General features: G+C 41.2%; 1 long non-coding RNA gene and 1 other non-coding gene across 2 annotated transcripts; both read left to right on the top strand.

The window, feature by feature from the left end:
• Window positions 1–39,347: 39,347 nt before the first annotated feature.
• On the top strand, window positions 39,348–39,454 carry LOC122690934. The gene has a single exon (XR_006340187.1). It is a non-coding gene; the product is annotated as a U6 spliceosomal RNA (small nuclear RNA).
• Window positions 39,455–39,853: 399 nt separating this feature from the next.
• Window positions 39,854–50,801, top strand: LOC122689581. Its single transcript, XR_006339853.1, has 2 exons — window positions 39,854–39,900; window positions 50,687–50,801. It is a non-coding gene; the product is annotated as an uncharacterized LOC122689581 (long non-coding RNA).
• Window positions 50,802–72,089: the final 21,288 nt, after the last annotated feature.

Genomic DNA, 72,089 nt, shown 5'->3' with positions numbered 1-72,089 from the left:
GCCCAACACTAAATGACACTTGGAGAAATTCTGGCCAATCTTCCGTCAATTTGAGGAGCTATTCCAGCCCTTTGGTGTGGGGACATTATCATTTAGGTGCTATGAATCCCGGTGGCCCCAACTCATCTTCCCCATTCATTTCAGCCATTTTGGAGAGGGGTTCTGGCCAGGTCAAGGGCTGCCAATGAGCCCTGGGAGGACAATGGCTGGTCTTACCTGCTGAAGCAAATATAATCTTTTATACACCAGAAGCATGTATTCAGGAATCAGCCAGCCTGCATTCCCATCCAACCCTGACCTGGTGGGCAAGTTGTTCATATTTCTAAACTTCAGCTGCCTCATCTATAGATGAGGCTAATAATGCTTACTTTTTAAGGTTCTTGGGAAGATTAAATGGAATTTAGATAGATCCAGAGGGTTTCCCAGGTGGCTCAGTGGTAAAGACTCTGCCTGCCAGTTCGGGAGACACGGGTTCGATCCCTGGGTCAGGAAGATCCCCTGGTGAAGGGAACAGCTACCCACTCCAGTATTCTTGCTTGGAGAATCCCATGGACAGAAGGGCCTGGCAGGCTATGGTCCATGGGATCACAAAGAGTCAGACATGACTTAAGCAACTAAACAAGATACACAGACACAGACATATGTTGAAAGGTACTATATCTTAATGGTTAAGATCTCACACTTTCTTAGTTTCATATTTTTGGCTCCACTATTCACCAGCTATATATGTCTCTGCACAAGTTACCAGCATCTATATCCCTCAGTTTCCTCATCTGTAAAATGAACTCTAGTGAAAATCAAATGACCATTGAAATGACCATGACTACAGCTTAACCCACAGGCAAGCACTCAGTGTATGTTAACTCATTATTATTCAAAGTCCACCACAGTGTTTGGCATATAGTAAGTATTCAACAAGTAGTCAGTTATTAAGATGGAGATACAATTCCTACAATTAGTGATGAAGCCATAATAGAAGACCTCCACCTTCTGAGTATGCTTCTCTTTTCTTTTTCAAATGGGGATCTTGGGTGGTGACACGTGGAGGAGGTTCACGTGCCTTCTTGGAAGGTACCTTTGGGAACAAAAGAGCTGAGAGGGCCTGGAATGGTATGTGGAGAATAACAGGGTTCTGGTTGCTTGGGGCTATGTCTTGGCCCAGCGGTTCTAGAAGTCTGGATCTGAGGCCAACAGACCAACTGAGAATATGTTAAAAATGCAAATTCTCAGGCCTCGCCCCCAAACGACTGAATCTAAAACTCTAGGGCTGTGGCCTAGTAATCTGTTTTTTAACAAGTCCTTCAGGGGATTCTGATGCACAAGTTTTAAAGCTCATCTCCTAGTCTTCAGAAAAGAGAGGAAAGGGACCTTAATTTTTTTCATGCGAAATTGGGAGCAGTGCCTCTGGAGACAAGTAACTTCCAGAAAGTGCCGTCATGGATGCCCACAAATGGACATCAACCCTTCCAGCTGGCCTTCCATGGAGCGAGCAGTAAGAGAGGACCACAGCCACCTCTCTGTCCGCTACATCATAATGTGGAGATGCCGCTCAGGTACTCATGAGTGCTCGGCCCATGGGCCCACAGTAGGTGTTCAACAAATAGTTACTGAACTGGGGAATAAGGGAGGATATGCAGAGGACAAAAGTCCTCAATGTGTTCTACTGCTCAAGCTTCTATCACCTCTTCTTCACAGGAACCCTGGCACAAGCAACTTCTTGTGTATGGGCCTCCTTACCCCACACCTGTGTACCTCAGCATCGCTGTTGAACAGAAAAAGCATGTGATTTGTTTGAGACTAGAGATATGGCCGTCCATCACCTTAACAACCCATGTGGCCAGGCCCTCTGCCCCCACGCTCAACTTTCTAAAATATCAGAGATTTATGGAATCAGAAGAAAAACCACTCAAAAATCTCCCTCCATCCAGAGGTTTTGATGTTCAGTATAAACCCCTTGCTACTAACCACAGAAATGGAACCTCATTGTAATCATACACATGAAAACTGCGATAGCTGAGAAAAAGCTGAAACACTTGTTACTGTATTTTTAAGATGGGAAAGCATATGGGAGTCCTGTTGGCCACAAATGGCTCCATATTTTCTAAATCTCTAAAACAAAATGTGCAAGTTAGACTCTTCCGCTCTAAGTTCCATATGGCTTTAATTAATTCACAATGTGAGTAAATGTATTTCCATTTAATGGAAAAGCCTTTTGGCAGTAGGACCACTTACTTTGCAGTAGTTAATGGAGCATTAAGAAAAAGACAGAAATATTAATCACATGTGAAAACATGGCTAGCTTTGGGGTTAGGCTATTAACCATGTATAGTGCCACTTATAGAAATGATACAAAATGTTCAAGGAAATGATTATCCTATTATTAATAGAATCTTACAAAAATTAATAAACCAAGAAGTAATATTCTCTAAAAATAAGCAAGTAGAAACCATTTTATTTCCTGCAACTGAAGAAATGCCTTCTTCCCAGTTAAATGTCTTATTATTTCAAACATGAGACTTTATCATTTGTCAGATCTACTCTGAGAAAAATGAATAGAAGGAGTGGACATATTAGAATTCTTGGTCACAAGATTTGTAGGAAATGGGATTTCCCTGATGGTACAGTGGGTAACAATCCACCTCCCAATGCAAGGGACAGGGGTTTGACACCTGGCCCAGGAAGATTCCACATGCCATGGGGCAACTAAGCCTATGAATCACAACTACTGAGCCCATACTCTAGAGATCAAGAACTTCAACTACTGAGTCCATGCACCTAGAGCCCATGCTCCGCAACAAGAAGCCTGCACACCACAACTAGAGAGTAGCCTCCACTCTCCACAACTGGAGAAAGCCCACAGGCAGCAACGAAGACCCAGTGCCACCAAAAGTAAAACAAATACCTAATTTGCAAAAAAAAAAAAAAAAAAAGAGTCCACAGGAAATGTTGTTCTTAAAAAAGATAGACTTCCCTGGCAGTCCAGTGGTTAAGACACTGTGCTTTCAACATAGGGGGTGCAGGTCCAATCTCTGGTCAGGGAACTAAGATCCCACATGCTGCATGGCACGATCAGGAAAGAAATACAATGATATAAAATAAAGAGATGGAAACTGTAAATTCCTCAACAACAAAGGTGTCATGAAAATCTCAAGAGCAGCTACCTTAAAAAGCACTGCCTTTTCCTTCCAAAAAGGCTGTCTTTCATATTATTGATTTCTACCCACGGAATGAGGGCACTGACTGAGCGATTGAGCATGTATGCACACAGAACACCAAGGTCATTTCATTCCCCAATTTATAAAAATTGGCTTTCAGGCTGAGCACATGGGACAATGATGAATGCTGCTTCATTTAGAGCAGACAGAACATCCTGGCAGCATCAAAAACTGTATTTGGTAAAGTGGCAAAGTATGTGAGCACAGTTTTTGAGGAATAAGATGGTGCTGGATGTACTCCAAGGTAGTATACACCAGCCCATTGAGACAGCCAAGATGTATTAGTTTGCTAGGGCTGCCACAATAGAATACCACAGACGGGGTGGCTTTAACAACAGAAATTAATTTTCTGACACTTCTGGAGGCTGGAAGTGCAAGATCAAGGAGCGAGCAGGTTTAGCCTCTTCTGAGGCGTCTCTCCTTGGCTTGCAGACAGCTGCTTTCTTGTTGTGTCTTCACATGGCTGTCCTTCTCTTCGCATTTTCTGGGTCCTAATCTACTCTTCTTATAAGGACACCAGTCAAACTGGAATGAAAGTGATGAAAAGTGAAAATCGCTCAGTCATGTCTGACTCTTTGCAACCCCATGTACTATACAGTCCATGGAGTTCTCCAGGCCAGAATACTGGAGTGGGTAGCTGTTTCCTTCTTCAGGGGATCTTTCCAACCCAGGGATCAAACCCAGGTCTCCCACATTGCAGGTGGATTCTTTACCAGCTGAGCCACCAGGGAATAGGGTGGCTATTTATATTGGAATAGGGTCACCCAAATGATCCAATTTTAACTAAATTACATCTTCAAAAGTTCCATTTCCAAATACAGTCACATTCTGAGGTACTGGGGGTTAGGACTTCAGTACACGAATTTTGAGGGGAGAACACAATTCAGCCTGTAACAGGAGACAACACAATTCTTCCACTTTGAGACTGGAGCTTTTCTTCCATTCTTCACTTAATGAGCAAATAACTGTTGTGAATCTCAACTGTAATCATTGTAATTCAAGAGGGACAGGCGGAGTAAACAAAGTTTATATTAGGAGGAATTAGCTTGGCAAGAGAGGTGAATGAAAACCATCCCTAAGCAAGTAACAATTCAATCAAGATCTGAAAAATTATTATTAGTTATGGAGCGAATGAAGGAGAGATGGAGGTGTTTTAGAACACAGTGTATACAAAGACACCCATGTTAGGCCACAATGTGTGAAGAAGGGGAAGTCTGGGACAAGACGAGGCTGGAGAAACAGGTAGAAGCCAGACAGGAAGGATCTAATGCTTTTGTGTCTAGTTGATGAGTACTGATGTTAATGTGTTTTAAACTTAGGGAGGACGACAAGGGTGGAAATGATCCTACCACTTTGATTAGAGTGTAAAGAATGGATCATAGGCTGCAGTAGAGAGGAAGTGGGCAAGCAAGTGAGGAGGTGTTTGTAGAGGTTCAGGGGATGGTGGAGAGGCAAAAGAAGCGGACAGGTTTTTCTTCTGTTTTAAAATTTTTTGGACAGGCTAAAAACTATTTAAGAAGTAAAATCAAAAGGATCCAATTGATGATAGATGGGGTGTGTGTTGGGGAATGGTGATGAAGAAGAGAGATGAACTGAGAATGATTACTAGGATTCGGCCTTTGAAAGCTGGATGAACAGTGTTAACATTCCCTGAAATAGAGATCAATAGGATCGTACAGGGTGTTGGAGGAAAGGTCATATTTTCCTTTGGATACAGTTGAGTTTGAGTTACCTTCAAGAGATCATATAAGTATGAAGTAGACAATTAGATATGCAAGTCTGGAGTACAGGCTAAAGGTTTGGGCTAGATGCACAAATGTGTCAGTTGTTTCCTTTTGATGGCAACTGAAAAGGAACACATAGATGAAATTATCCAGAGAGAGTGTATAGAGTGAGAAGAGGAGTAGGTGTAGAATCAAGCCATGAAGAACTTTAATATTTAATTGTTAGTTGGAGACTGTGAGCAAGACCAGGCAGCAGAGAAATAAAAGGTGAAAAAATGGTACGTAGTATCAAGGTGTCAAAAGAGTATTGCAAGAGGTTTATGCAGTCAATTTGTGTAATGTCACTGGGAGATTAAGATGAAAATGCCCTTTGTATTCACTGACACGGAAGTCTTCAGCGACGTGATGGGGCAGAACCCACATGGGAATGGTTGGAGAGTGATAAAAGGTGATGAAACAGAAATGAGTTGCTTCAGTCTAGCTCCCCCAGAAAGGGATCCTGAGACTAGGATCTGACTTAAAGTGTTTTATTTGGGAGAAATCCCAGGAAGCACCAGTAAGGAAAGCGGCAAGTGAGAAGGAAAGGGAAGGAAGCATGCAAAGGGTAAGGTACTGAGCACGTTAATGCTGTGAGTGATTGCCGTTCAGCCCTACTGGGGATCTCTGACAGAAATGCAAAAAAGAACTCAGTCATGCTCATTCCACCAGATGCTGGGATGTTGCATTTGTCCTCCAACTCCCAGCCATTGATGGCTGAGGGATATTCCCTAGGGCACGAGAGACGGCTGAGAGAAGTCTCAAGGGGAGTACACAGGGCGCTTAAAATAGGATGCCACTGGCCTGTACCATGAGCTGAGTGGAGGTAAGGGGGTCACTGACTGCATATGCCTCAGGGTACTATGGATAACTCAAGACATTTGGGGATGATGAATAGGAGGGAGATACTGAGTCAGCTAGAGTGAGATAGAAGGTTAAGAGATTATTTCGTTGTTTTAAATGGAGAGATTTAAGAGCTCGTGGTTGGATGGCATCACCTACTCAATGGACATGAGTTTGGGTGGACTCTGGGAATTGGTGATGGACAGGGAGGTCTGGCATGCTGCAGTTCATGGGGTCACAAAGAGTCAGACATGACTGAGTGACTGAACTGAACTGAAAAAGTACTAAACATTACTGTAAGTTATTAAAGATGATTTGAATCAGTGGAAAAGTACAAAAAAAAAAAAGAGCTCATGGGAAGGGAATAATGACAGGGAGAGAGTAAGCATATTTTTTTAAAGAATAATCATCTAGATAAAGTAACTCTTTATTGTTTGCACCACTGTGGACAGATATGTCAACTTGCGTATTCCATATTTTATTTATTTTCATACCATGTGTAATCACAATTACTGCCTATACTGAAAGGTTGCCGCTATGCACTGTGAACAATGCTGCGATTCTTGGCCTCCGGAGGAAAGGAATTCCATCTGGGGCCAGTGATGAGGCTTGATCACTCAGAGCTTTTGTGTAATAAAGTCTTATTAAACTATAAAAGAGATAGAGCAAGTTTCTGACATAGATATTAGAAGGGGGCAGAAGGAGTGCACCCCTTGCTAGTTTAAAGCAAGAAATTCTATACCTATTAGCAAGCTGCTAATTAGAGAAAGGAAACGCCTCAGAACTGAGAGTGTCACCAGGCCCCTCACCCACAACATGCATTTTGAGATAGCATTGGCACAAGGTGAGTCATCCCCACCATGAAACAACTGCATGAATCTTGAAAAAAGCAGATTTTCAAGCAAATACATAGTTTCATTAACATAGCTTAAGAAAAACATTTCCATAAGAAAAACACAATGGTTAGCTCAAGAAAAAAACACAGAATTTTATTTTTTTTCCATTTGTTTATATTAGTTGGAGGCTAATTACTTTACAATATTGTAGTGGTTTTTGCCATACATTGACATGAATCAGCCATGGATTTACATGTGTTCCCCATCCCAATCCCCCCTCCCGCCTCCCTCTCCATCCCATCTCTCTGGGTCTTCCCAGTGCACCAGCCCTGAGCACCCGTCTCATGCATCCCACCTGGGCTGGTGATCTGTTTCACCCTTGATAGTATATACCTGTTTCAATGCTGTTCTCTCAGAACATCCCACCCTCACCTTCTCCCACAGAGTCTAAAAGTCTGTTCTGTACATCTGTGTCTCTTTTTCTGTTTTGCATATAGGGTTATCATTACCATCTTTCTAAATTCCACATATATGCGTTAGTATACTGTATTGGTGTTTTTCTTTCTGGCTTACTTCACTCTGTATAATGGGCTCCAGTTTCATCCATCTCATTAGAACTGATTCAAATGAATTCTTTTTAATGGCTGAGTAATATTCCATGGTGTATATGTACCACAGCTTCCTTATCCATTAATCTGCTGATGGGCATCTAGGTTGCTTCCATGTCCTGGCTATTATAAACAGTGCTGCGATGAACATTGGGGTGCACGTTGCTCTTTCAGATCTGGTTTCCTCGGGGTGTATGCCCAGAAGTGGGATTGCTGGGTCATATGGCAGTTCTATTTCCAGTTTTTTAAGGAATCTCCACACTGTTCTCCATAGTGGCTGTACTAGTTTGCATTCCCACCAACAGTGTAAGAGGGTTCCCTTTTCTCCACACCCTCTCCAGCATTTATTGCTTGTAGACTTTTGGATAGCAGCCATCCTGACTGGCGTGTAATGGTACCTCACTGAGGTTTTGATTTGCATTTCTCTGATAATGAGTGATGTTGAGCATCTTTTCATGTGTTTGTTAGCCATCTGTATGTCTTCTTTGGAAAAATGTCTGTTTAGATCTTTGGCCCATTTTTTGATTGGGTCATTTATTTTTCTGGAATTGAGCTACAGGAGTTGCTTGTATATTTTTGAGATTAATTCTTTGTCTGTTTCTTCATTTGCTATTATTTTCTCCCAATCTGAGGGCTGTCTTTTCACCTTGCTTATAGTTTCCTTTGTAGTGCAAAAGCTTTTAAGTTTCATTAGGTCCCATTTGTTTAGTTTTGCTTTTATTTCCAATATTCTGGGAGGTGGGTCATAGAGGATCTTGCTGTGATTTATGTCGGAGAGTGGCAACACAGAATTTTAAAAGAAACCTTTTAATTTTGTATACTTCAGTTCAGTCGCTCAGTCGTGTCCACTCTTTGCGACCCCATGGACTGCAGCACGCCAGGCCTCCCTGTCCATCACCAACTCCTGGAGCCTACTCAAACTCATGTCCATTGAGTTGGTGATGCCATCCAACCATCTCATCCTCTGTCGTCCCCTTGTCCTCCTGCCTTCAATCTTTCCCAGCATCAGGGTCTTTTCAAATGAATCAGTTCTTCACATCCAGTGACCAAAGTATTGGAGTTTCAGCTTCAGCATCAGTCTTTCCAATGAATATTCAGGACTGATTTATTTTAGGATGGACTGGTTGGATCTCCTTGCAGTCCAAGGGACTCTCAAGAGTCTTCTCCAACACCACAGTTCAAAAGCATCAATTCTTCAGTGCTCAGCTTTCTTTATGGTTCAACTCTCACATCCATACATGACTACTGGAAAAACCACAGCTTTGACTAGATGGACCTTTGTCAGCAAGGTAATGTCTCTGCTTTTTAATATGCTGTCTAGGTTGGTCATAGCGTTTCTTCAAAGGAGCAAGCATCTTTCAATTTCATGGCTGCAGTCACCATCTGCAGTGATTTTGGAGCCCAAGAAAATAAAGTCTGTCACTGTTTCCATTGCTTCCCCATCTATTTGCCGTGGAGTGATGGGACCAGATGCCATGGTCTTAGTTTTTTGAATGTTGAATTTTAAGCCAACTCTTTCACTCTCTTCTTTCACTTTCATCAAGAGGCTCTTTAGTTTCTCTTCACTTTCTGCCATAAGGGTGGTGTCATCTGCATATTTGAGGTTATTGATATTTCTCCCAGCAATCTTGATTCCAGCTTGTGCTTCACTCAGCCTGGCATTTTGCATGATGTACTCTGCATACATAAGTTAAATAAGTAGGGTGACAATATACAGCCTTGAGGTACTCCTTTCCTGATTTGTAACCAGTCTGTTGTTACATGTCTGGTTCTCACTGTTGCTTCTTGACCTGCATACAGATTGCTCAGGAGCCAGGTCAGGTGGTCTGGTATTCCCATCTCTTTAATAATTTTCCACTGTTTGTTGTGATCCACACAGTCAAAGGCTTTGACGTAATCAATAAAGCACAAATATGTTTTTCTGGAATTCTCTTGCTTTTTCGATGATCCAACGAATGCTAACAATTTGATCTCTGGTTCTTCTGCCTTTTCTAAATCCAGCTTGAACATCTGGGAGTTCACGATTCATGTACTGTTGAAGCCTGGCTTGGAGATTTTGTATAGAGATTTTGTACAGAGAAGGGGAAAAAAAGGTCTGACACTTGTAGTTTGTTTCCTTCTGCTGATTAACAGAGAGAAAAAAAAAGTCTAACACTTGCAGTCTATTTCCTCCACTTGGGGACCCCTAACCTTCCTGCCTGTTACCCTCTCAATACTTATCAGCTGGCAGAAATCTCTGTAAATAAGATCAAAATCATCACCTGTATTAAATGACTTCCTGTAATCTTTCTAATCTAAGAGAATCTGCTAAGAGGCTAACTGGGAAGAACTAAAGGAAGAAGCACATTGGGCTGCTTTAGGGGGTATTAAAGTGGTACCATTGTGGGAGAATTTCATTTTCAAATGGGAGTTATAGATCAACATATTCCTCAGAATGCTATATATATATTCTTCTGGGTAACTGAAATATATTAAAAGATGATGTAAGCTGAATTTTTAGATGAGTCTCTTCAATTTACACCAAATTCTTCATTCTAGTTCCACTATTGAGTTTTTTCCCCTGCCAAAGTACCTTATATCAAAGCCAGGAAAAGCTTTTAGTCTCTGCTTATTTGCATTCCATTTCCTAAATTTAGCATATATCTAACCAAATCAAATATGCGTTTGGCAATTTGCAACATCTCTGACTACTCGTGGAGCTTAAGCATTAAGATACACAGTTTTACAGAACCATCAAACTGTGTCCACTAAGGTTTATCTTGGAATTTGATTTTTTAATTTTCATTTCCATTTATTATTTATTCAATAATTTTAATAATTATTTGTTCAGCGCTAGTCCAAATGGTGTTTGCTTTGGATATGATAATAAACGATAAGAAAATAGAATAAGTGATTCAGGTATGTTTACACAAATGTAGATCAGCATTCATTCACTTCACTCATTATGTCTTTTTTATGTGATGCAAATAACAGAAAATCTATTAACATAAAGACATTTATGGTTACCACATGAAGTCTGTTGGTGGTTGATATAGGATTAGCTCAGAAGTGCAATGGTGTCACCAAGGACCCTGAGTCTTTACCTTCCTCGTTTTTATTGGCCCAGCTCTAGAGAACATCTTCCCAAAGCAGAGTTCAAAGCACTAAGTGGAGGGAGGAAGAGGCAAAAAGGTTTTTTCTTTGTGAGACTTTAATGTTTTTGCTTCTCCAGAATCTCCCCTACAAGGCTGCCATTCCATCTCTTCTGCTAGAACTGGGTCACACACTCACCCATCAACCGACCACTAACCAAAAGAGAAGAGGACTGCTGTTACGCCTTCATTAATCATGGTTCACCCTCTAGTGCTGGACCCAGTTTTTCCCAAGTAAAACTAGGGTTTTGATAGTTGTGAATAAGAGAGAATGGTCCTTGGTAGGCAGCCAAAGATGTCTATCACAAGTTTAGTGTCATACATATTCTTCTAAACATAACAGTCAATATTTACTGAAAACATTCTAAATACACACACAGGAGGTTCCATGAAGAGATTATTCGTGTGACTGCCATGGATGGTGTCAGTTTCTATCAGCCAAGGAATAGGACCATGGCTGCCTCCTTATTAAGATTACCTCTTGGGAATACAGTCCTGTTGTTGATTCCTTTGAACAGTATTTTCAATGCTGAATCACTGATATCAACAGTACAGTTCAGTCAATATCTAGAATATAAGATCCATTTGACCACAGGGTAAGGAATCTTTGTCTACAAAATGTATACCAAACAACTATACAGTATCATTAGGTGGCAGAAGGACTTAAAAATCCCCTTTTCTCTGCAGTCTTTGACTCTTTGAGAAACCTTGTGGAGTCATCACCTCGCTGCATCCTCTGTCATTTCTATGGTTATGACAGTGTGTACACATTTAATTCTCTAATCATCTCTCTTCATTTTAGTTTGTCCCCAGGTGTCCCCCCTGTACATTAATGTAAGGAGATGTTCTCTAATCATCTTTCTTCATTTTAGTTTGTCTCCAGTCATTTCTTCCTTGCTCATCCTTGCATTTTTCTCATTTTTTATCAACCATCTTGGAGCTCTATTTTATGCCTCATATCTTTTTTCACTTTGTATTTGCCAACTTCTAATATGTCAAAAAACAGTAAGTACAAACACCCACATACATGCTGAATGCAAGGGGGTTGTATTTTTCTAGCCTACAGTAGATTGGATGGGAAAAGTGAGACCAGAGGAGAAAAATACACTGGCTCTTCTGATCTGGGTTAGATCAGAAGATACTAATTATAGCCTCTCTATGGTTAATGTATTCATGTTTTTTTAGATTGCTATTCAGTATTATGTGCAAAATAGTTTATAAAGTACATGTGTATAATAAAGAATCCCAAAACTATAAGCATGTGTGAACACTTGCTTCTTTAATAGTCCCCAGTAACCCATTCTCATTTGCATCCCATTCTGCCCCTCCGAGATAACCATGGTCTTGAATTCTGTGGTTAACTTTCTCTTGCTTTTCTTTATAATTATTTTTCTCTTTATAATTGTTTAATTTCATGTGTTTGTGAACTTTAAAAATACAATCATCATACTGTATACATTCTCCTGGCACCAACATTTTCACTGAACATTATGTTTTGAGATTCATTCACACTTTTATGTGTGGCTGTAACTAATTTTCCTTCAACAGCTGTACAGTGATCCAAACAAGTGTTAACTGTATGGGTGCTCACTCTGCAAAACTTTTTTTAAAAAAAGTTCTGTATTTGCATTTTGGCCTAATTTCCTGGATGTCTTACATCTCACAATGAGAAGTTTAAACAGTTTGAGGGGAACAAAAAACAGAACCCAGAGAAATGGGCAGGAGGCACTGGGGAAGGAGGGGTGGAGGGAAGTGGGGGGTGCAACTATGGCTTGTGTGGTGGGAGGACCCAGTTCAACTCTCCCTGATTTGGACCTAGCTGCCTCAAGCTTCCTGGGTACCCAAGGCTAGGGGGAGAAACTGCTTCAACAGAGAACCCCAGCAATAATCAGCCTGTCCTTCTTAGGACAGTGACCCATGCCAGGCTTTTGGTGGTCTTATTTGGTGGTCCCCAGTCTTCTGTAGGATGGAGAGCTATTAGCAGCCTGGGCTCAAGCACCAAGGGGCCCTGGGAGGCTCCCATTGACAGAGGGTGAAAATAAGCTCTAAACTGGGAAAGCAGCATCGTCAGGGATGGAAACATATTAGAGGCAGCAATTGATGGACAACATCTCCCTGATACGGAAATCTAGAGGTGTGAGCTGTGCTAGTGGGTAAAACTAGAAGGGAGAAGATGCAGTAACAATGCAAGACTCAAGTCCCAGACCCTTGCTTTTGTAATTTTGTTTTTACCACACCCTCCTTCTGTAATTGTCCTTCGTCCAATTTCTGGCCTGGAAAGCATCTTTTCCTGGTATTGTGGTTTTCCAGCCCACAGTATAATGAAAGTGAATATACCACTATGTGTGGTACTGACCAATTACCTGATATTTCACAAGAAGGTAGAAAATGAAAGGTCAGAGCATTCCCTGCATGGAGTGACATGGGGCTACCATCACCTGTATCAATATTCCTGGGAGTTATCTGTTTTATTACACAGCATAAAGATAGGTGTTCTGACTGAAATTGGCCCTAAAGGGAAGCTTAAACCATACTTGCTATAGTCCAAAAAGGAAGATAAGAAAATTTATGTACCCTATTTTATTGATCCCAAGATGTATAAATTCCCTCTCATATCACATCTCTGAACCTGGATGTAACTGTCCGTTTGTGACCTAGTTTTACGTGTCTGAGCATGCTCAGATTTGGTCATGACTACTGATACTGCTATCATTTCAACAGTCATATACATTCATTGTTGGGCTTCCCTGGTGGCTCAGTGGCAAAAAACCCCACCTGCCAATGCAGGAGATGAGGGTTCAATCCCTGGTTTGCGAAGATGCCCTGCAGGAGGAAATGGCAACCCACTCCATTATTCTTGCCTGGGAAATCCCATGGACAGAGGAGCCTGGTGGGCTACAGTCCATGGGGTTGCAAAAGAGTCAGACACGACAGTGACCAAACAACAACAATAAGGTGCATTGTTGGCATCTCACTTGTTGAGTTTAGTCGCCATTTTTAAAATGGCTTCCTAAGTGTACAGTGATTTGGGATTGAAATAAAATGTTACTGGGTACATAGAAAGGCATAAAACAGTATACTGACATGACTGGGATAGTTGAGAAGCAAATGCCCATCACCACTGGAGGAATGCCTGTTCCATGCTTCACACAGAGCAACAGCCAAGTGCTCTGTGGGGTCAAAAAGGAAGATACTCACAAATGAGTGAAAGTGCACTATATTTTGCTGTTGAAATACATGGAAAAGTATTGCTTACTGACACCAAACCTTGAGACAGAGACTGAAGAAACTGCCAAATTTCGAAAAAGATGAAAAATGTTTCAAAAGAAAAAGAGGCCATTATGACCAATTCATGCAGCGCTATCATGAAGGAGCAGAATATCAAAGTATCAGAAACTTCCTGCTGACACTGACCAGAAGCTGATGCTAAACTTCCAGCTATGTTGCTCAATCACTACAGTTGTGTCAGACTCTTTGCGACTCCATGGACTGTAGCCCGCCAGGCTCCTCTGTCCGTGGAATTCTCCAGGCAAGAATACTGGAGTGTATTGCCATGCCCTCCTCCAGGGGATCTTCCCGACCCAGGAATTGAACCCTCATTTCCTTCATTACAGGAGGATTCTTTACCACTGAGCTACCAGGGAAGCCCAAACTACCAGCTATATATAGTTTAATAAGGAAATATAAGACAATGAAGCAAGTAGGCAGTAGTAACAACACCAGTGTTCTTCAATGTGCTACAAAACTATACTGCCAATATTAAAGACTGATAAAAGTCCCCACTGCAAACACAAGGTTAAATTCATGAGAAAGCACTGTAGCGATTTAATTGACAGGTTTTTTTCCTTCTTAGTGGTATGTAACAGCGAGTGTTGACATCTTTGATTTATCACAATACAGTACATCCAGAAACTGTTCCATGAAACCTCTATATTATAAAAAAATTTTAACAAGTTTTGATAGACAAAGAAGAGACTTGAAAAAATATTTCTAACAGAGAACAGACAGTAGGCTAGTATAAATAATACACAAAGCACTCTTAAAAATTGCCCAAAAGGGAAAATCAACCTACCAAAACAAAGGGATAAAGAATCTGAAGAGATATTTTCTGGAAGGGTAAATCCATTTGGCCAATGAACAAAAATACTAACCAGGATAATATTTTTTAAAGTAGTAAGACATCATGTTCCATTTACCAGACTGGCAAAACTTTGAAAGAATCATAACATTCATTGCTAATAGGAGAAAGAGTAATTTCAAAATCTACTGGTAGAAATGTGAATTATGACAATTCTTTTGGAAAGCAATTAGGTAGCATCTATTGTAACTGATAAAAATATATACTTTAACCCAGTGGTCCCTTTAATAAAAGACTCTCCTGCAGAAATAAGAGTATTACAAATATAGAAAAATGTATTTGTCAAGGACTGCAGCAGCTTGTCAGCAGTGTCCAGCCCCTATATGCTCACTTAATTGCATGACTGCCCACCAGTTTGCCTTCCAACCAGACAGTACATACATTTCTTTGAGAGCATTGCTGGAGCCTGCTTGGCCATACTTACAAAGTACTAGGGAGTGAATGCTCCCAAGCCCACAGTCAATCACTGGTGTGAAATGATATAAACACCCTGGTTCTCTCACCCTTGGATAAAAAAAATCCAGAAGCACATTTTCTATTACTGTCTCTGAGAGCTCTCCAATGGAATTAAGTTTCAATTGTCCACAGAGACAGCAGTCTGGATAACGCACCATTCATGGGCTGTCTTCCCGCCCCTGTCTCACTTTCCCACTTCCCTGCTGGGAGTTCCATCTCACTCTCAAAATAAATGACTACACTGGAATCCTAAGGAAGCACACCATTTTGATCACGTTATGTGCCCGGTGGCCAGCATTTTCATATATATGCAACCTGACTGCGCTTGTCGACATGTCACACCTCTTACTTCTTCTCCCTACCCCAAGGCTTCCTCAACACCACAGCATGGGCCACTCAGAGGAATCCACGTGACCCTCATGCAAATACGAGCAGAAAGCATGTGTGGGGATGAACATGTGTAGATCGGTATACCATCGGTCATTGGGGCTGGGACCTGAAGGGTAAATGTTCCTTCCTTTGTGCCCTGGGCAGACAGCTCTGAGATGCATCTCCTAAGTCTCCTGGGAGGGGTCTGGGTCATCCAGCATGAGTAGCCTAGAGTAGGAAAATTGGTGGCTCAGTGGTAAAGAATCCCCCTGCCAATGCAGGAGACTTGGGTTCGATCCCTGGATTAGGAAGATCCCCTGGAGAAGGAAATAGTAATCCAGTATAGTAACTCTAGTATTCTTGTCTGGGAAATCCTATGAATAGAGGAGACTGGCGGGCTACAGTTCGGGGTCGAAAAAAGAGTTGGAGACGACAACAAGCTTAGAGTAGGAGCTGACTCCACGACACACCTTTGCATTGGCTTTCCTACTTCCCAAATTTACCAACTGATCCTCCTCACCCCAGCTTGAAGCTTTTTCTCCTACATCCTTGAGTTGGGTCTCAAATAAACTCTCTGCACACAAGGCATTTTCTCAGGCTGTTTTTGGAAAACCACAGGCTAAGAAATACAGATACTTGTAAACTGTCCACACTCACTCTGTGATAACTCCATACTGTCTTTACACACCTCCTATAAAATGGTTTCACAGCACTGCTATAGCACTGAGAAGAAAACAAAATCCACAGTAGCACTCTGACTTTAACCTTGAAGAGGGGAGGAATTAACTAGAAAGGGTGTAAAAGGTGCCTGTTGCAGTATTAGGGAGAGGTCTCTGCCACTGGCGCTGAGGGTAACTGAGTGACGCAACACTCTCCTGCATGACTGGACTTCCGGTGAAGCAGAGCATTCAAAGGGAAAATGCAAGTTCTGATAGGGAGCCTGGGGAAAGGCCCCCAGGAAACTTGGAAGCTTGTTCATGAGGAAATACAGTGTGAATACATCAGGTCTTTGATTTTTACTAAATATAAGGAGCCTTCAGACAGCTAGATTTGCTTTGATGGATGCATTTGGGAATGAAATGTGTGTTCCCCGGCATGCAGTCTCTCCCCCAACCGAAAATCATACTCAGGCCAGCTTCATGAAACCTTCCTTCTCATCTGAAACGTATGCCTCCAGTCAACTGCTAAGTGCCAGGGATGTGACTGTGACTCAATATGGGTGAGTGCTCCAAAAAGGGAGAGGGGAGTTAGAAACTCTGACCTTGCCTATTTTGCAGGGTCCTGCAGATTCTGCTGGTCTAGACTCAGTAAGTCAAGCTCTGTACGGGGGGGCTGGTTATGGAGCAGGAGAGCAAGAGGCTGGTAGGCAACAATGTCTTTTCCCTTCCGTAACTACAGACGTGCATGCTGGGGGTCAGGACAAAGAGGGAATGCTGGCCCATTCTGAATTTCCCAGATCCAACAGAAGCTGCCAGATGAACTCAGAACAACTCCATCCTGCTGGGAGGATCTCACTGACATTATGTCTTTATAACCAGGTCTCAAGATGGCATAAGTCTACAGTTATCTCTCACCTAAATGTATTTCATTTTCCCAGATATTAGAGAGTAGTTTTGGGTGCATACACAACATACCAGTAAGGGTAAATTTCAACAGTACTCTTCATTTCAAAGAAATCGAAACAAAAATTCTTTTTGTTTTAAATCCCAAATCATCATTCCATGGATGTTAAAGCAGATTTCATAAAAGCCCAAATTTGTTTCTATTCCTACCTTATCATTTCGAATTCAGAAAAAATGTAAAGTATTTAATAGATATAATGCTTAGGTTGGGAAGAATTAAGAATAGTTCATACAAATATATGAAAAATTTAAATCTTAAAAATGCATTTAAAAGTGGCACTCCTTAAAGAGTAGACTTATTGGAGCCATGATAATAGAAAATATATTTCTCTCTTTTCAATTAAGTATATTGTATATGTTCAGGTTATAAGAGAAAAACTGGTAGAAAATAGTAAACGTATATTTGATTCCTTTTAAGTAGTTATTTCCTCTGGAAGGGAGATAATTTGGAGGAGATATTTCTGGAAATTTTCATTAAACCAGCATGGTATATGTCTTCCTATATAATATTATCAGAAGAAAATTTTCAATTTAAATGAAATAAGGTAACACTACACTACCTTCCTGGAAAGGTATAAATACAACCAACAAAATCAAAACTAATTTTTTCTATGTTTTGTAGACTATAGGTAAGAAAACAAGTGTTCCTATTGAGGGCTGAATGAAACTATAATTAAAATGAATGAAAATTACAAATATACTATATGTTTGCACACCTAATTTGGTTCTCCATAAAATTTTAATTGAGAAGTTGAATACAGGTCTCAAAGCTGAATATTTGTACATAAATGTAAAACCCTAAACAGCTATATTGTGAAAGAAATGCCACAATTTTTCAACCCTCTCAAAATTCAGAGTAATACAAAGATTATCATGGAATGATACTTTTAACTCAGAATAGAGAGCAATTCTTTTCCAAGTGACTTCAAAGCTGCCACAGGCTTCCCAGGTGGCTCAGTGGTAAAGAATCCACCTGCAATGCAAGAGACCTGAGTTCAATCCCTGGGTCAGGAAGATCCTCTGGAGAAGGAAATGGTAACCCATTCCAGTATTCTTGCCTAAGGGATCCCATGGACACAGGGCTACAGGCCATAGGATCTCAAAGAGTTGGACTGAACTGAATACACATGCATTCATCACTCAAAGCTGCCACAGCCTTCTGGAATATTCTGAGGGCTTCACCACAAAAGGCTCTTGGAAGCATCTATGTATTTCCAACAGACATATTGGAGAGCAGAGAGCAGACAGAGAGAGAGGAGATGACTAATATATTTTTATTTGATTCCTAGGGCCAGAGACAGAAGTCACCCAATACCTGCAGTTCAGTAGGATTCCTGCTCATCTTGAACCCCTGCCGTTTTCCCAATGACTCCCAGGTCATGACTATCAGAGTCTCTCTCTTCCTTGCCCACCACTGTCAGGGTGTCAACTTTCAAAACCACCTAATGAGGCCTGAGGGTGGACACAAACCACACCATGCCTGTTTTGTGGCAGGGGTAGAAGCTGGGGCCCGCAATAAACCTGACCACGCACACGCATGCTCAACAGAGATGTCGGAAGAGATCCAGCCATCAGGCGTGGATGGTGTTTGGGGCAAGATGGCCTCCTCTTCAGTTCAGGCAAATGCTCACACCCAGGGAAGAGTTCGTCCTGGAGGGTGGAGCCTTTCCTGTGTGACCCTGACCCTTGGTCTGTGGAAGATCCCACAGCCAAGCATCTGAGAGTCTGTGCATGGGCAACTGTGGCTTATCCAATGACGAGAAACTTGGTTTAATGAGTACTGTCCGGGAGGATGAGACCAGGCTCTGGTTTTTAAAGAAAAGCTGAGAACCAGACAGACAGCTGGCAGAGGAATTGTAAATGGAGAGCAATGCAGAAGCACAGCCCTGCTCTGGGATGTGGGGAACATAAGAGGCTGGGGGGATGCAGGGGAGGATGAGCTCAGGTCGGGAACTCAGTTGCCAACAGTTAGACACCAGTGGGCAGGAGGAATGAACCCCCACCAAGAGGAAGGGCCACTGTGATATGCACTCATTCAATGACAGAGGCTTTTACAGAGGCAATGATGGAACTTCCAGCTCAGCCTCATGACTGAGGTGCCTAAGTATTTATTTCCGCTCTGAGCCTGGATTACTGTGCTAAGTGGAACCTAGATGATCAACCTACAGACCAGTGCATAAAGCCTGGATTACTGTGCGAAGTGGGACCTAGATGATCAACCTACAGACCAGGGAGATGGGGACGACAACATCAGATCACCAGTTATACTTCAATGCCGCCCCATGTTAAAGCTTTTCACATATGTCTCGTCTACTAAGATGAGTTCGTGGAGAGAGGGAGGATCAGCCCACCGAACCCACATGTGCATCCCTCCATGGCACCTGCCATGGTACGGGCTGTATGCACAATAGGTGCTTAAAGGACATTTATAGTGGCAGATTTCATTCTGAGTGGGATTACACAGATTCCTTGTCTGTAGCAGTTCCTCAGTTGGGACAACAGGTGTTAAGACCAAGGAGCAGGAAGAAAGTTCTTAGGACCAGCCCCTCTTCCACGCAGTGGAGTACTCAGGAGACTGTGCACCCTAGCAGGCACTGGGGTCAGTGCTCAGTGCCCACAAGGAAGCTCCTTCTATGTCACTAACTTCTATTGCACAGCAATGACAACTAACAGACCCTTCTCTCCATACATGTTGACATGGCTGAACTCTAGGGCTCCAGCAGTGACAGAGACAAAATCCTGCTCTTGTAGAGCTTAGTCTAATGAAAGGAAATAAGTACATTGAAAATAATCATGAAATAATTGATGGCACTTGTAAAAACGGCTACAAAGCAAGGATGCGAGGTCAAATGGAATTTTGCACAGGGCATTGCCTGAAGCTGTGAGAGGTTGCTTGGCACAAATAGAGGCGTGCTGCAGAGTCAGCTTCCCAGGGGCAACCTTTGAAAGGGACGCTTCAGTCTCACTGACCCTGGAAAAGGCAATGGTGAGCCTTATTCTGCATCGTCCCTCTGAAGGTCTGAGCCCCACTGGCCTCCCAGCAGTCTAATGACTCCTTCTCATGCTCTTCAGGTTTTCTTCCCTCTATGTCTCACTGCTCTTTTTTTCCATGGTGCCACCTGGGATAGGGTTGTCAGATTAAACACAGGACAGTTCAATTTTTTTTCTCTTTTATTAAAAATACTTTTAAAAGTATGCATTGTTTAAACTGAAATGCAACATGAATGGGGCATTCTATATTTATTTGCTAACTCTGGAAACCCTAACCTGGGAACCCATCTCCATCAACATCTTTCTCAAGTTCCTGTTCTGAGCTCTATTTTGAGGGGGAAGTGGGACATAAACAAAGATAAGCATTGATATTCACATAAACGTCAGCAAAAGAAACAGAGTGGCCAGGCAGCCGGGAGGACACACAGGAGAGTGATGCTCTGGAAGCAAAGTGGACACTGTTGCAGGGAAGCTTGCTTATCCTTTGCCAGCATTTGTCAGTGATGCGGGCCTCTGCCAGAATGCTAAGAATTTTCAGGGCCTGTCTCATTTCCTCCCACACAGCCCCATCAGATAGGTAATGTTCTCACCACCCCTTCTTCAGAGGTGAGGACAGAAGTACATAGAGGTTCATCAGCTCTGCTCAAGGTGCCTAGCTGTGTGGTACAGAAAAACCATCCTGCCTGCCACCCCCTCCCCGATCTAAGCCAGTATCCCCCCACTGTGCTCCTGGGCAGCCCCAGCCTTTGTTAAGGGTTCATCCCTCTAGCCTCCACCTCTATACTCACTGTATGAAGGAATTCACATAGGGGAATATGGAGGCAACATGACTTGCGATTAACAATATAATTAAGAATAGTCAACCTCAGAATTGGCTTCCCTGGTGGCTCAGTGGGTAAAGAGTCCGCCTGCAATGCAGGAGACACGGGAGATGTGGCTTCAGTCCCTGGGTTGGGAAGATCCCCTGGAGAAGGGAATTATGCACTCGCAAAAATATGAAAAAAGTCTATGCACAAAACTATTTGCTAAAGCGTTATTTGTAATAGCAAAAGACTTAGAAACATCCAAATGCCCATCACTAGGAGATTGGTTGAGTAAACTAGGGTACACTCACATAACAGAACAGTATAGCTGTGAAAACTTATGTGCTATATCTCTAATATTACTTTGGAATGATTGCCAGGATATATTATCAAGTGAAAAAGCAAGATGTAATACACACACACGGGCGTGCGTGCACACAGATACACATGCACAACACACACACTATTCTATTATGTAACTAAAAAGAAGCATAAGAGTATCTACACTTATTTATAATAAGAGAAACAGAGTGTAAACCAAACTTTTATAAAGGAGGTTACCTATAGGAAGAGTGGGGGAAAGGTGGTAGGGGCAGAAATATAAGCTTGACTCCTATAAGTATGCCTACTAGTTTCAAACCACAGCGAAACCTGGGCTTACACTGTTCTATATTTAAAAAATTCTATTAAAAAGAGTTGTGTTCATTAGTGATGGTGCTGGCCATTCCAAGAATCACGTATCACTGAGACTTTGGGTTTTGAATTTTCCAAGGACACCATGAATTTACTTCGACTTGTTTCTTCTGGAAAAGATAGAATATCCTGGTATTAGGAGCTGATCTCAAGTTCTGCAGGAATTCACTGGCAGTCCAGTGGTTAGGACTACCTATTTTCACTGCCAAGGGCCCAAGTTTGGTCCTTGGTTGGACCAAGGACCAAAGACACACAAGCTGTGCAGGGGGAAAAAAATACACTTCTGCTCCCATTGTCGGTGACTCTCTTCCACATGCATATCTTTGGATTTAAATAACAACAAATAAAGCTCTAAGAGCATTTCTATCACCTCCAATAAGTAGCACTTAAATAAAGTCTGAGCTGTCTTCATTCCTTGTCTATTCTTGTGGCTATACAACTCATTAGCCTACCTCTTCACATTATTTCTTTTCTAGAAACAGAAAACATCTCATTCCTTTAAAACTCTCAGGTATACAACTGCACAGACAACAAAAGTACCATAATCATGTATTATTCAGATGACATTCAAAGGGACACTAGAGCAAAACCATCCTACTAGCCCATGAACGAGTGGAGCAAATTCACCTTTGAGCAACATGCATATTTACAAGTTACTCTGAGAACACTGTGTTCTCATTCCTCACCTTTATGAGCAATAGCTATGAGCTCTTTCAAATCACATTGTTAATTCTCATCATCTGCCTGCACAGGTTTGGCAGGTGAAAATTACACCATTGAAATTTCCCAGATGGAGACAGACAAATGCCCACGACATTTACCACACAAGATAGATTAGATTTCAACGTCGTCGTAATGACTGAGACTCTGCCAACAGCTTAGAAAAAAAGAAAAAATTCCCTCACCGCCATGCTTCCCTCAACTAACTTCACAAGGCTGGTATTTCAATGCCTAACACAGCTTTCTGTGCTGTCCCAGCCTGAAGTAGTGAGTGATCAACCATCCTCTTTGCACCTAAGTGATGATAGAATATAAGAAGCCATTTACCAGTATAATTATTCAGTTGTTTAAAAATCTATTTTATGCTAACACTTTGGCCTGAATCATTTCATTCAAAGCATGCTAATTAGAAGGGGTGAAGTCCCATGGTTAAAAGGAAGGGCTTGGAGTCTGTTCAACCAAGGCTGGAATGTAACCCTCTCAGAATTTCTGAGTCCCTGCCACATTCCCCAAACTCTCTGAGTGTAGTGTATGCACAAATCAGGGCCAACAGGGCTCACCTCACAGGATTTAATGATAAAACCCAAGATTAAATAACACAATGCATGTAAAAGTCTTAACTCTAGGCATCAAACTTGGTAAGCACTCAGTATGTGAGAGTGCTTCATGTTGTTATTCATATTTGTAATTTGCAGACCTGAGAATTAAAGTAGTTTAAAGAATTTGGTTAGGGCCCCCCTGTGTAGTTAAGAGTTAACCTTACCCAAAAAGATGTTTTGCTTCTTTCCTTGGCTACTGGGACATGACCTCTATCCCCTGGAATATCATGTTTGATTGGAACATCTTTGCTTGCTTTGGGACATTGACCACAAGATGTGTGTGTGTGTGCACACACATGTGCGCATACGCATGTGTTTGTGTATTTAATCACATTTAGTCGGGCTCTTTGTGTGACCCTTTGGAATGTAGCCCACCAGGCTCCTCTGTCAGTGGGATTTTCCAGGCAACAATACCACAGTGGATGCCATTTCCTTCTCCAAGGGATCTTTCCCACCCAGGGATTGCATCTGTGTTTCCTGTGTCTCCTGCACTGTAGGTGGATTCTTTAACCATGGATCTATCAGGGAAGCCCTGACCACAAGATAGTCAAATAATAAGATTGATGATGGGACCTTCGGACAAAGAGATATCAGTTCTGCCTCTGGAAGGGCTCTCAAAAATAAGGACAGACCCATGGGTAGTGTGTGATCAAGCCCCAGTAAAAACTCTGGGGACTTCCTTGGTGGTCCAGTGGCTAAGGCTCCACACTCCCAATGCAGGGTGCGTGAGATCGATCCCTGATCAGGGAACTAGATTCCATATGCTGCAACTAAGACCCAGTGCAGCCAAATAAACTTAAAAAATAGAAACAAAAAATTCTGGACATGAAAGCTCGAGTGAGCTTCCCTGGTTGGCAATCACTTCCTATATATTGTTACACATTAATGTCATAGCAGTAACACTGTCAATGACTCCATGGGGAGAGAACAATGGAAGCTCTACCTTTCGTACTTTCCTATATAAACCACAATGAAGTACAGCCACTATGGAGAACAGTGTGGAGATTTCTTAAAAAACTGGAAATAGAACTGCCATATGACCCAGCAATCCCACTGGTGGGCATACACACCGAGGAAACCAGATCTGAAAGAGACACGTGCACCCCAATGTTCATCGCAGCACTGTTTATAATAGCCAGGACATGGAAGCAACCTAGATGCCCATCAGCAGACAAATGGATAAGGAAGCTGTGGTACATATACACCATGGAATGTTACTCAGCCATTAAAAAGAATTCATTTGAATCAGTTCTAATGAGATGGATGAAACTGGAGCCCATTATACAGAGTGAAGTAAGCCAGAAAGATAAAGACCATTACAGTATACTAACACATATATGTGGAATTTAGACAGATGGTAACGATAACCCTATATGCAAAAGAGAAAAAGAGACACAGATGTACAGAACAGACTTTTGGACTCTGTGGGAGAAGGCGAGGGTGGGATGTTTTGAGAGAACAGCATCAAAACATGTATATCATCAAGGGTGAAACAGATCACCAGCCCAGGTGGGATGCATGAGACAAGTGCTCGGGCCTGGTGCACTGGGATGACCCAGAGGGATCGGGTAGAGAGGGAGGGGGGATCAGGATGGGGAACACATGTAAATCCATGGCTGATTCATGTCAATGTATGACAAAAACCACTACAATATTGTAAAGTAATTAGCCTCCAACTAATAAAAATAAATGAAAAAAAATAAACCACAATGAACTATCACCTCACATCTGTTAGGACAGCTATTATAAAAAGACAATGAGTGTTGGCAAGGATGTAGAGAAACTGGAACCCTTGCACAGTCTTAGTGGGAATGCAAAATGATGTGACCATTACAGAAAACAGTATGGAGGCTCAGAGTGAAGTAAGCCAGAAAGATAAAGAACATTACAGCATACTAACACATATATATGGAATTTAGAAAGATGGTAACGATAACCCTATATGCAAAACAGAAAAAGAGACACAGAAATACAGAACAGACTTTTGAACTCTGTGGGAGAAGGTGAGGGTGGGATGTTTCAAAAGAACAGCATGTATACTATCTATGGTGAAACAGATCACCAGCCCAGGTGGGATGCATGAGACAAGTGCTCCGGCCTGGTGCACTGGGAAGACCCAGAGGAATCGGGTGGAGAGGGAGATGGGAGGGGGGATCGGGATGGGGAATAGGTGTAAATCTATGGCTGATTCATATCAATGTATGACAAAACCCACTGAAATGTTGTGAAGCAATTAGCCTCCAACTAATAAAAAAATTAAAAAAAAAAAATTAAAAATGTAACTACTGTATGATCTAGAAATTCCACTTTCAGGTAAATATCCAAAAGAACTGAAATCAGGATCTCAGAGAGATATTAATACTCTCATATTCATTGCAGCACTATTCACAACAGCCAAGAGGCAGAAAAAACCTAAATGTTCACTGACAGTTGAATAGATTTTATTAAAATGTGGCTGATATATACAATGGAATATTATTCAATCTTTAAAAAGAAGATTCTGTAATATGTGACAACATGGATGAGCTTTGAGGTCATTATGCTAAGTGAAGTAAGCTAGTCACAGAAGGACACATACTGTATGATTCCACTCATATGAGGAATAGAAAATAACTGTTGCCTGGTTGCCTGGGGCTGAGGGGAATTGAGGAATTGCTAATCAATGGGCATAAAGCTTCAGTGACGCAAAACGAGTTAAGTTCTAGAGCTCTGCATTACCGCATTGTGCCTATGGTTAACAATACTGTATTGTACTCTTAAAGTTTTGTTGGAAGTATAGATTTTAGTTAGGTGTTCTTACTATAATAAAATACTTTTAAAAAATAGGAAAATACTGTTTTTCAATGAGGAACTATGCATTGTCTAGAGCTTTCCCTGCCCAGATATCAGATTCAAGCTTTTCACTTGTCTTTGAACTATTTCACAATTCTGTGGTTAAGTAATACCAATGCAAAGTAATTCTTATAGACATGTGAATTCTGTCCTCTCGATAGAGGTCTGACTTCTTTGTCCCTTGTGGAAAAACCGTTTTGTGTCTATTTGCATACTCTATTAAATGTTCCTTTTTTGCATCTAAATTTGTGTTTTTTTAAATTTTCCCTTGAACTAGCTTCCTCATGAGTTAAATATCCTAAGCACAGACTTATCTGTGTCAGATTCAGGTTTTTGGCTTGTTCTGAAAATTATCTTTGAGTATGCAGAGTATACTTTTGGGGAGGGGCACCCCTAAAGGTGAGTGACTATCATTCTTATTGATGTTAACACATGCATTATGGCATGTTGATTTGGGAAAAATGAGAACTATCACCTTAGCAAAGTATCATGACTTGCTAAAGTGGAAATTTACTGATTACAATTGGTGGCCATCCATTTTCAATTCTGTGATAACAATTTCTGGCATTTTCTGTGATGAGTACTCTTTTTCTATTCCAAGTCCACTGTGAAGGTGACTCCACCCCAGTCCCAGAGCTGGACATGGGGTACAGGTCTAAGCTAAACAAAGGACAAGAGTGTGGGGATTTATACTGGGGGCTGGAGCAAAACTACAAGTTTGACTTCCCATTCTACCAGTTACTAGCTCTGGGACTATGTCTCACTGGTTTCTTCAGTGAAACAGACAAAATAACAATGTCTATCACATGGGAAGAGTCCTTGGAACCAAGTCTGACACAAACTGTGTGTGCATGCTCAGGCATGTCTGACTCTCTGTGACCCCATGGACTGTAGTCCAGGCTTCTTTGTCCACTGAATTTTCCAGGCAAGATTACTAGAGCAGGTTGCCATCCCTTAGTCTGACACAAAGTGAGTACTTAATAAATGTTCACTTTGATTATTCTTCCACAAACCTGCTAGCATCAGGAAGTTGAGTCAGTGAGAATGAGGGCTAAGGCTTTGGTTAACGCTTTTGGACAAGACACTCCCTTTTTCTTGCTCATCTTCAAACAGAAGGATGTCGATCTGAAGCCTATATCTTGGTTCCCTATGGGAACCTGAGCCAATAACAGAGAAGAACAGATCGAAGAGACACAGGAGGCATGACTCTTGGTGGGAAGGCTGCAGTTCCTGTATTTACCCGCTGGCTGACTTTGGAAACCAAACTGACCTTTGCCCTTTTCAGTTTAGTCCCTTTTTGGTACTAAGCCAGTTTAACTTGGGTTTTCTACCACTTGTAGTCAGAGGATCCTAACTGGCTCAAGAGACAAAGATGACATATCTCTGGGATCCACACAGCAAAATATTCTCCAATATCTCTGCAACTGCATTAATGAGGTGACTATTCACATGTAAAGCCTGGTCCACTCACCACTTTTCATCACTGAGCAGCAGAGGAGGGAGCAAGACTGTATCAATGACCCAACAGGAAACCCAGCTCTCCATTTAGGATAACTTGAGAAAATCTGTTTACAAAGAGTTTATTTATGAAGAGAGTGGAGAGAGTGTCACAGGACCACAAGGAATTGGCAGTGCACAGGGCTGGGTATGGGGTGGCCATTGCCACTCCAAGGCCTAGGGGATGAGTGAAATTTAGAACACAGAAAGCTGAGGGACTCATACAGAAAAAGGTGACTATCAAAGAATGACTTTCAGTGGAGGTTCAGGAGGGAACCAGAAGCAAAACAAAGCAAGACCCTGATTCCATTCTCCTCCTTCCCTCAGCTTCTGGTCAAGCTCCTCATTAGCTAAATTGGAACAAAGATGGCAGAAAGCAGAGGGTAAAAAGGATGGAGTGTGGATATAGAGAGGCAAGGAGATGCTTGAGTCCAAGGATCCTGGTGCTGGTTTGGACTCTCAACAACTCCAACAATGCTAAGCTCTACCATATTTGACTCTGTCGTAAGATTTCCTAATGAATTCTTCCAAACTGCCAATTTGGGGGCCTACAGGGATCATGTTTTAGACAAATCAAACCCTAGAAAACAATGGTGAACCTGAAACTGCTCAAAGAGAAACCATGATCATAAAAACAACTTCAGAAAATAAAAAGCTTTATCCCTGCAAATGCTTAATAAGGAAACTGGTTAAATTAAGTGTGGTATCTAAGCAAAACCGAATTGCATGCAGCCATGCAGAACACTGGGATGGATTTATGTACTGATGGTACTCTCTCTAAAGTATGCTGTTGTGTGTAAAAGCTATGTACCTAATAATCTATATAGTATGGTCCCTTTGGTGTAAAAAACAAAGAATAAAAAAGAATCCAATATATTTTCATTGCAAGTTCTTTAGTCCTATTTGAAGTTTTTACTATGTACAAGTACTCCCACTTCCACAAACTAAAACAAACAAAAGACATGAAAAAAAAGAAACCTTAACAACTGCTAAGAACTAATTGTGAGTCATTAAAAGATCATTTCTAAATCCGTTCTATTCAAATATAAAAGTTCATACGAATTACCTGGGGATCCTGCTAAAATGCAGGTTCTGATTCAGTAGGTCTGAGATGGGACCCACAGTTTTATGTTTCTAACAAGCATGACACTGACTCTAGGCCAAGAATCAGGCACCTTCCTCTGTCAAGGGCCAGAGAGGGAATACCTCAGGCTTTGCAAACTACACAGTCTCTGTCACAATCTGCCTTTGCAGCACAAAAGCAGCCATAGACAATATGGAAATGAAGAAGCGACAGGTGGATCTGGCCCATGCTCCATAGTTTGTCAAATCCTGCTCTAGACTATTAATAATAGCAATCATGAGTATTTATTGTGTGGTGGGTTTTCTGCAAAATGACTGTTCTGGGTTGAATTCTGTCCTCTCTAAAATATGCGTTGAATTTCTAATCCTGGCACAGTACCTCTGAATGTGAACTGATTAAGAATCAGGGTCTTTGCAGAGGTCATCAGGTTGGGATGAAGTCATACTAAATCAGAGTGGGCCCTATCCATTATGACTGGTGTCCTTACAAGAAGAGGGAAATTTGGACACAGACACAGATGGAAGATGACTGTGTGGAGGCAGAGGCAGAGATCAGGGTTCCACTGCTGTAAGCTGAGGAATGCCTGGGGCAACCAGAAGCTGGAAGAGGCGAGGAAGGATGCTTCTCTAGAAGCTTTGGGAATAGGAAGCATGGCCCTACCAACATCCTGATTTCAGACTTCCAGCCTCAGAAATGTGACAATAAATTTGTTGCTTTAAGCCTTCCAGTACCCTTGTAATACTTTGTTGCTGTAGCCCTAGGAAACCGAAACAATGCTTAACACAAGTTATTTAAAGCTTACAAGGGCAGGTGGCTCAGAGGTAAAGAATCTGCCAGTCAGTGCAGGAGATGTGAGACCTGGGTTCGATCCCTGGGTCAGGAAGATCCCCGGGAGAAGGAAATGGCAACCCACTCCAGTATTCTTGCCTGGAGAATTCCATGGACAGTGGAATTATGGACAATGGACTACAGTCCAAAGGGTCCAGACACGACTGAGTGCACGTTCAAACATGCATGCACACACACACACACATGCACACACACTTGTCCTATAAGTTATGACCTCTATTTTAAAGATGAAGAAACTAGGACTCAGTGAGATTATTTTGCTCTTTTAGGATAGGACTACCATCTGAATCTTCTTCAATTCAAGAAGGACCACCATGTATCTATTTATGTATGTAAGCCATTACGATGGAAGATACAACCTGAGTAAGCTATTCAGGACTTGAGAGCATCCAACGACACCGTGGGGTGGGTAAAAGAGAGACCATGAATTGATTCAGAAAGGGCAGCAACTTTCCCATGGCCATAGAACTTCCTAGAGTATTACAGTCAAGAGGGAGTAGAACTCAGGTCTCCTAATCACTAATCCAATAATCTTTCCCCAGCTTCTTCAAACATGAGTGAGGTACTAACCCACTTTTTCTTCCTCTAAGATTCTTGAAGGGTGCCCTAGTTTTATTAGGCATAGATTTATTTATGTAGGTAAATGTTTATGATTCATTATACATAAATCAACACTAGGATCAATTCACTTTCCTCTCCCACTGTGGAAGAATGACTGCTACATAAATCAAAGCTAGGATCAACTGCTTATCTCTAATGTGTTTGCTCAGTTTAAAAAACCTTGCAGATAGCCTTTTTACCCTTTTGCAGTTAAAAACCGACTTGCCATTCTTTAGCATGCATTGTCTAATAGGAAAATGTGAGCATATAAGTAATTTTTAAATTTCTAGTAGCCATGTCAAAAAGGAATAAGAGAAAATGGGTGAAATAAATTTTACAGAGAAGATACAAAATACTATCATTTCAAAATATAATCCATAAAAGCAACTATTAATGAGATGTTTTACTTTGTTCTTACTATGTCCTCGAAATCCTATGTGTATTTTACATTTATGGCACATCTCATTTTGAATTATCCACATTTCAAGTACTTGATACCCACATGTATTTGGAGGCTACCAAATTGGCCAGCATGGCTTCAGCAAGCCCTCTTGGTGCAAATATCACGATCTACCATCTTGATTTGAACAGTTCTCCCCATTTTGATCACTACTTCCTGGGTCCAAACCACCATTCTCTCTTCTTTGCATCATTTTGGAAGCTTTGTTTCTGATGAACTCTTAATTCAATATACTCTATGCTGTGCTAAGTCACTTCGGTCATGTCCGACTCGTTGCGACCCCATGGACTGTAGCCCATCAGGCTCCTCTGTCCATGGGATTTCCCAGGCAAGAATACTGGAGTGGGTTGCCATTCCCATCTCCAGTGGATCTTCCTGACCCAGGGATCAAACCTATGTCTCCTGTTTCTCCTGAATTGGCAGGGAGGTTCTTTACCACTGAGCCACCTGGGAAGTCACAATATACTCTAATATTATCTTAATAAATTCTAATCCTTAAAGATCCACAAGGATCTTTGGAAAATGGAAATTATTTCAAGACTCTCCCCTGATTTTCAACCAGTCTGTGGCTGAGAATTATCACACGAAGTCCTCACCAGTGATTCCAAGGCCCTCATTACTTGGCCCCCAACTGTCTCTCTGATTCAATCTTCTACCAGCTCCTCCTTCATTTGCCCTGTTCCACACTCTTCCTTCCTGTGGTTCTCAAAAGAGCCGAGGTTACACTTCACAGTTTTTATACTTACTTATGTTAAATTTGCTTGTGTTGAAGGACAATTTTCAAAAGAAGGTAAAACCATGACTCTCACAGAGATATAAAATGAACATGTGTTACTGATTTCATTCAACTTATTATCAGTGAAGGAATCAGTAAGATGTTACAGTCAATTCGAAGGTGAATCCCAAAGGACAGACCCATTTATAGATTAGAGACACTGAAATGGATGTGCGAATGGGAGCCAATGCAGCCTCTTCCCAGTGAGGGGAGGGAAGTTAACTGAACCTCCAAGGGAAAGAATTTATTAGATATCCACAGAGCAGTATTGTTCTGCATTCTTATCAGCTACCTGCAACTTACTGAGTTGTACAATAACTCAAAGGTAATGAAAGGCACAGAGCCCTACAGAAGTGGAGTTAAATAACCTGGAAGCGTGTGCTTTAAACCAGGATTTCTCAACCTCAGCACTACTGACATTATAGGCTAGATAGTTAATTCTTGTTAGGGTGGGAGGGAACTTTCTTGCACACCATGGGATGTTGAACAGCATCTCTGGCATCTACGGATGAGGTGCTAACACCACCTTCCTCCCCAATTTTTGACAACTGAAAATATCTGGGTTGGTAGGTGGAGGAGGGGGTTCAGGCCAATCGCCACCAGCATTGCTGATTCATGTTTTATGCAGGGCAGAAACCAACACAATATTGTAAAGCAATTACCCTCCTATCAAAAATAAAGAAATTTAAATTTAAAAAAACATCATTGCTCTAAACAATGTATAGCTTTCCAATGAAATGAGATTTCCCCTACTCTTGTTCCTCTATCTGGCATGTTCCTCCCATATGTTTTCTTGACTCTTTCACTTTTTTTAAATCTTTGCTCAAATGTCATCTCTTCCAAGAGGCTACCTTCTACCCTGTGCTACCCTCTCTGCAACAGAACCTGTCTCCCAACCATCCTCTGCCTTATTCTTCTACTGAGTCCATTTCTTTCTCATCAGTGTTCTCGTTTGTTGCTTGGCTTACCTGCTCTAGAGCGTTAAGTCCTGTGAGGACAGAAACTCTGTCTAGTTTGTTCATGTATGTTCTTCCTGCTCCTAGTCCAGTGCCTGGCACACAGATATTTCTGGAACTAATCAATCATTCAGTGCATGACAGAACCAAGACCAATTTACCCCCCCAAAACAAAAAATATCAAAACATAAATGTAATAGCTATATGGAATTTTTCCATTTTTAGATGAAATAAAATAGCCACTGGAAACACAAATAATGGATAAACTCTCAGGGTACCAATTCTTTTGAGTTGGGCCCTCCTCTTTTTCCATGTGACTGCTGAAGCAAACTTCTTTGAACAAGTTAATCTAAGCATGTCAAAGTCTATTACTTATTAGTGAGGTAATGAACAGACAGAGAATGCCAGTTTGAAAGCAAAGAGCTGGGGGAAACAGACATATGTTCTCAATGAGGGGCTCTATGAGCTCGGTTGCTAAGTGATGCCGCATGGAGTGCTCATCTTATCACAGTCCCAAATGGACCATTTCTTTCCCTAGTGGCACGAATTAATATTTAGGGCACAGGGTACTTAGGATCATCTTTCCATAACTGCTAGACATGTCAGAAATAACAGGTGTCATGCCTGAGACTAAACAATAATCCAGCTGTCTGTGGTATCACTTAGATCTATCAGGCGATAGTATCGTGTCCCCTGACGGAGGCAGTCATTACAATGGTACCAAACACTCCCAAGCGAAAATCAATCAGTGGAAACAAAGGTCCTGCTCTTCCTCCAAGCAGCTATTAGCAGATTTCTCCAGCCATCAAAGACACTGAACACACAGTCCTCAATTTGGGGCTTTTTCTCTGAGGATTCACTAAATTTTCCACTGCACACTGGGACATAACCAGCCTTTATTGAAGTGTAGTTGATTTATGTTATGAAGTCACTGTTTTGGCTCATTACTCTGAGACAAATTGAAGCTGGCACTAAAACATTGTTGAGGTTAGGTTACTAATGGTGCCTCCTCCTTTTACTAACCCAAAGCAGGTTAATTCACCTCTCTGGGCAAACTTTACTTACCTTCAAAATGGGGACAAAAATCACTCAATTTCAATGAGTACTGAAATAAAATAACTCTACACAGTAAGAACTCAACACATTTCCTAAAGATCATCGTCTTGATAACCTGTATTGTGCCTAAACTATTTTTCAGATTTTCACTGAAGATAGAGCCAAAGTTTAATAAGTTATTATTAAGAACTTAATTGCCTTGAAAGGCCAGTATTAGAACCCCAGACATTTAAAAACCCCAACTTGGGAAAAGAATATGAAAAAGAACATGTAATATATCTATAACCGAATCACCTTGCTGTGCACCAGAAACGAACACAATATTGTAAATCAACCATACTTCAATTAAATAATAAAATTCCCCCAAATAAAAATCCCAACTAGAAAAACACTGGTTTTTATTCTTCAAAATGCCCTGCCATGGATATAGTGCTGATAGCTGAACATAAAAAGGAAAATGCCATCATTATAATCAGTTTAATGTAAAGGTAGAACTAGAGATTTAATAACACATTCCCGAGACTCCTTCAACAAGAGAAATCACCGCTCCCAAGCATCACTGCTCAGACATTTCTAAGCACATTTCCCACGTGCTGCAGTGGAAAAATCAGTGCTTACGCTGCGTTTGTAATGTCACTGCCTAGCAGTGACCTTTCTCTCAAAACATGCCACAAATCTCTGCAGGCATGCTCCCTAAAGAGCCTCCTCAGAGAACACAGAACACTGCTTTGCCTGGCAGTGGGAACCCCAGAGCGCTTCCAGGTGGCACTAGTGGTAAAGACCCCGTCTGCTAATGCAGGAGACATAAGAGATGCAGGTTCAATCCACGGGTCGAGGGGATCCTTCGGCAACACCTTCCAGTATTCTTGCCTGGGAAATTCCATGGACAGCTACAGTCCATGGGGTCGCAAAGAGTTGGACAGGACTGAAGTGACTTAGCACAAATGGGAGCCCCAGGGAACAGGCCACCCGGAAGAGCAGCTGTTGCCATTGGAGTGAGCACTGGGTCTGAAGCCATCTCATCTCCATCTCACGTTCCTTCAGTACTCCCATCACCCCTGTTCCCCTAGCAGTTTGCTTTCCACATTGGAGCAGCCCTCTGCCATCAGCTGGACCGGAACAGCACTTCACAGTGATGCAGCATCTGCTTCCGGTCCTGGCTCCATCACAGGAAATGCCAGTTCAGCTCCAGGAACATCAGCCGCTGATGGGTTAAGGGTTCACTCTTACTCTAGACACTTGCATTTTCCCTGCTCATTTTTGAAGGCTGACAAGGGAGTGGTAGACCCAAGGCACCGAAGCAAGGAAATTTTGCTTTAGAGATGATCCTGCCTAAGGAGGCAAAATTATACAACGGGGTAAAGACAGCCTTTTCAGTAAATGGTATTTGGAAAACTGGACAGCTGTATGCAAAAGAATCAGACTGAAAAAAAAAAAAAAAAAGAATCAGACTGAGCTACTTTCTCACAGCATAGACAAAAATGAAATCAAAATGGACCAAAGACTTCAATGCAAGGCTGTGAAACCACAGAAGTTCTAAAATAAAACATCATCAGTATACTCTATGACATGGGTGTTAGCAATATTTGAGGGAATCTGTCTCCTCAGACAAGGCAAACAACAACAAATTCACAGGTATAGTCATAGACCCAAATGGAGATGAGGGAATTAGGAGTCTTGAGTATGGGTTTTTCCACCCTAGGTAAATACACTGAAATCAACTGAAAGATTTTTAAGACAACCTGCTGTGTACTCTACATCCAGAGTTAAGGTTTTCAACTCTTAGCTACCCACTAGAATCACTTTTACAAAACTTAAAAAAAAAAAACTTAAAAAAAAAAAAAAACTCTGGAGATTCTGATACAACTGGTTTAGATGTGGCCTGGGCTGGGGATCTGTCAAACCTCTCCAGGAGAGCCTCATGTTCACTCAAGGTTGAGAACGCCTTGCCCAAATCAAGATTGTTCATGACACATCAATCACCAAGCTTCTAAAATCCCCCAGGGATTCTAAGACACAGCGGGACTGAGCATGGCTACTTTACATGGGAAAACCACCAAATAACAAAAGAGCAGTCACAATATTATGGTAATTTTCTTAAAGTGTATGTCTGCATAGGGGGAGAAAAGGTTGAAATGATTGGCTCCAAAAGGAAAGATTGAAGGCAGGAGGAGAAGGGGACAACCGAGGATGAGATGGTTGGATGGCATCACCAACTTGATGGACATGAATTTGAGTAAGCTCCAGGAGTTAGTGATGGACAGGGAAGCCTGGTGTGCTGCAGTCCATGGGGTCACAAAGAGTCAGACATGACTGAGTGGCTGAACAACAAAATGTGAAAAGAATTCATTTCGGGAGATGGGATTACAAGTCATTTTCTCTTTATGCTTTCCTTGATGCTCCAAAATTTTCCAGATAATTATTCTTGAAATCAGTGAGGAAAACATCCCAGCACAACTGTTTTCTATTCAACACCAGAATATCAAAATGGAAAAATATGGCACCATATTTTTGCCCAAAGTAATGAATCTCTAAGCATACAACCTCCTCAGGATATAAAATTAAATCCTATAAAACTGACTCACTGCTTGACACATAAGGCTGACTTCATTTGCTATCTCTGTCTTCTTTCTTAGACCCTTCAACACTATTCTGTTGATCACGCCTTTCTTCTGCAGAGATTCTCTAAAGACGATTACTTGAAGGCATCCTCAGTCACCTACTGTTAAGGGGCTTTCTGACATGACATAAATGTGCATTTCCTTGCAAAGATAGACATTTACCTCTGAAATCTAAGCATCCTCACTTCCCAGAAGGGCCCAGCTAATGCAGGGATTTTACAAATGGCATTTCCTTTATGTCCATACAACCTCCAGCTGCCTTTTCTGAAAGATAGTCTAAGCTCCAAGCTGAAAGTGGGCAGAGCTCTCAGACTGACTTCAGTACGGATTTTTTATGGTTTCATGCTAAGGAATTTTAACGAGAGAGATTGAAATCAAACCATTTTCTCCCTCTTGATTATAAAAACTACACAATAGAGCTCAAATAAATATGTAAATCAATGACTCCAGACAACACAATGTATTGGCTCCTTGGTGATTCTAGATAAGTAAGAATTTATTTAATTCTATAATGTTTTTCTTTTTATTGAAATAGAAAGCAATCCTCTTTCATCAACAGGAACTGGTCATGGAAAGCTGGATACCTTCTATTTTATACCTGCATTTAGAAAGAAGTAAACTTTGCTTTGCTCTAACTCCAGGCCTCAGAAAACATTCTACATATTGCCATACTATTAGTGGTGTGGATTTTGTTATTGTCTTGGTTCTTACTATGTAACACCAGAAACAGCTACATGAAGTTAGGCCATTTCAACGGTATGTGTTAGAGTTTAATTCAACTACTTAGCACGTGTCAGGGACTAAGCCAGTCTAAGGTTCTTAGTCTAAGAATTCCCTGAGATAGAGGAATCCAGAAGTCATTTTTAAGGAATTTATAGTGCAGGTGAGATGGATATGTTGACACATCACTAGAAACGCAAATCGTTAAATTAGAAACCCTACGAGGCCACGATATACAAACAAAACTGCTATGCAAACACACACACACACAAATGGATAAAGTAATCTAAGCCAGAGAGAAACGCAGAGCTGCAGGGACAGGGCCCGCAGCTCTGGGGCTCTCTCTAAAGGAAAAACTGGATATCCATAGTTGAGAAAGGGGGCGGGGCGAGGAGCTCAGGCAGGAAGACATCCCGCTGAGACTTAGGAGGGCAAATGATGGTTCATGGCAGAAAAGTACAAGATGCACTCAGACCTATGCGGATAGTTAGACGGAGCTGGAGGGATCTGGAACAGCCTATGGATGGTGTTCAGGAGTGAGAGGGGAGGCGGAGTGCTAATTTGTGCTTCGTGGGGAGCTGCCGAGGGTTTCTGAGCGTGAAGAGGGTGTGATCAGGACAGCTGCATGAGCAGCGCTCCAGCAGGGGTGTGAAGGCTGGGCTGGCGTGAGGAGAGGCAGGAGTACCAGGTAAGAAGCTTCTGCCACAGACGGATGTGAGGTGATGAGGCTCTGGGTCTGCAAAAAGCAATGGAGATGTCACGGACATGAAGTCAGAGATGGCCACAACCGACTCTGTGACAATTGCAGGCGGCTGCTTCACTTCTTGCTTTCTCTCACTTCCTGCTTCCCTTACTTTTCCCCTTCATTCTTGCTGCCCTGATATTGCACCCCACACAGACTGTCATACTGTCTAAGACATGCAGCTCACAGGCTATTTTCTGGGGAACCTGAGCTGAAACGAGTAGCTTTGTGACTACTATTTCTATATTACATCTACATCAGTTCAGTTCAGTTCAGTTCAGTCGCTCAGTCGTGTCCGACTCTTTGCAACCCCATGAATCGCAGCACGCCAGGCCTCCCTGTCCATCACCAACTCCCGGAGTTTACTCAAACTCATGTCCATCGAGTCAGTGATGCCATCCAACCTACATAACAGCTTCTAAATCTCTTCTCAGTGCAAAAAAATATTCAAGTTGATAAAATAATAAAGACTTATTGTATGGCACAAGGAACTACATTCAATATCTTATAATACCCTATATAGAATAGAATCTGAAAAAAAAACAGGTATATAGATACACATTTCTATAAATGAATTAATTTCCTGTACACCCAAAACAAACACAACTTTGTAAATCACCTATGCTGCAAAAAAAAAAAAAAATTCAAGTTGAAAAATTTGACCCAAAGATATACAGAAATCAGAAAAGAGGTAAAAAGATACACTCATTAGAAAAGATGTTGATGCTGGGAAAGACTGACGCCAATGGGAAAAAGGGGCGGCAGAAGATGAGATGGTTATATAGCATCACTGACTCAATGGACATGAATTTGAGCAAACTCTGGGAGATAGCAGAGGACAGAAGAGCCTGACTTCCCTGATGGCTCAGTGGGTAAAGAATCCACCTGCAATGCAGGAGACACAGGAGACATGCATTTGATCCCTGGGTCAGGAAGATCCCCTGAAGAAGGAAATGGAAATCCACTCCTGCATTCTTGCTGGGGAAATCCCATGGACAAAGGAGCCTGGCAGGCTATACTTCATGGGGTCACAGAGAGTCAGACATGACTTATGAGAAAATTACAACAATGCACAGAAATGTCTCTTTTAGGATAAAGAACACATCACATGACTTTTTACACCGTTAAAACTTAATTGGCAAGGGAAACTGAGAGGGACCTGGGATATGAGGCAGACATGATGGCCTTCAGCCTCTCCCTTAGGTTCTTAGCTGAGGACCAGCGACACAGAAGGGGTCAAGAGAAAGTGGGGAGGCACATAAATCAGGTGAGATACATCACCTTTCACCCCAAAATAACATCTTAGCCCAGAATCTTAACTCTGTACCAAATTTTATGCTGTCCTCAAATAATCCAAAAATCAATAATCAAAATTCTGCTTGGTCAGAGCAAAAGAAGCTATAGGAGATTTTAGATCTTGGGCGACCTTGTGGAAACTGAATACATCATGTACCACTCCAAACTGTTCATCCATCTTTTCTCTGATGCACACCTAATGATGCTTACATTTTAACATTAGCATATCCTAATTAATTGTCAAATACTACCAACTGTAATTCATGGAAGACCAGACAACACAGAGAAATTACTTATTCATTTGGAAAGGTCAGTCCAATTACAGTAGACAAAGGCTTGTACTATCTTCTGCTTGCAGTTAATGTCAGGACTCTGCCATTCCACTGGTTCAATAAAAATGTGTTGACCGTCCACCATGTGCCAGGCATACAAGAAATACAAAGAAAATTAATCAAAGCCTTTGACCTTGAGGAATTCACAGTCCAATGGGTGCAGAACAACATGTAAATAAAGAATCTTAATGCGTAGAGATAAAACAAAGGCATTTGTTAATTTACTGGCATATTTTCTCATTTGAGAAAGCAAGCTTTTTGTTTTGTTTTTTGTTTTTTGTTTTTTTTCCATTTATTTTTATTAGTTGGAGGCTAATTACTTTACTATATTGTAGTGGTTTTTGTCATACATTGACATGAATCAGCCATGGATTTACATGTGTTCCCCATCCCGATCCCCCCTCCCACCTCCTCTCTAATGCCTATACAGAACATGGAACTTCTTCTCCAGGAGGGCAAAATGAAGCTTAGCAATTTCAGCAATGGTTTTCTAATCCATTGCTTGCAGTACCTGTTCTACATGGTAAAAAGCTAGGATTGAGTTGCTAAAGTACACTCTGGGCCTATCACATTTCACAGAATCTGGACTGCATGCACAAACATAGCCACTTACTTTGGGTCAGCAGCAAACACTTTACGTGTATGTATCCAAATCCTTCACATACCCCCATGTTAGGTACTGATATCATTTCTATTTTACAGATGAGAAAATTGAGGTCTAAGGTGATTAAGAAATATATGCAGTGCTCGCTTCGGCAGCACATATACTAAAATTGGAACGATACAGAGAAGATTAGCATGGCCCCTGCGCAAGGATGACACGCAAATTCGTGAAGCGTTCCATATTTTTAAATTGACCTTTCATTTGAAAAAAAAAATATATGCAAAGTCACAGAATAAGTAGCATAGGAAACATGTGAACTCAGATTATATTATTCCAAAGCCTGTCTATTCTGCAGATTGGTTGCCCATTAGCAAATTGGTATTGATTTCTGATGAGCTAAGGAACGTGGGCCAGCATGTAAGTCAAATATATAAGAACAATGTTTAATTCATCTGATTTTTTTGGTACCAGAATTTCTTCAATAAAGTAAGCAGTGCACTGATTTACATTCTGGAGTCTGTTTCTTAGGGTTTCCCAGATGCTCAGTGGTAAACAATTCACCTGTCAAGGCAGGAGACCTGAGTTCGATCCCTGGGTCGGGAAAATCCCCTGGAGAAGGAAATGGCAACCCACTCTAGTATCTTGCTGGAGAACCCCATAGACAGAGGTGCCTGGTGGGCTATAGTCCATGGGTTCGCAAAAGAGTAAGACATGACTGAACGTGCACGCATGCCTGTTTCTTATCTTGTCATGAATCAGCATCACATGTAGCATCACGCTAAAACTACACTAACTCTTAGAAAGAGCCTTTCTTCTTTCACATCTGTGGGGGAGGAGTATTAAAGGGTACTTAGTTTGTCTTCTTTCTGACTTCCAAAGAAAAATACATTTTAGAGGAAATTGGGAGTCTTAAAATTGGCCCAAGGAATTTTTTTTTCTATGGTATCACTGGCCAGGCTTCTTGACACCGTGGGAATACTTTGCCCCTGTGATACGTCCTCCTGGCTGCCTCACGTCCATGACAACTGAGGTGACTGGGACCAGCTTTCCCTCTCTATTGGCACTTGTCAGCATCCATTCCTATATTCAGGGGCTTAATCAATTTTTTCTTTTCTCATATGAGCTTCTGCCCTCATCTAAGAAGACATATTTCTAAACATGCCTACTCTGTGATCCAGCAATTCCAAGAGAAATAAGTGTATATGTTCAAGAAAATAAGATGTACATAAGAATGTTCATAGCCTCTTGATTCACAGCAGCCCAAACTGGAAAAAACCCAATGTCCATAAGTAGAACAGTGGATATGGAAATGGTATATATATATATATGACACACATACATTGTACATATGAAAATGAAAAGTGAAAATGTTAGTCAGTCATGTCTGACTTTCTGATCCCACGGACTGTAGCCCACCAGGTTCCCCATCCATGGAATTCACCAGGCACAAATACTGGAGTGGGTTGCCATTCCCTTCTTAAGGGGATCTTCCCAACCCAGGAATCAAACCTGGGTCTCCTACATTTCAGGCAAATCCTTTACCACCTGAGACACCAGGGAAGCCCACTGTACATATATGTATTACATATATGCACACAATGGATATTGTATGTTGATATTATATATAAAATACTGGAAGTAGATTCATCTACATGTCAAACTCTGGGGTTTTATTATGGATAACAGTTCATTTTCACCTTCAGGTCTTTTTGAATTTTTCATGTATTTTCAATAATGAATATTTATTACTCATGCCATCAGAAAAACATTAAAAATACAGTCTGTAGGCTGTATGTGCATTAAAAAGTCTGTAGGTTCTAGCAATATGAAAATGCAAATGAGGTCATTAGACAAAAACAAAATTGCATCATTATTTGTGAAAGAATGTAAATCCACCAGTCAAATATCAAATGGGTGAATTAAACTACTCTGAAACCAGTGATTAGACGCTGCATGACCTCACAGTACAATATCTTCACCAGTTTGGAAACAATAAGCATCTAGCCTGGTGTCAGTAATTCTCTGTTAGAGGAACCTTGAGCTGAACTCACTCACTTGAGAACCATCTACAATCCTCCAGTTGCTATCACTTACTGTGTTTTTCCATGGAGATGAATAGCTATCACAATTCAGTTTTAAACCAAGATTATTTTCCCTGTCTTTTTTACCTCAAAGTTGTCAATTAAACCAAAGGGAAATTTCACTGCTCTGAAGTTTCACAAAATAAGAGTTTCACTCATACCAGGAGTCGGAATTCTGTATTGTCAAGTTTCTTCTCTCATCACTGAATGTTCACAGACCTTAAGACAGAGATTTCTGTTCTTGGATGAATAAAATGGGAGTAGGGATACCAGAGGTAGCAACATCACTGCCAGTTTACTGTAACAACTCCAAGCTCATTTTCTCAGATGCCACAGTGTTCTGAAGCTACCAGATAAAACCAGGCCTCCCTGCTTTGTTACAAAATCCCTAAGAGGGATAGCTGTAGGCAGTTGAATTTTTTCTAGTGGGAGAAAGGTAACTATGGTAACTATTTTTATCTACTAACATTATAACTTCATGTTGGCTCAAGCTGCCTACAGCTTTATTTGTAATAGTAGGCTATTAAGGGAATTCTTAAGAATACTATTCTAGAAGCACTAGTCTCTCTGTTCTTCCTTTACCTGCTAAGTAGTCATTAGAAGAAAATTACACAGGCAAAATAACCCAGCTAGAGTTTTCAGATATTTTTGAGCATTGCTTTAGCTGTTGGTGTGTGGTTTGTTTTAATGCGACTTATTTTTTTCTTTTGCAAAACAGACTTTTCCCAGACTGTACACACACATTAAAAAAAATCACATAATATTGTGATATTTATAGTATTTTATTGTGTGCTCTATTTAAGAAAGAATACATCAGAGGTTCCCGAGCTAGCTACTAGGTTTTGTTTTTCCCTCAAAGCCTCTGAGTTTGATGCTGGGGTGATGAGTGTGGGCCTGAAACATTATAATACAAGCTACTTAGGTTGGAGACAACAGGAAGAAATGAACAAAGGCTTACTAGCTGCCCTTCCCTCACCACAGAGAATGTCTGTGGAGTTGATGTGTTTGAGTGTGCATGCACATCTGTGCATGTTTGTATGCTGGTGAGAGTGGGACACCGGTCAGAATGACTGTCAGTAAAATAGCTAGCTAGTGGGAAGCTGGTGCATAACACAAGGAGCCCAGCCTGGCCCTCGGTGATGACCTAGAGGGGTGGGATGGGAGCGGGGAGGCTCAAGAGGACAGGATATACATAATCAGGCCTGATTTCCACTGTGGTATGGCAGAAACCAACACAACATTGTAAAGTAATTATCCTCCAATTAAAACAAATCCACAATAAAAATGCTGGAGAAGGTGTGAAGAAAAGAGAACCCTCAAACACTGTTGGTGGTAATGTAAATTGGCGTACCCACTATGCAGAATAGTATGGAGGTTCCTTAACAGACTAAAAATAGAGTTAGCATATGATCCTGCAATCCTAATCCTGGGCATATATTCAGGAAAAAAACTCTCTAATTTGAAAAGATACATGCACCTCTATATTCACAGCAGCGCTATTTACAATAGCCAAGAAATGGAAGCAACCTAAATGTCCACTGTCAGATAAATGGATAGAGAAGAGGTTTTACACACACACACACACACACACACACACACACACACACACACACACAGAGGAATATTACTCAATCATAAAAAAGAATGAAATAATGCCATCTGCAACAACATGAATGGACCTGGAGATTATCATACTGAGTAAATCAGAGAAAGACAAATATCATATATTTTTACATGGAGTATTAAAACATGGTACAAATAAACTTATTTACAAAACAGAAATAGATGCACAGACACAGAAAACAAATTTGTGGTTACCAAAGGGGATAGTGATGGGAGGCAGAGATAAATTAGGAGTTCGGGGTTAACATATATAAGACACTATACATAAAACAGATACCCAACAAGGATCTACTGTACAGACCAGGGAACTATATTCAATATCTTACAGTAACCTATAATGGAAAAGAATCTGAGAAAGTACACACACACATATAATTGAATCACTTTAATGTATACTTGAAAGTAACACAATATTGGAAACTTGCTGCTGCTGCTGCTGTTGTTGAGCTGCTCAGTCGTGTCTGACTCTGTGACCCCATGGACTGTAGCCCACCAGGCTCCTCTGTCCATGGGATTCTCAGGCAAGAACACTGGAGAGGATTGCCATGACCTTCTCCAGGGGATCTTCCCCACCAGGGATTGAACCTGAGTCTCATGCATTGGCAGGCGAATTCCTTACTGCTAAACCACCAGGGAAGCCCATTGTAAACTTATTACATTTCTATTTTAAAAAGACAGTAAATACAGTCACTTCAGGCTCTAGTGTGATTAGAAACACAAATGCAAATGTGGACTGGGCTCATCTCTAATGTGATCACAGAGACAGAGGATCAGCCAACACTTTCTGTAAAGGACCAGATGATAAATGTTGCCCATTCTCTGGGCCATAGAGTCTCTGCTACAACTACTGAACTCTATGTTGTAGTACAAAAATAACCACACATGATACACATATGAATAATGTGTGGTTGTGTTCTCATACAATTTTATTTATAAAGCCAGTAGTATTTCAGTTTTTAATAGTACTAAGAATAAAGTTTAAATTCTTTTTGTGTTCACTGTTATATTTTCTACTTGGTTGTGGCTGACTTGAAGGAAAGCTACTGATTTGCATATGCTAATCTTACATCTGGCTTACTGACTGAAATCGAATATTCTGTTAGAGTTTGAGTTGATTGAATAGGCATTTCTAGGAGGATAATGATAATAACTCCGAATCATGACAGTTTCTAATATTCATATATGTATCTTATTTATTTTTCTTGTCTAAATGCACTGTCTAGGAATACTAGAATAATGCTGAATGAACAAATGAAAATGGACAAACTTATCTTGCCCTAACTATTTTGCTTAGTTTTTTCTTTTTCTTTATAAGAAATTTATTAAAGTTTTCAACAATGCTTCTGGGTCTTTGATATAAAGCAGACAACAGGGGCCCAAATTTGCTACATGTCAGCTCTCCGGATCTAAGTCCTAATGCTAGTGGTTGCAGCTTATTAAAAATCCTTGCACTGGACCAATTGAATTAATTTGCTGAAGGCCATATAAAACTCTTTAGGTTACCATAAAATATGAGAAACTCATTTCTATATCACTCACTAGCAAGGGGTATGGGTTTGGGCTCAGATAAATCATTAGGGACCCCTGGATGATATGGAGTCAATTAACATGGCCATCCAAGTGGTCTATAGGCAGTACTTTTAATTTCATAATCACATTATACCATAGATGGGGTTACTTCTGCAAACTTCCATGCTGGTTATTAAACTAGTGTCCCCCAGCTCCAAACTTCCCTGCTATAGTCCACTCTTTGATGCTGGGACTGAGATTCTACAAAACACATTTTTCAGTTGCCAGGTAAGGTCTGTTAGGCTCTCACTAGGAGATGCAAATAGACAGTAAGGTTGTAGAAGGAAGAGGGACTTGTTTTTTTCCTGTTTCCTGTTTGCTTTCTATGGGCTTCCAGTTGGATTCTTGTTTCTATCATCGTCACCCCAGTCTCACCTCTTTACCCTGGCTGTATAACTTAATAGCTGTATAACAACTATAACTTAAAATAATAAAATTTAAAAAAAACAACACAGGCACAGTCAACCTCACTGCACTCTACCACCACCCACAGACACCAGCTCCAACCAAGCAGTGTGAATTTCTCAGGGCTCCAAGTTTTAAATACATGGGCTCCTCCTCCTCCAATCTGCTAAAACATTACATTTCCAACCTCTTTTGTTTCCCCAGGGGTAAGAGCTGCTTCCTGTATTTGCAACTTCTACCGTGCCCTTTTCAGTTACCTAGTTAACAATATACCTAGTTAGCAATTCTTTATATTCAATTCTATGAAGAAAGCCAAATACTTTACAATATCACTTATACATGGAATCTAAAAGATACAACAAACCAGTGAATATAGTAAAAAAGAAGCAGATGCACAGTAATAGAAAACAAACTAGTGGTTACCAGTGGGGAGAGGGAAGGGAGGAGAGGCAAGATAGGGGTGGGGGAGTGGGAGGCACAGACTATTGGGTGTAAGATAGACTCAAGGATGTACTGTACAACATGGGGACAGAGCCAACATTTTGTAATAATTGTAAGTGGAAAGTGACCTTTAAAATTGTATACTTTAAAAAATTAATTAAAAAATAATTTTAAAAATTCTATTAAAATTGCTGGTGTGATTTCTGTCTCCTGACTGAGCACGGACTGATACTTACCTACAGAGAAAGACTTCCTCATTGATTGTGTAGACAGTGGATCCATGTCAGTTTTCATATCAAAGAACTTTTCCTGACATTGTTTTACTTTTTGAGAGCAAAAAGTTCTAGTTGAGGATCACAAGTTACCCATGATTAAGATAGATAAATATCCTTTTTAAAAAGTTAGTTTCATTTATATCACATTCTTCTCATTACTTTTAAGACTTTTCTGCCCTCTAGAAATCTGAACCTCAAATCATATTTTATGAAGTGCCTCTTTGAACAGAAATTGGAAAGCAAAACCAGGTTAGGTTGAAAGCCAATAAATATCAAACTTTTCAGAGTATGAAAATTCAAAGACTGCTTTCACCAGCGTAATTTTTTCCACCAGTGAATGTCATTTGAGGAGAAAGAAAAATGAAGATCCAGGACAGAACACATTACATTAGCGATCAAGATGGCAAAATATTGGAAGAGAGAATTTTTTTTACACTGTTGAAGTAAAAGATCTTATAGTTATATATATCATTGTCAACATATATAATAATTAATATGTTGAGCAGAATCAGCTTTGTGTGTGGAAAAAAATATTTTGCTCCCACAGTGTTGGGAGTATGGTGAAATCATTGAAAAATAACTTATTTAAGTTGGATGAGAATAAAACATCAGCACCTCGGTGGGTGTTCCCAGCATGCCTCAGGCACCAAGACACAGGATGCAATCTGAAAGTAATAAACTTATCAGTCAGAAATACTTGGCATTGAGCGCAGTCAATATTTATAATAAGTTTAGGTTGCTATAGGGGAACCGAGCACACATTTAAGTTGATGGGGGAGGGGATTTCCATCCCCCTGTACACTGACATAAAATCTGAGCCTGCAGACCTAGAGCCTCCTAAGTCTCCATGTCAAAAAGCATCGAAATTGGACGGGAGGGCCTAGAAAATTGAGCAATGTCCATCCTATCTCCCTGCAGTGAAGTAAATAACAATTTAGTTTGTTAACTGGTAGTTAATTCGATTCAACAAGCCTTCTAGAAAGAGATATAGATATTTTTGTATTTGTACAAAGCTTCTGTTTTCTATGCCTTTCTGTCCATCCATTCATCCATCCACGAGCCAAGCAATGAAGTGCAAAAAAAAAAAAAAAAAAAAACCAACAGTCTGCCCTCATCCCATTATCTCCTTCCTTATACTTAGCCTGTGGCACCAGGGATGAGGAGAGCCAATTCTGCATGCAAACACAAAAGGGTTTTGGAGCATTCTGTTCTCCACTTTATGGGAGCTTACCTGGTGGCTCAGACGGTAATGAATCTGCCTGCAATGCAGGAAGACCTGGGTTCGATTCCTGGGTCAGGAAGGTCCCCTGGAGGAGGGCATGGCAATGCACTGCAGTATTCCTGCCTGTAGAATCCCCATGGACAGAGGAGCCTGGCAGGCTACAGTCCATGGGGTGGCAAAGCGTAGGACACGACTGTGCAACTAATAAACACACATTCCCCACTTTAAGGACCACTGTTTAAAACTCAGGTGAAAGGGAAAAAAAAAGACTTGATACTCTTTCAAACTACATGAAATTCCCCTCCTTGGAATCTTTAACTCATACTTTTAAAGGTGTCTAGAATAATCTTTTTTGCCTGGCTAATGATTATTTATGTCTCAAGATTCCAACCATCTTGTGCCCCAGTAGCTCTTAGAGCACATTTCCTTACGGACCAAGGTAAGGACTTTCTCTGACTTGATTTTACATCTCTTGGGCTTATGTCAACAGTTGGCACATCATGAGCGCATAGTAAACATTTGCTGCTCTGAACAAATTCGCTGGCCAGTTGGATTTTTAAGACATACAAACATGAGAACGTCATCAGAGTTTTCTGCTCATTCTTTGCTTTACAAACCTACGTCCTCTTTTCCCAACTAGATTTAAAAGTGCTCTGGGACAGACCCTATCTAGTCATGACTTTATTCAACATTTTTCTTTCCTATTTGTCAGTGTTAATACAATGTCTTTCTAGAAACTGAGCAAAATCTGTGGGTTATAATTTTTCACTGAGACATGGTTGTAGATTTTTTTTTCTCCAATCATACCCAAAGATAAATATTTTTATTTCCCTGAAGTAAATACCTCACATTATATAATGAAATACACTGTTCCAGGCTCTCTCACCCAGTGGTCCAAGTCCTTATACATACTCATTTTTAATTTCAACAGGTTCCCAGAAATACATGCTAATGTTCCCTTCTGGGATATAGCAAAGTCTTCAAGGCAGTTTCAGACTACCACTGTGTGCATGGAACAGACTCTTTAGCATAGAAAAAGTTCGAAATAGAAATTCAATGAGCTGAGTTCAATCAACATTTTTAACTTTTATGCACACAAAGGAGTTCATAAGAACTTGTGTATTTCCTTTGGTTGCAGGTAGATTTCCTTCTACATTTCTTTCTGTCAAATTAAGTGTCACCAGCCAGTACTTTAAAAGGAAAAGAAAGGGCTGGAAACCCAGCAGCCAGAATAAACAACAAGACATGTCTCAAGGGTGAACGTGGAACCATGATAACTGCATGGCCTCCTTTAAGCTAGTTAAGGAGCCATACAGCAAGTAGGTGGCAGAGTCTCACATGAAACATTCATTGTCAGCTAGTCATCCTTAAATTCCAGGCTAACAATTTCCATCCCTGCTTATATCCCAGAGGGCAGGGACCAGGTTTGAGACAGTTCTGAATACCAATATACATAATATAAATTTTATGTATGGTAAAACTGTTTATGGACTTGGCTGTGCTATTCCTCTGCTACAGATACAAAAAATAATAAGAATGCAATCCCCAGGAAAAATAATCTGGTGATTTATACAAACATATGGGTCTTATTTTGTCTAGAAGTATAGGGCATTTTCAAACATATAGTCACAGTACAGAAAATCATATAATATACCTTGGTTCCTAGACCAATACTAGATAAGTAGAAATGTCTTACATTTTTTAAATCTTTTTTAAAAATAAAGTGTTAGAGATACAGCAGTTACCACTCCATCCTATCTTCATTCAGCCTGAAGTTGATGTGTATTCTTCTGTGTGTTTTTAACTTTTAACAACATAAGCATATGTCCATAGGAAATTACACTGTTTTCGTTTGTGGTTTAATTCATACATAAATGATATAATGATGTATAGTGCGTGACTTGCTACTTTCATTCAACATTTTGTTCTTTGGATTCATTCAGCTAATATATGCAGACTGAGTCCATGCATCTCCACTCCTGGATGATACCCATTTTCTGAATACTGCAGCTCCCCACTATTCTATTGATGGATAGAATTAGATTATCTCCAGTGTTCCACTAAATCACCTTGTACTTGTCTTCCTATGCACACATGTGAAAGTTTCTAGAAATGGAATTGCCCACTTGATGTGTATGTTTATCTCCATCTTTATTAAGCGTTGCAAAAGTGCTTCCCAGAGTAAGCAATTCAATCCATAGTCTACCACCAATGCCTTTGACTTCCTATTTCTCTATGTTCAACTCAGGCCAGTATTTGGTGTTTTCAGATCTGAACAATACTTGCCAACCTGCAAATGGCGGAATGATATTTCATTATTATTTGAATTTTCTTTCCTCTGATCATAAATGAGGCTGAGAAACTTTACACTAGGTTTGTTAGCCAATGAGAATTTCTCCTCTCTGAATAATCTGTTCTTCCTTTGACCATTTCTCGTTTGGGTTGTTTTCCTTTTTAGTAAAACTTGCTTGTAAAACCACCTGAGCCTAGTGCTCACTTTATAAATAGTTTATAGATTATTGATTCTATCTGTTCAGTCATTATGTTTTTTTTTCTTTTGGTCAATTTCATAACTTAAATGTTTGACTAAGAAACATGAAAAAAGAAAATGAATCTTTTTGTCTAAGTCTTCATTTTGACCTTAATTTTGAATGTTATTTTAGCTAGATGTGAAATTATAGGTGACAGGTAATTTCCCTCATCATTTTGAGATATTATTCCATGTTACTAGGTCTGTATTACTGCTGCAGCAAAACCCACTGTCTGTCTTATTGTTAGTATTCTGGCTAATATGGTTTTTCTTTTTGCTTGCTTTATTCTTTGTTTTTTTGCCTACACATGTCTAGATGTAGGCATGTTTGCTTAATCCTACTCAGGACATGCTGTATTTTTAAAATTTTAGGAATTATGCCTTTAATCCATTATGAAAAATTGTCAGTTATTATCCTGCAAGTACTGCCCCTCTGCCAATCTCTTAATGTCTCTTAACCCTTCTTTCATATTTTCCATCCCTTTATCTCATCACACTTCATTCTGATCAACATGCTCAGATTTACCTTCTTGGTGACTAAACCTCTCTTTTGTTGTTGTTCAGTCACCCAGTCGTGTCCACCTCTTTCCGACTCCACAGACTACAGCACACCAGGCCTCCCTGTCCCTCACCATCTCCCAGAGTTTGCCCAAGTTCATGTTCACTGCACTGGTGATGCCATCCAGCTGTCTCATCTTCTGACACCCTCTTCTCCTTCTGCCCTCAATCTTTCCCGGCATCAGGGACTTTTCTAATGAGTTGTCTGTTCGCATCAGATGGCCAAAACAATGGAGCTTCTGCATCAGTCCTTCCAGTGAATATTCAGGGTTCATTTCCCTTAAGGTTGACTGGTTTAATCTCCTTGCTGTCCAAGGGACTTTCAGGAGTCTTCTCCAGCACCACAGTTCAAAGGCATCAGTTCTTTGGTGTTGTGCTTTTTTTTATGGTCCAGCTCTCACGACTGTACATGACCAATGGGAAGACCATAGCCTTACTATACGGAACTTTATCAGCAGAGTAATGTCTCTGTTTTTCATATAACACTGCCTAGGTTTGTCATTGCTTTCCTGCCAAGAAGCAATTCTCTTCTGATTTCATGGCTCTCTTTAGCTATGTATAATTCACAGATTAAATTGTCCAACAGTTTTAAAATTTCAATAACCTTTTTTTTATTTCTACAAATTCTACTTGACTACTTTTAAAATGTCTGTTCTTATTTCATTGTATTTTTCATGATTTTGATTGCTTTTTTATGTTTCTAATTATGCTAAACATATTTTTATGGTCTGTATAAATTGTTCCATTTTGTTTACTTTTTATTTTATACTGGAGTACTAGCTTATGATGAATGATGTCAGATTCATGAGCTCCAAAGAAGATTTAGCTTCAGGACCAGGGACCAGGCTTGATCACTCAAGAGCTTTTGTGTAGCAGTTTTATTAAAGTAAGAAAATGGACAGAGAACACTTCTGACATGAGCATCAGAAGGGGGACAGGGAGTGCCCTCTTCACCAGTCTTAGAAAGGGAATTATATACTTTTTAAATTGGTTATTACAATAAATCAAAAGAATGTCTTAAGGTTCTAAAGATCTTACTAGACCCACTCCCATAATTTACATTTTAAGATGACAGGATTAGAACTAACAATTGAAAGATCTTACCAGACCCACAGAGACTGAAGCAGAACTGTGTTTGAGTGTCTCCTGAGGAGGTAACAGTCAGCAGTGGACTGATGCAGGGGTAGGGGCTCTGGGTGCAGCAGACCTGGGTGTGGCATAAACCCTCCTGGAGGAGGTCGCCATTAACCCCAATGTAGAGCCACCAGAACTTACACAGGACTGGGAAACAGACTCTTGGAGGGCACAAACAGAACCTTGTGGCTACCAGGACCCAGGAGAAAGGAGCAGGGACCCCACAAGAGGCTGATCCAGACTTGCCTGTGAGTGTCCAGGAGTCTCCAGTGAAGGCGTGGGTCAGGGGTGGCCTGCTGCAGGGCTGGGGGCACTGAGTGCAGCATTGCTTGCATGGGAACTTTTGAAGAAGGTTGCAATTATCTTCATTACCTCCACCATAGTTTGGCCTCAGATCAAATAACAGAGAGGGAACACAGCACCACCCTTCAACAGAAAATTGGACTAAAGATTTACTGAGCATGGCCCCACCCATCAGAAAAAGACCCAGTTTCCCCCTCAGTCAGTCTCTCCCATAGAAAAGCTTCCATAAGCCTCTTATCCTTCTCCATCAGAGGGCAGACAGATAGAAAACCACAATCACAGAAAACTAACCAATTGAATCACATGGACCACAGCCTTGTATAACTCAATGAAACTATGAGCCATGCTGTGTAGGGCGAACCAAGATGGACGGGTCATGGTGGAGAGGTCTGACAGAATGTGGTCCACTGGAGAAGGGAATGGCAAACCACTTCAGTATTCTTGCCTTGAGAACCCTGTGAACAGTATGAAAAGGCAAAAAGACAGGACACTGAAAGATGGAACTCCCCAGGTCAGTAGGTGCCCAATATGCTACTGGAGATCAGTGGAGAAATAACTCCAGAAAGAATGTAGAGATGGAGCCAAAGTAAAAACACCACCAAATTGGGGATGTGCCTGGTGATGGAAGTAAAGTTCGATCTTGTAAAAAGCAATACTGCATAGTAACCTGGAATGTTAGGTCCATGAATTAAGGCAAATTGGAAGTGGTCAAACGAGATGGCAAGAGTGAACATCAACATTTTATTAATCAGCAAACTAAAATGGATTGGAATGGGTGAATTTAACTCAGTTGATCATCATATCTACTACTACAGCAAGAATCCCTTAGAAGAAATGGAATACCCACCAGAGCCAACAAAAGAGTCCAAAATGCAGTACTCGGATGCAGTCTCAAAAATGACAGAATGATTTCTGTTTGTTTCCATGGCAAACCATTCAATATCATGGTAATCCAAGTCTATGCCCTGACCAGTAATGCTGAAGAAGCTGAAGTTGAATGGTCCTATGAAGACCTACAAAATTTCTAAAACTAACACCAAAAAAAGATGTCCTTTTCATTATAGGGGACTGGAATGCAAAAGTAGGAAATCAAGAAACATCTGGAGTAATAGGCAAATTTGGCCTTGGAGTACAGAATGAAGCAGGGCAAAGGCTAATAGAGTTCTGCCAAGAGAATGCACTGGTGATAGAAAACACCCTCTTCCAACAACACAAGAGAAGACTCTACACATGGACATCACCAGATGGTCAACACCGAAATGAGATTGATTATATTATTTGCAGCCAAAGATGGAGAAGTTCTATACAGTCAGCAAAAAGAAGACTGGGAGCTGACTAAGGCTCAGAACATGAACTTCTTACTGACAAAATCAGACTTAAATTGAAGACAGTAGGGAAAACCACTAGCCCTTTCATGTATTACCTAAATCAAATCCCCTACGATTATACAGTAGAAGTAACAAATAGATTCAAGGGACTAGATCTGATAGAGTGCCTGAAGAACTATCGACGGAGATTCGCAACATTGTACAGGAGGCAGGGAGCAAGACCATCCTCAAGAAAAAGAAATGCAAAAAGTCAAAATGTTTCTCTGAGGAGGCCTTACAAATAGCTGTGAAAAGAAAAGAAGCCAAAAGCAAAGGAGAAAAGGAAACATATACCCATTTCAATGCAGAGTTCCAAAGAATAGCAAGGAGAGATAAGAAAGCCTTCCTCAGCAATCAGTGCAAAGAAATAGAGGAAAACAATATAATGGGAAGGACTAGAGATCTCTTCAAGAAAATTAGAGATACCAAGGGAACATTTCATGTAAAGATGGGCTCAATAAAGGACAGAAATGGTATGGACCTAACAGAAGCAGAAGATATTAAGAAGAGGTGGCAAGAATACACAGAAGAACTGTACAAAAAAGATCTTCATGACCCAGATAATCACGATGGTGTGATCACTCACCTAGAGCCAGACATCCTGGAATGCAAAGTCAAGTGGGCCTTAGAAAGCATCACTATGAACAAAGCTAGTGGAGGTGATGGAATTCCAGTTGAGCTATTTCAAATCCTAAAAGGTGATTCTGTTAAAGTGCTGTACTCAATAGACCAGCAAATTTGGAAAACTCAGCAGTGGCCTCAAGATTGGAAAAAGTCAGTTTTCATTCTAATCCCAAAGAAAGCCAATGCCAAAAAATGCTGAAGTGAAGTGGCTCAGTTGTGTCCAACTCTTTGCTACCCCATGGACTGTAGCCCACCAGACTCCTCCATCCATGACATTTTCTAGGCAAGAGTACTGGAGTGGGTTGCTATTTACTGCACAATTGCACTCATCTCACACACTAGCAAAGTAATGCTCAAAATTCTCCAAGCCAGGCTTCAACAATACATGAACTGTGAACTTCCAGATGTTCAAGCTGGGTTTAGAAAAGGCAGAGGAACCAGAGATCCAATTGCCAACATCTGCTGGATCATTGAAAAAGCAAGAGAGTTCCAGAAAAACATCTATTTCTGCTTTATTGACTATGCCAAAGCCTTTGTCTATATGGATCACAATAAACTGTGGACAATTTTGAAAGAGATGGGAATATCAGACCACCTGACCTGCCTCTTGAGAAATCCATATGCAGGTCAGGAAGAAACAGTTAGAACTGGACACGGAACAACAGACTGGTTCCAAATAGGAAAAGGAGTACATCAAGGCTGTATATTGTCACCCTGCTTATTTAACTTATATGCAGAGTACATCATGAGAAACGCTGGGCTGGAAGAAGCCCAAGCTGGAATCAAGATTGCCAGGAGAAATATCAATGACCTCAGATATGCAGATGACACCACCCTATGGCAGAAAGTGAAAGTGGATGAAAGTGATGAAAGTGAAAGAGGACAGTGAAAAGGTTGGCTTAAAACTCAACATTCAGAAAACTAAGATGATGGCATCTGATCCCATCACTTCATGGCAAGTAGATGGGGAAACAGTGGAAAGAGTGATAGACTTTATTTTGGGGGGCTCCAAAATCACTGCAGATGGTGACTGTAGGCATGAAATTAAAAGACGCTTGCTCCTTGGAAGAAAAGTTATGACCAACCTCAGTTCAGTTCAGTTCGTTCAGTTGCTCAGTTGTGTCTGACTCTTTGTGACCCCATATACCACAGCACACCAGGCCTCCCTGTCCATCACCAACTCCTGGAGTCCACCCAAACCCATGTCCATCGAGTCGGTGATACCATCCAACCATCTCATTCTCTGTCGTCCCCTTCTCCTCCTGTACTCAATCTTTCCCAGCATCAGGGTCTTTTGAAATTAGTCAGCTCTTTGCATCAGGTGGCCAAAATATTGGAGTTTCAGCTTAAACATCAGTCCTTCCCAGGACTGATCTCCTTTAGGATGGACTGGTTGGATCTCCTTGCAGTCCAAGGGACTCTCAAGAGTCTTCTCCAATACCACAGTTCAAAAACATCAATTCTTCAGCACTCAGTTTTCTTTATAATCCACCTCTCACATCCATACATGACTACTGGAAAAACCATAGCCTTGACTATATGGACCTTTGTTGGCAAAGTAATGTCTCTGCTTTTTAATATGCTGTCTAGGTTGGTCATATCTTTCCTTCCAAGGAGAAAGCATCTTTTAATTTCATGGCTGCAATCACCATCTGCAGTGATTTTGGTGCCCAGAAAAATAAAGTCAGCCACTGTTTCCCCGTCTATTTGCCATGAGGTGATGGGACCAGATGCCACGATCTTAGTTTTTTTTTACCAACCTAGACAGCATATTAAAAAGCAGAGACATTACTTTGCCAGCAAAGGTCCTGCTAGTCAAGGCTATGGCTTTTCCAGTAGTCATGTATGGATGTGAGAGTTGGACTATAAAGAAAGCTGAGTGCTGAAGAATTGATGCTTTTGAACTGTGGTATTGGAGAAGGCTCTTGAGATTCCCTTGGACTGCAAGAAGATTCAACCAGTCCATCCTAAAAGAAATCAATTGTGAGTATTCATTGGAAGAACGGAAGCTGAAGCTGAAACTCCAATACTTTGGCCACCCGATGTGAAGAGCTGATTCATTTTAAAAGACCCTGATGCTGGGAAAGATTGAAGGCGGGAGGAGAAGGGGACAACAGAGGATGAGATGGTTGCATCACATCACCGACTCAAGGGACATGAGATTGAGTAAACTCCAGGAGTTGGTGATGGACAAGGAGGCCTGGCGTGCTGCAATCCTGGCGTGCTGCAATCCTGGCATGGTTGCAAGAGTTGGACACACTGAGGGACTAAACTGAGCTGAATCAGACCCACTTCCATAATATACATTTTAAGATGCCAGAATTAGTCAGAAGGTTCTCAAGAAGGAGAAACATGTCCTCAAGCAGGATACATTGTTGCATTGGTACAGAGTATAATGGAAAACATATCCTTGAGCAAATTAGTTGTTTTGTTATGCAACCAGCAGCTCCAGGCTTAAAGAAAAAAACTTCTGTGCTTTTCTCCTCCTTGAGACCTCCAGACCCCTATCTCCTCCTCAAGAGCCCCAGACCCCTCTCTCCTCCTCAGAGACCCTGGACTTCTTATCAACCTGCCTAGGAATTGACTCTCAGGAGTTAGTTCAGTTCAATCACTCAGTCATGTGTGACTCTCGCGACCCCATGGACTGTAGCTCACCAGGCCTCTCTGTCCATGGGATTTTCAAGGCAAGAATACTGGAGTGTGTTGCTATTTCCTTCTCCAGGGGATCTTCCTGATCCAGGGATTGTACCCGGGTCTCCTGCATTGCAGGCAGTTATACATATACATGGATCTATTCTCTCTAAAATTCTTTTCCAGTGTAGGTTGTTATATAATACTGAGCAGTGTTCCCTCTGCCTTACAGTAGGTCTTCATTGATTATCCATTTTAAATCTCACAATGTGTACCTATAAATTGTTTTATTATTTCAAGTTCTTTGAGTTCTAAGTATTCTATTTATTAGATCTGTGGGCTCATAGTGGATATTGTCCTTAATTATTATCATTAAGTTTTAAAATTGTCAATAATATAGCAGTCAAATTCCTGGCAGGAATCAGATGGCATATCAAATAGAGTAACTGTGGGGGGTTTGATGAAAGGACTATTTCAAAAGGTAGTGAAACATGAAGCTTTTGCTATCCCAAGCCTGAGTGGCACGAGGACGAAGTGCATATCAGACTGGCAGCTGGAGGGCAGGGTTGCCTGATAGGAATATGTGCTCTCTGGTAGAGGCTGGCTGGCACAGCCAACCAACCAGTGGCCCAGTATCGATGCAGCTGTTGGAACTCCTATTAGTATCAATGCAGCTGTTGCAACTCATATCATGATCTTGCTAATCTATGGTTTTTCAATATCCTGCCATTACCTCCTACCAGCTGAATACAATGAAAAGCCAGGAACCAGATTTTTTAAATGGGCAGATGACCTGAACACACATTTTTCCAAAGCCATACAGATGGCCAATGGGCATGTGAAAAGTTGTTCAAGATCACTAATTATCAGGGACATGCAAAGCAAAACCACAATGAGCTATCACCTCACATCTGTCACAATGGCTATCATCAAAATGTCTACAGATAACCAACGTTGCAAGGCTGCAGAGAAAAGGGAACCCTCAAACACTGTTGATGGGAATGTAAACTGGGACAGCAACTGGGAAAAACAGTATAGAGGTTCCTCAAAACATTCAAAACAGAACTACCATATGGTCCACTTCATGGTAAATAGATGGGGAAACAATGGAAACAGTGACAGATTTTATTTTCTTGGGCTCCAAAATCAGTGCAGATGGTGACTGCAGCCATGAAATTAAAAGATGCTTGCTCCTTGGAAGGAAAGTTATGACCAACCTAGATAGCATATTAAAAAGCAGAGACATTACTTTGCCAACAAAGTTCCGTCTAGTCAAGGCTATGGTTTTTCCAGTGGTCATGTATGGATGTGAGAGTTGGACTATAAAGAAAGCTGAGTGCTGAAGAATTGATGTTTTTGAACTGTGGTATTGGAGAAGACTCTTGAGAGTCCCTTGGACTGCAAGGAGATCCAACCAGTCCATCTTAAAGGAAATCAGTCCTGAGTACTCATTGGAAGGGCAGATGCTGAAGCTGAAACTCCAGTACTTTGGCCACCTGGTGGGAAGAACTGACTCACTGGAAAAGACCCTGATGCTGGGAAAGATTGAAGGCGGGAGGAGAAGGGGACGACAGAGAGTGAGATGGTTGGATGGCATCACCGACTCAATGGACAAGAGTTTGAGTAAGCTCCAGGAGTTGGTGATGGACGTGGAAGCCTGGTGTGCTGCAGTCCATGGGGTCGCAAAGAGTTGGACACGACTGAGTGACTGAACTGAACTGAACCGAACCATATTGTCCAGCAACTCTACTTCAGGGTATCTGAAGAAAATAAAAACACTAATTCTAAAAGATACATGCACTCCAGTGTTCACAGCAGTACTGTTTACAATAGGCAAGACAATAAAACAACCTAAAGGTCCATCAACAGAGGAATGGATAAAAAAAGATGTGGGATGTGTGTGTATAAAACAAAATATTACTCAGTCATAAAAAAGAATGAAATGTTGCCTTCTGCAGCTACCTGGAGGACCTAGAGGATATTATGCTAAGTGAAATAAGTCACAGAGAAAAAGACAAATACTGAAATCATTTATCATTTATACATGTTATCATTTATCATTTATAAATGTTATCATTTATACATGGAATCTAAAGAATTAAACACACAAATGAGACAAGTGCTCGGGCCTGGTGCACTGGGAAGACCCAGAGCGATCGGGTGGAGAGGGAGGTGGGAGAGGGGATTGGGATGGGGAATACATGTAAATCCATGGCTGATTCATGTCAATGTATGACAAAAACCACTACAATATTGTAAAGTAATTAGCCTCCAACTAGTAAAAATAAATGAAAAAATAAAAAAAATAAACACACAAATGAATGTAACAAAACAGAAACGGACTCATGGATATAAAGAAAGAAGGCGAGGGTGGGATGATCTGAGAGAACAGCATCGAAACATGTATATTATCAAGCATGAAACAGATCACCAGTCCAGGTTGGATGCATGAGACAGGTGCTCAGGGCTGGTGCACTGGGAAGACCCAGAGGGATGGGATGGGGAGGGAGGTGGGAGCGGGGATCGGGATGGGGAACACATGTAAATCCATGGCTGATTCATGTCAATGTATGGCAAAAACCACTACAATACTGTAAAGTAATTAGCCTCCAACTAATAAAAATAAATGGGAAAAAAAAAGAAAGGATTAGTGGTTACCAGCAGGGAAGGTAAATATAGAGTTAGGGGAAACAGAGGTACAAACTACTATGTATTAAATAAATAAAGTACAAGGATATATTGTACAGCACAGGGAAATACAGCCATTATTTTATAATAGCTTGAGATGGAGTATAATCTATAAAAAATATTGAATCACTATGTTGCACACCTGAAACTAATAGTATATTTTAAATCAACTATACTTCAATAAAAAAGGGAAAAGAAAAGCCAGGAAGCCCAGGAGATTCAGGGTGTAGAGGTCAGTCTGCTCGGCAGCAAACCAGAGTGAAAAAGGATGGAGCGAAGATCCTGAGGGCCGATTGGAGGACATTCAGCACAGTTGTAAGCACACGTTTAGGGCTGCCTTCTCTGTGAGAAACCCCTATTGCTTGGGGAGGGGGTGGGGAAGACATCCCCAGCCAAAAAAGTTTTTATTTGCTTCCTGATATCTTAAGTGTATAACTGGCTTAGACTCAAGTTCTATGTTAATTTCCAGCTCGAGAATTCCTGATCCAGAAGAATAGCTCAAAGTCTAAACCTAAATCTTTTGAGACACATACCCATAATTATACAATCTAAAAGAAGTCCATGTTTATTTCTACCCAAAGTCCACTCACGGTTAGAAGAGTGTTCTTGTTGTTGCTGCCTTACTATGCTAATCGATGGAACTTTTCAACTCTTGCCCTACATATGCATCACTACAAGAATCTTAGCTCTTTACGGGGATCTTGGTTTCTACTATCTGCCTTGCATAAATGGAAGACCTTTCCTCCAGTCTCTGCATCAGTGATAAAACCCAAACTCCTAGCTTATCAAGACTGAAGCCTTCCTTACCCAGCGAGCCAGTGGCTTACTGCTCTGACTATAATTGCCATCACAGAGATAAAGGGGGAAATATGGTATCAATTTAAATTATTTTCATCTGTATAAGACGTCAAGCACCACTAACATTTTATACAAATAGTGACATTGGCATGTTCATTCAATTGTATGTCAGATGGTCACATTTAGTCCATAACATGTCCCAGAGGAAGACAGGAATGTCAAAATATGGAGGGACTGACACTTTTATCCATCACTGGCACTTTGTGACATTTCAATTCCCATGCTACAGGATGTCATCAAGTTTTCTTTTACAAAGACCTTTAAACAGGAGATTCTTTATAAGGTTTTGTAACAAGATGGTATACCATTCTATTGTGCTTACTACAGAATTTTCTGGCTACCTTGTGGCAAAGTACTTAAAATAGCTATTGACGAAAAGATAAGTTACATAGGTCCAGGAATCCACTCTGTGGTTAAGAATCTGCTCTGCAATACAGAGAAGACAGGTTCCATCCCTGGCTGGAGAACTAAGATTCCACATGCTGTGGCGCCCACACGCCATAACCAGTGAGCCCACGTGTCACAACTAGAGAGTCCCTGCGCTGCAATGAAGATCTCGCATGCTGCAACTAAAATCTGACACAATCAAATAAAAAATTTTTTTAAAAAAGCTTATTTTCCTAGTTTTCTGGCAAAGGACAGAAGTTGTGCATGATGGCAAGTTGTTGTCTGTAGTTGGCTACTTAGCAGACAAACAAAACTAATGTACTATCGTGACTTTTCAAGATACATACATACTAACATTTTAGCAAAGTGTGCAAAAGTGATTTTTCAAAGAGGCATTTTACAGAGAGAGCATCTTCAAAATAAATGTTTGGAATATTTTCCAGCACTATGTAACTTCTCACCAAAAATGAGGGAATTATATCATTTATAAAAATATTATCATAAATATATACAGAAGAGCCTTGAAACTGAATATTCTACACTGAAAACTCCCTTTAAAATGCAGAGGGCTTACTGGGTTTTAAACCCACTGAAATATATTTAAATGTGAATGTCTAATAAATTCACAAGAACAACTGACTTATATCATAGAAAATGGAAATTAATAACCAAATGTCAACAGAAACTTTGGCATACATGGTGAGTGGGATTTTTTAAAATGAGAATCATGAAACAGAAGCAGTAGGCAATGAAGCTCTTCTTATAAAATGTACTGATGGATTTCTGAGCAGAAACTGGAGCCATGACCCTCTGCAATTCAAGATATAATAGATGTATTTTCATGGTCGCTACAGACATAGCTGCTAGGTCTGTGCTACGTTCAGAGATACCAGGACAAGTGAAGCCATTTCCCACCTCTTATCCAACTGTAAATAAGTCTGTTGGCACCAGCCCACACCAGGATCTTCAGTGTCTACACACCAGCCCACCTACCCGTTTGTTGAGTATGGAGGGATATCGCATACCACACAGCCTATCAACAGTGAAGACAGTGTACATCAGTAGCCCACATGGGGATCAATGGGAGGTTGAACAGAAGAAAGAAAATCCAATTGCACAGATATTCTCTCAGAACTTTTCAAATACTTTTCTCTGATGAAAAAAATATTTCATCAAGTACTTGGTTGATGACCAAGTATTATTTGGAAAATGGAAGGCCCCTATGCTTATATCTAGTACCCTGGTGGCTCAGTAAAGAATCTGCCTTCAATGCAAGAGACCCATTGTTGAGGAGATCCCCTGCAGAAGGAAGTAGCTACCCATTCCAGTATTCTTGCCTAGAGAACTCCATGGACAGAGGAGCCTGGTGAGCTAGAGTCCATGGGGTTGCAAACAGCCAGACACAACTTGGGCTTCCCAGGTGGCACAGTAGGTAAAGAAACCTCCTGCCAATGCAGGAGACACAAGGGATGTGGGTTCAATCCCTGGGTCAGGAAGATCCCCTAGAGTAGGAAATGGCAACCCATTCTAGTTTTCTTGCTTAGAAAATCCCATGGACAGAGGATCCTTGTGTTCTATAGTGCATAGTGTAGGAAAGAGTCAGGCACAACTGAGCACACACAACAATATGCTTATTTATACAGGCAAAAAAAATTTTTTAATGCTCTTTTATAGCATATTGGGCTGTTTTCCAAAACCTTGACCAAGCACAATGCTAGAAATAATGAAGTCACCTCTATGAGGTGTTTCTGCTGGGAAAATGTTTGATGCTACATCCAAGGGTTGAATTTTTATTCAATTTTATCCCACAGGCTATGCTCTAATTAGCTCCCACACAAACTTCCTAGCTCTAAGTTCATTTTGCTGATTAATGATTCCAACTTTCAATTTAATTATGAAATGTGTTGATATGAGACAAAAAAACAGATGTAGAAAAAAGCCTAAAAATCCCTGGCATCAACTGTATGCTGAAATAGAGATTCCAAACCTTTAGGAAATGATGATATTTCCTAATACGGTAAGAAAGTTGGGTTTCCTAATACCCAGTCTCTCCTCCACCTTCTCCATCATTTCAAAAACTATTTTGTGACACCTATTTAACTTGAAAAGTGAATTTATTTTAGATATATTTTTAACATTTGTTGATTAGGCCTTAAAATAATCAAAGATAAATGAAGGTATGGGGGGAAAATGGCCTAAATTAAAGGACAAGTACACTTATATTGCTTTCTTGTGTCAATATAGAAGAGTACTGGGCTAACCCTATACTATACTAAATCATTCACCTACCAGTATAACTCTATACTATTTTGTTGTTTAGTTGCTAAGTCGTGTCCAACTCTTTTGTGACCCCATGGACTGTAGCCCACCAGGCTCCTCTGTCCACAGAATTCTCCAGGCAAGAATACTGGAGTGGGTTGCCATTTCCTTCTACAGGGTATCTTCCCGAGCCAGGGATCTAACCCATGTCTCCTGCATTCGCAAGCAGATTCTCATCCACCGTGCCACCAGGGAAGCCCCTAATATCATGGCCAAACTAGACTACACTAGTGTAAGTCTATACTAATATAACTTTGTATTATATGGACTCTGTACTATATGGACTCTACTAGTATAAGTCTACGAAAGTTAAAGTATAGCTGGTCAGTCGTGTCCAACTCTTTGCGACCCCATAGACTATAGCCCACCAGGCTCCTCTGTTCATGGAATTCTCCAGGCAAGAATACTGGACTGGGTTGTGATTTCCTTTGCCAGGGGATCTTCCCCACCCAGGGATCGAACCCAACCCAGGGATAGAACCTGGGCATCCCGCATTGCAGGCAGATTCTTTACCGTCTGAGCCACCAGAAAAGCCCAGTGGACTTTACTGGTATAACTCTATACTCTGTAGTATAACTCAACACTATATATGTTAGTTAATATAATGCCAGCTACTGAAACAAAAAGCATTTAGATTGTCAAGGGCATAGAAGTGAGACACTTATTTTTCACTCGGTACAGTTCAGTCAATGGCCAAAAGAAAACTTAGGGCAATGGTACAGTGATTAAGAAAATGGTTTTTATAGGGGGACATCTGGATTCAAAACCTCAACAATGTCATTTAATAACTATGTAACCTCTGGCGCATTACTTAACCATTCTGTATCACATATCATCAGAGACTAAGGAGACACAACTAAATTTGATGAGAGATTCAGGATCAGAAAAAGGACATTAGTGGGGAAACTGGAGAAAGTCACCAAAGATCTGTAGCTTGGTGAACAGTGCTCTGTCAAGGTTAATTTGCTGGTTTTTATCATTGTACTGTGGTCCTGCAAAATGTAATCATCAGGGGAAGCTGGGTAAGGGCTTTCCCTGGGAACTCTCTGGACTATTCTAGGAGCTCTTCTCTATAGTGAGGAGTTTCAAAGAGTAAGCATTTAAAAGACCTTTCTGTGTAGTGGCCTTTATCTGACCCCAGCATTATAAGTTGGTAGCAAGGCTGTGGGCACGATGTCTAACCTGTAACTGCCACTTGGTCTAGCTGCCAGTTCATTGACTACAAGGGCCGCGGTTACTCTGGCACTTCCAAGCTTGGCAGCTCTTACCCGCAAGCACAGAAAGATCTTCAGAATCTGTGAAGGAAGAGGGCAGAATGGCAGAAAATGTGCGAGGACAGAAATGATGGCTAACTCCTGTCCTCTCACAATTCCCCAAGAGAAAGAGGACACAGAGGACATCTACTTTCTTGCCCAGCAGTGATTAGAACTTGAGGGGATTGAATTTGATGCCATTAGTAACAACAGCAAAAACAAGAAAATGCCTGGATCTGCCATGGCCACACGGTGCGAAGGCAGTTCCTGGGTCACGGCGGCGGTGACCTGAGCCGGTGGGGGCCCTGGAGAGTTCTCTCTCCTTTTATGCCGCCTGCATAGCACATCCTGAACATCTGGGCTCTCGAGTGCTGCCCACGCAGCTCCAGTGTCACTGCCGTGTGCCTTTGAAGAGAGTGATGGGAAGGGCTAGGCAGAAATAATGGTTTGTCTCACAGTTTGACAGAGAGACAGATATAGTCTCTGCTGTTGTCCATGCGGCTTCTCCAAAATGTGTGGCTTTGATGTGAGGTTCATCTGGCAGTGTGGGAGAGACTCCAGGGAGGCTGGACCATATCAGCATGAAATGAATGGATGTGAAAGGTGAGTAGAGAGAGGAGAGATGCAGTTAGAATGTACAGCCAGGCTGGGACACAACTGTTTCTCTAAACCACCAAGGCTTTCCTTCCTCTTCTGACATAGGAAAATGAAGGAAGCATTTCCTGCCCAGTCTGTTTCCATTTGGGATGGCTCAGATGGTGAAGAATCCACCTGCCAATGCAGGAGACGTGGGCTCTATCCCTGGGTCAGGAAGATTCTCTGGAAAAGGGAATGGCAACCAACTCCAGTATGATTGCTTTGGAGAATTCCATGGACAGAGAAGCCTGGCAGGCTACAGTCTATGGGATCACAAAGAACTGGACACGACTGAGTGACTAACACTTTTTCACTGTTTCCATCTGGATTAAGTGATGCCTTTCGACTCCAGAAACTTCCTTGACATGGGTTCTCTGGGTCATCATTGTGCCTCAGGCTGCTAATCTAGAACATGAAGTGAAGTGAAGTCACTCAGTCGTGAGTCTTTGTGACCCCATGGACTGTAGCCTACCAGGATCCTCAGTCCATGGGATTTTCCAGGCAAGAATACTGGAGTGGGTTGCCATTCCCTTCTCCAATCTAGAACATGGGGATGATGAGAAAACACAGGCCTGTTGCAAGGATGAGTGGGTTCACACCTGTGGAAAACTCAGTGCCAGTCACCTTGTAAACTCTGTCATTAGTAACTTGCTATTGACAGAGACGGGGCTTTCAAAGTGAAAAGAATATAGGCTCTGCATTCAAAATATATGGGTCTGAGCAAAAATTCCACCCCTCACTAGTCAAGTGATGCGGGGAAAAGTAACTCTCAGTGGCCTTAACTGTCAAGAAATAAGAGGTTTACATGAGGAAAATGACAGATTGCTCAAGCAGAAGCAACCATTATTTTTTATTAGCATTGTTAAATCAGTGACTGGCAAGACAGTGACGTTTTGAGTGTGGTCACCTCAGAGACCACATGTGTGCCTGCTGGAAGAGCAGATGGCCTTAGACATACCCTGAAAAGCTAGAAGTGGAAGGATCTTGCAGACCACTGGGCTTCCTTGTTATAAACAGGTTAAGCATATTGCTACTGGCCAGTCAGCCATACCCAGACTTCACTGAGATCAAGTTTCTCCCAGGTTCTGAATGAGGCTGAATCCCAGCAAACAAGAACTGGCAAGGTGGGTGAAGTCATTTGGAATAAAACTAATAGCATTTGCCCAGCTGTGTTTATTGACACAAACTAACCACTCTTATTGAGAGCTTTGCCATCTGACAGCTTTGAAGGGCACACACAAAGGAAGAGTGAAATTAGCACCCTGATACTGTGAAGTCCAGATTATAGCCTTTCTTATGTGACTTAATGCCAGGGGTTAGCAAACGATAGCTCTGCAGGCCAAATCTGGTCCACCTTCTAGTTTGGGGAATAAAGACCTATTGGAACATTAGCAGCATGCTCACTCATTTGCACACTGCTTCCGGCTGACTTCATGCTACAACAGGGTTGTTGAGTAGTTGCAACGGAAACTGTATGGCCTGTACAGTCTGAGATAGTCACTAGCTGACATTTTTGTAGGAAAAGTTTGCTGATCCCTGGCCTTTGCGGTCTCAGTCCACAAACTAACGTATTAGACAATTGCACTAAACATACCATTTGCTCAAATGAGTGCCATTTCAAAAATGTGGACACCAAGCTTAGAGAATTGAGCATAGAAATCATGATTCCCAATGGTTCTTAAAGATGAGTACCACTTGGCCAATTTTTTTCTAACTTCGGCATGATAAAAAGAAACTGTGAAACAGCTCAAATATTCCTGTCCATTTGAACATCCCCAAAATGTAATAAAAATAAATAGTTGCGAAGTATTTCATACTCCTTGCAAAAAAGATACTATAAAGAAGCACAGAGAAATAGGTCAACAGGCCACGTGTCATGTGCTTCAAAGTAAAGTGTCAAATGCCACTGAAGTTATTCTCTCATAATTCTATTTCTGAACATCAAAAGACAGTGGAAATTCACCAGCTTAATGGGATGGTGTAGATGCCTGGAAACCATCATGTCAGAGAAACCGGGGAGATGTTACTTTGATGATTAGCATCCTCCTCCTCACATTTACACAGAAATTTTCATAAATAAATGACTACAATCCTCAATGTTATCTACTAAAAAGATAAGCTAAATAAAACAACGTACTCTCTGAAAGTATTCTAAAACTCTAGCGAAACCGTCAGTCTTTCTCAGACCAGCAGTTAGGTGCTCCACTTTGAATTTGAAGAAACAGAAACACATTTTTAAGTCTGTACCATTATGAAAGTAATGGTCATTTCCTATCCTGATCAGGTCAGATCTTCCTGATTTGCATGACCCGTAGCAAAGGTCCTGCTTGCCACTTAGATTTGAAAATGCTACATGTTCTCCCCCAAATTTCTCATTCATATATTTCTCAGTAATCCTGGGGTAATCAGGGTTTGATCCCCAGTGAGGGAGCTAGATCCCATATGCCACAATAAAGAGTTCACATGCCACAACTAAGACCCGGCCCAGCCAAATAAATAAATACACATGTATTTTTAAAATCCACGGCTGATTCATGTCAATGTATGGCAAAAACCACTACAAGATTGTAACTACAAGACTGTAAAGTAATTAGCCTCCAATGAATAAAAATAAATGGAAAAAAAAAGAATTAACAAGGCTTAGAGATCACTGACACAGAATACAAATCTCTAATCATTAAAGTATCTGTTCTCTATTTAAAAAAAATAAAATAAAATCCAGCTCTTACTCCTGGATTTCCTCTCACTGAACAACATCTCCAGAGTCATGCTAAATTTCTTCTTACTCACTCCTCACTCTTTGAGGCTCTGAGGCTGAAGTTCCATCAACTGGTATTTCTCTTGGAATTTCATACGCATCTCTCCCTCTCTACTACCACAGCCTCATCTGAGGTTCATGATCTTCTCTGTCTCAGACCCACTGACCATCTCACAAATGGTCTCCACACCCCTGGTATGCCTCTCTTCAACTTCTCTGTCTTGTTTAGCTTCCTCAGAAGCACATCCAGAGACAAGGATTGAAGGGCAAGCAGCTTGTTTGGGATGTGAACGCAGGAAACATCAGTAGGGCAGTAGTTTTAACCCACAGGGAGTGACAATTTAGTTCCCCAGGGATATTTGTCCAAAGATGGGGATATTTATGGTTGTTACAGTTTTGGGGAGAGGTGGGTCAATGAACTCTAGTGGATAGAAATCAGGGATGTTGCTAAGTATTCATCAAGGTACAGGATACTCCCCGCCCCCCGACCCCCGACACACACACAACAAAAATAGCAAAGTATTAGTCAGCTCTAAATGCCAATAATGGCCACAGTGAGAAACCTTGCAGTAGAGAAGTATAAAAGTGACACGGGGAAGAGAAAGAAGCCAAATAAAGGTACATTAGCAAGCTAGGTGGCACTGGGGGCAACCATAGCTTAGTTCTGCTACTTTAGGAGACAGAATAGACCACATACCTCAGAGTTACCCCACTCAAGGGCTGTGGGAACTAGAGTGTTTAAACAACATCCTCTGTAAGTCGGCAGAGGTTGCTACCACAGTGGAGCTATGATTTGTCTAATTACCCTGTACTTCTAGTGTGCTGTACACAGGAGCAGACAAAGAATAGGGTTCCACCATGCAGGGAAGACCACCAGGCAGTTGGGGGGATGTCTACAATGGCAAATTCCAAAGTATATGGGAGGAACAGCATCTGCTAAACATCCTTCACACATATGCCAGGGGGATGACTCTAGAGCTTAATCAGATCATTCTTTCATTGGTTTTCCAACATTTTTAAGACAAAAGCCATGTTTCATAAGATGGTATATGAGACACTTCATGATTGAATCCCCTCCATCCCATTGGCCCTGAATCCTCTGTATCAAACAGAATTGGATTGTCTAACTCTGGGATTCACGTTGGACTTGGCTCTAGAACATTGATTCTCAACTTGGATGCACGTTGGAATTAGTGGGCCTTAAAGAAATACTTCTCCTGGGGCCCTACTCCTAGAGATTCTGATGCAACTGACCTGGGGAATGACCTGAACATTGGCATCCTTTACAGCTCCTCTGATAATTCCAAAGTGCAGCCAAGGGTGAGAAACAACATACTAGAATGCTATTTTCTGCAGACAGGACTGTCTTACTCATCATTGTTTTCTCCCCCATGACCTTCCACAGAGTGAATTCCATAACAGATGCACAATCGATGCCTGTTGAATTAATACAATAGAGTCAGAGAGACAAGGCTCATGTGAAGAGGGGCAAAGCTCAGAATCAACACTGGTTGAATGGCTCCTATGATGATGAGCACTTTACTTGTGTTAGTACTTTTATTAATTGCAGCAGACTTGTGTCAGATACGTGTTATTCTGATTTATTTTTTTCAGAGGGGAAAATTGGTATTCAGAAAAGTTAACTTGACTCATTCAAGATCCAAGAGCAGAGCCTTGACTCAACCACTGACTGCCCTGGCTCCAAAGACCAGGTCGTTTTCAGTACACAACCCTGTCTCAAATAGGAAACAGGAAGTGGGAATCCTTTGAGTATGAGTCCTTCCCTATTACAAAGATCTGAAAGGGGTTCCAAGGAGACTCCTGGAAAGAGCAGAAGACCTTCATGGTTCTGCTACCACATGGCACTCTGACTTACACCCTATATATTTGAAGGTCGAGATTATACATTGAGGACCAGTGCCACGGTAGGCAATGGGAAATCAGAAACCATGGTCTCCAACAGGAGCCAACTCAGCATTAATGAGGTATGACCACAGGATCTTCATCAGTGAAACCCAAGTCTTTGTGTGCAATTGCTTTCTTGTGGTTTGGGCCATGGTGAATGCCTGGTTGACCCAGTAAGCAAGTGGAAGTCTCTCAGTCATGTCTGACTCTTTGTGACCCCGTGGACTGTAGCCTGCCAGGTTCCTTGTCCATGGAATTTTCCAGGCAAGAATACTGGAGTGGGTTGCCATTCCCTTCTCCAGGATATCTTTCCAACCCAGGGATTGAACCCAGATCTCCTGCATTGCAGGCATATTCTTTACCATCTGAGCCACCAAGAAGTCCCAGTAAGCAAGAGGGAATGCAAATAACTCTATAGCTTCAACCCTGTGAATGAGAAATAATACAAGTAAATGCATCACAACCAGAAATAAGTTTTCAATGACCGACAGGTAGGCTGAGAGAATGCCTAAATGAACAGGTGCTATTTCCATTTTGGAACATCAACAGTTTAAAACATAAAAACACAACGGAGACTGTTATGCCTTGGCCTCTTCCCATTCTAGAAAAGATGGCAAGGGAAAAAGTCTACATCCATACAATCCATCTACAGGAGGTTTCTATCAGTCTTGGCATTAACTTTTCCCCCATCACATCCCGGAAGAATTCATATTTATGGACAAGGCTTGAGGAGCGTGGTGCAAGTCAAAAATATAAACTCTAAGTATACTCACTGGGTTATAAACTTCCCAGCCATTGTTCAATACATTTTGTGAGGAAGGCAAATGATGAGAGCATGCTGCCTTTGGGTTCAGAGACTGAAAAATATTGTGATGTACAAATGCTCACACTTTGAACAACATAAACACAGCCTGGCTATTAAGTTTAATACTAGAAAGCACTGCTGTACCTTTAAACACAGAGATTTCTCCCCGTTCACACTGCTTAGCTTTTCTTTCTACAAAGTCAGGGAAACAAAGACTTGACAACTTTGACAGGGACTCAGAAATGCTACATTCTGTCTCTAAATTTCTATGTCTCTTGACTTGCTGACAACCTTTTGATGATGTGTGAAATATCAAATATGAAATGCATGGCGGATTTCACAAATGCAGGGATGCTCTCAAGTTAGCCCACGTTCGGGGGGAATCTATCTGTCTGAAAGCTGCAAGGGCAACTGGATTTGTATGTGTAATTTGATAATGTTGTGTTTCAGAAAGAGACACATATAAAGCTTTGTGTCATGACACTGTCCTCTCAATGAAATGAGAAATACAGTGCTAAAAAATCAGAATATAAAAAAGAATGTGTGTGTGTGTGTATATATACACATGGAGAACAAAATCACATCCTGTACAGAAGAAATTAACACAGCATTGTAAATGAACCATACTTCAATTAAAAAAAAACATTAACAACACAGCTGAGGAAATGTTAACATTCAGGTCAATGCATAACCATGTGTCCAAATTCAGCATTAATTTGTCCATCACAAAATCCTCACGTTTAAGGTTAACTGCCCTTGCTTGCTGGCCCACTGTGTCTCCTGAAATACAAAGGATTCAGGCACAGTAATCAGTATGTGTCAGGTTCTCTGATCAGGCTTTCAGTGAAGACCAAACTCTACCCATGTCTCTAGTTATGTCTATTTATGGTGCCAAAATCCAAAGACAAAAATGCTGTAAACAAGCTGTTGAGTCTCTCCCAGCAAAAACGGAACACAGAGGACATTTATTATAATAGATACGAATAAATCACTCTTCCAACTGTCTCAGGTAGGCAAGCCAAAAAACGCTTCACTATCCAGTACTAAAATATGTTAGGAGGGATTTTTTTTTCTCATTTTCCCAATCTGTATTTTCCATTTACTCTTTCACTGAAAGAAAATATATGTGGGAGGTAAGAATAGCAATCAGTCATAAAGTTTAAAGGAATACTTATGTCAGAAAACTCTTGGCATTAGACTCCTTAGTAGAGTTTAGAGCCAAATTTTTGAAAATTAAATTTTGTAAGGAAAATGTGAGCATGAATATAATAACCATTCTGTTCATCCATGACACTGTTTAAATCAAAAAACGGATGTTTCCAGCCAGACAGATTTTAGAGGAAGGAAAACAAAAGACTCCAGGTTGGTCATTTGGAACACAAAATTGGTAAGAGAAGGAAAATTGGGAGTCAGAGTAGTATTTAGAAAAAGAGGTTGGGAAGAAAGGTAAGATGCACCATGGATGTAATTCTCGGACCTGAGATTTCTGTGGTGAGGACCGGGCTCCCCTTTCCCAAGACCCACATCATCTCACTCCTTTCTTCCCCTCCAACTCTTGTTCTCCTTCTTATCTGGTAACTCTTTATCCAATCTCCCTGGCAGGAAGCCTAGCTCTGTCTTATCACAGTTGATGAGTCCCCTCAGGACCTAAGCTTATGAAACTCATCTTTCTTCCTGTCCCCTCACCCCTCGTTGTGACACCCCTTTTAACAGAACACAGCTGCTCAAAGGATCAAGATTGCCAAAGAAGATAAGGAACAGACATGAAAAGGAAGGGATAAGCTGGAGGCCGGGAGCACAGTGGCCTCTGTTCACTCCCATCCACGAGGACAACTGCCCACAGTGTCATCCAGGCCCCACGTGAAATCTGTGAGACACACTGGTCTCTCTCCAGGTCTGCACTTGGTAGTGAGGAAGTTTCCCTTGGAAAGTTTTACTGATGGCTTTATTTCTTTGTTGGCTTTTTACTGGGGTATAACAGCACCCCCTGATGGCTCAGACAGTAAAGAGTCTGCCTGCAATGCAGGAGACCCAGGTTCGATTCCTGGGTCGGGAAGATCCCCTGGAGAAGGAAATGGCAACCCACCCACTCCAGTATTCTTGAGAATCCCATGGACAGAGGAGCCTGGTGGGCTACAGTCCATGGGGTCACAAAGAGTTGGACACGACTGAGCGAGTAATACTTAACAGCACACATGGGTCTTCCCAGGTGGCTCAGTGGTAAAGAAACTGTCTGCCAATGCAGGAGACTCAGGAATCTTGGGTTTGATCCTTGGGTTGGGAAGATCCCCTGGAGAAGGGAATGGGAACCCACTCCAATATTCCTGCCTGGAGAATCCCATGGACGGAGGAGCCAGACGGGCTACAGTCCATGGGGTCATAGAGTCACACACAACTGAGCAACTGAGCATGCTTGCCCACAGCAGTACAAAAACACTAGTTGTATAAAGTGTACAAAAATGTTTCCTTCAAAGGTATTTACCGATGTATACACCATGTGACCACAACC

This window comes from Cervus elaphus, chromosome X, assembly GCF_910594005.1.
Source record: "Cervus elaphus chromosome X, mCerEla1.1, whole genome shotgun sequence".
Lineage (NCBI taxonomy): Eukaryota > Metazoa > Chordata > Mammalia > Artiodactyla > Cervidae > Cervus > Cervus elaphus.
This window is presented reverse-complemented; position numbering and strand designations above follow the sequence as displayed.